The 70,308-nt window shown below is 50.0% G+C and overlaps 3 protein-coding genes across 3 annotated transcripts; all 3 read right to left on the minus strand.

Moving 5' to 3' along the window:
• Positions 1-204: 204 nt before the first annotated feature.
• LOC132581363 (caveolin-3-like) lies at positions 205-6,015 on the minus strand. The gene is made up of 2 exons (XM_060252582.1): positions 5,864-6,015; positions 205-577 (listed from the first exon to the last, which is right to left on the minus strand). Exons 1-2 carry the CDS (start codon positions 5,975-5,977, stop codon positions 227-229), a joined length of 465 nt encoding a protein of 154 aa, XP_060108565.1. The 5' UTR covers positions 5,978-6,015; the 3' UTR covers positions 205-226.
• Positions 6,016-12,188: 6,173 nt separating this feature from the next.
• Positions 12,189-17,022, minus strand: LOC132581559 (caveolin-2-like). The gene is made up of 3 exons (XM_060252868.1): positions 16,825-17,022; positions 16,148-16,335; positions 12,189-12,376 (listed from the first exon to the last, which is right to left on the minus strand). Exons 1-3 carry the CDS (start codon positions 16,975-16,977, stop codon positions 12,226-12,228), a joined length of 492 nt encoding a protein of 163 aa, XP_060108851.1. The 5' UTR covers positions 16,978-17,022; the 3' UTR covers positions 12,189-12,225.
• A 3,938-nt stretch (positions 17,023-20,960) lies between these two features.
• On the minus strand, positions 20,961-31,703 carry AVPR2 (arginine vasopressin receptor 2). Its single transcript, XM_060253203.1, is given in 4 exon segments — positions 20,961-21,171; positions 22,021-22,843; positions 22,846-22,944; positions 31,692-31,703. Coding segments are annotated over 4 exon segments (1,137 nt in total). The 3' UTR covers positions 20,961-20,968.
• Positions 31,704-70,308: the final 38,605 nt, after the last annotated feature.

Consider the following 70,308-nt stretch of genomic DNA (forward strand, 5'->3'; position numbering starts at 1 on the left):
TTTAGCCTCCGGCTCACGCATTTTTGTCTTAGCTCAGGAAAAATGGCCCCAAACTAATTGATGCAGCAGCTCATACCTTTAATGCCACTAGCTCACAAAGCAGAAGTTTTGCTCACAAGACTCCCGACAGCTTAGAGGGAACATTGGTCAGAACAGAGGCTTGCCCTGCTTGGGGAGGTGAGAGAAGGAAGAGCGTCAGACTCCTGTCCCAGCCTGAGACGCTGCTTCAGTCCTTGGCCCGTTCCTTGCGCAGGGCGACCCGCACGTCGCTGCAGACCCTGCCCACGGCTTCGAAGAGTGGGTCGCAGAAGGTGCGTATGCACAGGGCGTAGCAGCGGCCGCAGCACTGGATCTCGATGAGGTAGCTCTTGACGCAGGGCACGGCCCCCCAGATGTGGCAGAAGGAGACGCAGGCGAAGAGGAAGCCCCACAGCAAGGCCAGGGGGACGCCCAGCGCCCCTGAAAGGATCCGGTAGCACCAGTATTTGCTGACGGTGAAGGTGGTGTTGCTGGCCTTCCACACCCCGTCGAAGCTGTGGGTACCCTCCGGCTCGGCGATCACGTCTTCAAAGTCCACCTAGAGGAGGAAAAGCCAGGAATCTTTTAAATCAGGTATATGCCCAGGTGTTTTTTTTTTAAAGCAGGAATGCACAGGGATGCAGTTCTGGCTGGCTTTGTAAGGGGTGTGGCCTGATATGCAAATGAGTTCCTGCTGGGGGGGTTTCCTAAAAGAAAGCCCTGTGCGAAACAATGGTGGCGTGTGGCCTAATATGCAAATGAGTTCCTGCTGGACCTTTTCCAGTAAAAGCCTGGCGTGAAACAATGGCGCTGTCAGAGGTGTGTGGCCTAATATGCAAATGAGTTCCTGCTGAACTTTTTCTATTAAAAGCCCAGCATGAAACAGTGGCGCTGTCAGAGGTGTGTGGCCTAATACGCAAATGGGTTCCTGCTGGACCTTTTTCTAGTAAAAGCCCTGTGTGAAATGAGTTCCTGCTGGGGGTTTTTCCTACAAGAAAGCCCTGCACAAAACAATGGTGGTCAGAGGTGTGGCCTAATATGCAAATGAGTTCCTGCCGGACTTTTCCCTACTAAAAGCCCGATGTGGAACAATGGTGCTGTCGGGTGTGTGGCCTAATATGCAAATGAGTTTCCACTGGCCTTTATTCAAAAAGCCCAGTGTGGAACAATGGTGCTGGCAGGGGTGTGGCCAAATATGCAAATGAGTTCCCGCTGGGCTTTTTAAGCCCTGAGCATGGGGAACGCAGCCACAAAATGGCTGCCGCGGGAAGTGGAGCCATTCACAAAACGGCAGCCGCAGCTCACCTTCAATCACACAGTAAAGATGCTTGTGCTCTGGTAGCAGCTGCTACCGAAGCAATGTTTTTAAAAATCCACACAGCCGCTCTATCTACACAGCGTACCTGCTCACAAACGGACAAACCGCTTGACAAATATTAGCTCCCCGTTCATGACCAGAGAGCAGGCTGTGAGCTAGGGTTGCCAATCTCCTGGTGCGGGGAGGGGATCCCTTGGTTTGGAGACCCTCCCCCCACTTCGGGGTCATCAGAAAGTGGGGGGGAGGGAAATGTCTGCTGGGCACTCCATTGTTCCCAATGGAGATCAATTCCCATAGGGTATAATGGAGAATTGATCCATGGAAATCTGGGGCTCTGGGGGAGGGGCCCTGTTTTTTGAGGTAGAGGCACCAGATTTGCAGCATGGTATCCAATGCCTCTCCCCAAAGTTTCTTCCTCCAAGTTTCAAAAAGATTGAAGAAGAAGATATTGGATTTATATCCCACCCTCCACTCCGAAGAGTCCCAGAGCGGCTCACAATCTCCTTTCTCTTTCTCCCCCACAACAGGCACCCTGTGAGGTAGATGAAGATATTGGATTTATATCCTGCCCTCCACTCCGAAGAGTCTCACAGCAGCTCACAATCTCCTTTCCCTTCCTCCCCCACAACACACACCCTGTGAGGTAGATGAAGATATTGGATTTATATCCCACCTTCCACTCCAAAGGGTCTCAGAGCGGCTCACAATCTCCTTTACCTTCCTCCCCCACAACAGACACCCTGTGAGGTGGGCAGGGCTGAGAGGGCTCTCACAGCAGCTGCCCTTTCAAGGACAACCTCCGTGAGAGCTATAGCTGACCCAAGGTTATTCCAGGAGGTGCATTTGGAGGAGTGGGGAATCGAACCCGGTTCTCCCAGATAAGAGTCCGCTCACTTAACCACTACACCAAACTGGCTCCCCCTGATTGGATCAGGGGGTCCAATTCTATGAGCCCCTAAAGAAGGTGCCCCTATCCTTCATTATTTCCGATGGAGGGAAGGCATTGAAAAGGTGTGCAGTACCTTTAAATGTGATGGCCAGAATTCCCTTTGGAGTTCAATGAGGCTTCTCACACCCTTGCTCCTGGCTCCACCCCCACAGTCCCCAGCTACTTCTTAAATTGGACTTGGCAACCCTACCGGAGCCAAACCGAATGGGTATTTGAAGAGGCCTACTCCAGACCTTGCATTATCTACATTAAACTGGAGATAGTTCTACCAGGAAAGGGTGGGCTAGAAATATGACAGTGGATGAGCAAAGATCAAGTTAAAGTTAGCGAAATATGACTGGTATTAAGTGAGCTAAGCCAGAGGATTACCCTTCTGGCGTGCCGTTTGCTATTTTCTTCACTCGGCGTTCTTTTTATAGTTACGGTGGCTTCCTTGGAACATGAAGTAAGAAGCTGTTCATAGAGACTGAAGCTGGAAAAGATAACCAGCAACAGGGCTTCTTTTGAGCAGGAACACAGTTAGGTCTGGCTTCATGTCAGGAGTGTGGCCTAATATGCAAATGAGTTCCTGCTGGGCTGTGTCTACAAAAAAAAAAACCCTGACCAGCATAGGGTTGCCAATCCCCAGGTGGGGGCAGGGGATCTCACAGTGGGGGCAGGGGATCTCACAGTTTGGAGGCCCTCCCCCCGCTTCAGGGTCATCAAAAAGCGGGGGAGAGGAGGGAAATGTCAGCTGGGCACGCCATTATTCCCTATGGAGACTTATTCCCATAGGAAATAAAGGAGAATTGATCTGCGAGTATCTGAGGCTCTGGAGGGGGGTTGTTTTTTGAGGTAGAGGCACCAAATTTGCAGCCAAGCATCCAGTGCGTCTCCCCAAATTACCCCCCAAGTTTCAAAAAGATTGGACTAAGGGGTCCAATTCTATGAGCCCCAAAAGAAGGTGCCCCTATCCTTCATTATTTCCTATGGAAGGAAAGTATTTAAAAAGGTGGACGGTCCCTTTAAATGTGATGTTCAGAACTCCCTTTGGAGTTCAATGATGCTTGTCACACCTTTGCTCCTGGCTCCACCCCCAATGTCTCCTGGCTCCACCCCCAAAGTCTCCTGGCTCCACCTCCAAAGCCCCCAGATATTTCTTGAAATTGCACTAGGCAACCCTAGACCAGCAACTATCCAAACGTCCTTTCAACTTGACCAAGTGTCCTTTCAATTTGTTAATTTCACCGTTTTGCTATCGGATTAGAACTCTGTACCATTTTGCAGGCTTCACCACTGCCCACGAGCGATATGCAGTTCTGCTCACTGTACACCATTCCTTCGTCTGAAGAAGTCTGCATGCATACGGAAGCTGACATTCTGAATAAAGCTTGGTCAGTCTTAAAGGTGCTGCCGGACTCCTGCTTTGTTCTATCTCACTTCCTAATCTAAGCCGTGAAAACTAAGCCGTAACTAAGCCGTGAAAACTAAGCCGTAACAGGAGCTCCTTTGCATATTAGGCCACACCTCCCTGGTGTAGCCAATCCTCCAAGAGCTTACAGGGCTCTTCGTACAGGGCTTACAATAAGCTCCAGGAGAATTGGCTACATCAGGGGTAGAATTCTAGCAAGAGCTCCTTTGCATATTAGGCCACACACCCCTGATGTAACCAATCATCCTGGAGCTTACAAAAAAAGATCCTTGTAAGCTCTCGGAAGATTGGCTACATCAGGGGGTGTGTCCTAATATGCAAAGGAGCTCCTGCTAGAATTCTACCCCTGGGCCACACACCCCTGATGTAGCCAATCCTCCTGGAGCTTACAGTAGGCCCCGTGAGAAAAGCCCTGTAAGCTCTTGGAGGATTGGCTACATCAGGGGGTGTGGCCTAATATGCAAAGGAGCTCCTGCTAGAATTCTACCCCTGATGTAGCCAATCCTCCTGGAGCTTAAAGTAGGCCCCATGAGAAGAGCCCTGTAAGCTCTTGGAGGATTGGCTGCTACAGGGGAGTGTGGCTTAATATGCAAAGGAATTCCTGCTACAAAAAAAGTCCTGGAGGCCAGAATGGGACAGTCAATCAACCATGCAATAGGAATTGGGGTGGTAGAACCAACCTAGGGCTGCCAAGTCCCTGGTCCGGTCTGGGATTCCCCTGCCCAGGAAGTTCCCAACCCGCCAGCCCACATTGGAAGTGATGTCATTATGCTGGTAACGTCGCTCACAGCCACTCTCGGCATTTCTGGGAAAACTCTATGGCAGGGGTGGCCAACGGGAGCTCTCCAGGTCTTTTTTGCCTACAACTCCCATCAGCCCCAGCCATTGGCCATGCCGGCTGGGGCCGATGGAAGTTGTAGGCAAAAAAACATCTGGAGAGTGACCATTGGCCACCCCTGCTCTATGGTTTTCCTGGACGCTCTAGCCATTTGGGAGGGAAAACTCTATGGTACAATAGGAGAACACAGGGGGGACTTGGCAGTCCTAAACCAACCAGAACTCTAAAAACGGAACTGAAGCAAAGCCTAAGCAGAGGTCTTCATGTGACCCATTCAAGGATGACACATTCAAGGATGACACATTCAAGGTGCTTGGGTTTAGGCCACACCTCCTTGATGTAGCCAATCCTCCAAGAGCATACAATAGGCCGTGTACTAAGAGCCCTGTAAGCTCCAAGAGGATTGGCTACATCAGGGAGGTGTGGCCTGATATGCAAAGGAGCTCTTGCGACAAAAAAAAAGCCCTGCAAGGATCACAAAATTCCATAGCAGGTGCCTAGTTTCTATAAAATAAACCCAGTAGCATAGACCACAGTCCCTAAGAGCTTATCTAAGCAACTTTGCAAATCATTTAGTATCGTAGAAATCGGCCAAGAAAACCTTCAATAGCGTGGAAGCCAATAGCATCCCTGGGGGAATAACATCCTATGGAGGCCCCGTGGCTCAGTGGCAGAGCCTCTGCTTGGCATGCAGAAGGTCCCAGGTTCAGTCCCCGGCATCCAGTTAAAAGGACCAGGCAGGAGGGGATGGGAAAGACCTTGACCCAAGTCCACCATCTTAATTCAAAGGACCCCCCCCAACCCCCCCCCCCCCCAAAATCTCCAGGTAGGGATGCCAGCCTCCAGGTGGGACCTGGGGATCCCCCAGAATTCCAGCTCCTCTCCAGACTGCAGAGCTCAGTTCCCCTAGAGGAAAGGGCTGCTTTGGTGGGGGGACTCTGTGGCCTTGTGCCCCACTGAGGTTCAGGGATGCCAGCCTCCAGGTCGGACCTGGACTACAGAGATCACTTCCCCTGGAGGAAAGGGCTGCTTTGGAGGGGGGACTCTGTGGCCTTGTGCCCCACTGAGGTTCAGGGATGCCAGCCTCCAGGTGGGACCAGGGGATCCCCCGGAATTCCAGCTCCTCTCCAGACTGCAGAGCTCAGTTCCCCTGGAGGAAAGGGCTGCTTTGGAGGGGGGGCTTGTCCCACACAGAGGTCCCTGACCTCCCCAGGCTCCATCCCCAAATCTCCAGGACTTTCCCAGCCTGGAGCTGGCAACCCCATTCCCCCATCCCCTGTGAGCAGCCAACCAGATTTTTGCCCTCTTATTTCCTGGAGCGGTTCTTACCTTGACCACCTCTTGGTTGATTTGCTTGGGGTCTCTCTCCACCAAATCGATCTCTTTGGTGAGGAGGTCCCGGGACTCACCCTTCCCCACGGGCAGCTCTTCTTGCTGTGCCATCGCTGGGGCCTGGTTCCTGGGCCGGGCTCCTTCGCCTCTGAAGGGGAGATCCCAGTTGTCTCTGGCTGTCAGGCCCAAGCTGCCTCCCGCCCACCCACCCCCTCACCTGTTAACTGTTTCCTGACTGCAGATTCTAGCGAGAGCAGCGCCTTCCCAAAATAGTCCAGCTCTGAGAGAGGAACGGGGCAGGGCCGGGCCGTTTATAGGAAGGCCTTTCTGTAGCCCCCTCCCAACCTCTCCTGGTTTTTTGGAGATGCTGTCCCCGCTCATTCCTGTCCACTCCTCTCTTTTAGAACTGTCCAGTTAAAACTGTATTAGAAGAAGAAGACTGCAGATTTATACCCCACCCTTCTCTCTGAATCAGAGACTCGGAGCGGCTGACAATCTCCTATATCTTCTCCCCCCGCAACAGACACCCTGTGAGGTGGGTGGGGCTGAGAGAGCTCTCAAAGCAGCTGCCCTTTCAAGGACAGAATCTCAGAGTGGCCTACAATCTCCTATATCTTCTCCCCCCGCAACAGACACCCTGTGAGGTGGGTGGGGCTGAGAGAGCTCTCCCAGAAGCTGCCCTTTCAAGGACAGAGTCTCAGAGCGGCCTACAATATCTTATATCTTCTCCCCCCACAACAGACACCCTGTGAGGTGGGTGGGGCTGAGAGAGCTCTCACAGCAGCTGCCCTTTCAAGGACAGAGTCTCAGAGCGGCCTACAATCTCCTATATCTTCTCCCCCCCTGTGAGGTAGGTGGGGCTGAGAGAGCTCTCACAGCAACCTCCCTCTCAAGGACAACCTCTGAGAGAACTATGGCTAACCCAAGGCCATTCCAGCAGCTGCAAGTGGGGGATCAAACCCCAGTTTATTTAACTGTCTCTTGATAACTGACACCTTTTGCTCTGAATTATTGCTTCAAAATCTGGAGACAATGTCTGTGCTGTAGCAATCTTGAGCATGCTGTTCAGGTGTTGTTTAGTGGGGGGTATAAGTTGCAAACCTACTTTGATTTATTGACATTCTTTACAGAAATCTCATGGTCAATGCTTTGAGCCTAAGACCCAGGGGAGAACATGAAATGGCTGGGCATTGCAAGCTTTTGAACATAAGTTCCTTCAAGTGGTCCAGCCAATGGAGAAAATGGAGGCTTTGCTCTGTAGCTTGATTGAGCAAGCCTTGCAAAGACAGTTGTGATGCAGAAGGAAGCAAGGGAGAAAGAGAAGGAAGCAGACAACAGTGAGTTGCTCGTGGGCCTGATAGCAGCCCTCTGGGGGCCTGATTCAGCCCTTGGGCCGCATGTTTGACACCCATGTCTTAGATCATCCAAACTTCTACATCTCCTAGGACAGAGGTGTCGAACTCATTTGTTATGAGGGCCGGATCTGACATAAATGAGACCTTGTTGGGCCAGGCCATGCTGGGCCGGGCCATGTGTGTTCCTATCCAAGTTTAGAGCAGAAATATAAACTTTATAAAGGACACAGACAAACACAATTAAATGCTTTTTTAAAAAAAAAATTAAAATAAAACATGCTTAAAACATTAGCGCTCGTTGGTCTTAAATGTGCTTTCTTTGTATTTCTCCCATGGGATCCAGGGAACTGGGCAAGGGAAGCTCTGGCTCTTTCCTTCCTTCTCCAGGGAGAGAAGCTTGGCTCAGTAGCTCTGCTGTATGATTGAGAGAGCCTGGAAAAACAAGCTCTGCCTTCCCCTTTTAAAGGAAAATAGAGGTTTTGCTCTGTAGCTCCTATGCGATTGAGCAAGCCTGGCAAAGCAAGCTGTGATGCAGAAGGAAGCAAGAGAGAGGGAGAAGGAAGCAGATGACAGCCAGTTGCTCGGGGGCCTGATTCAGCCCCTGAGCAGCATGTTTGACACCCCTGTCCTAGGCTCTACTGTTCCTCCAGGGAAACTGGTCTCTGCAATCTGGGGGATCAGTTGTATTTCGAAGAGAACACAGCTCATGCATCTACAACACAGTAGACACTGAAATTTTTGTCCTTTGGCTTAGCAGCAGTGGAACGCCTCTGGCACGTGTCAAGGGCTGGCACACAGATGCCCCCTTTGGCACTGAGATGTGTCCGATTGAGGGACGAGTCCACACCAGCCGTCTCCTCCCCTGCGCTGCTGCTTCTGGGGTTGGTGGCAGCTGTCCACCGGCAGGCATCCCGTGCATCAACCCGGCTGGGAAAGGGAGGTATGTGCCAGTAATGGTATGCTCACTCCATAAGTGCACGCAGCAGGCAGGCGGCCAGCCAGAGCTGTTCTGATGGGCGACACCAGCTGAAGATTCTCTGGCAGCAACATGCAAAGGGAAAGGAAGCATCTCAGGGTGGGGTTTTTGGCTCTCTGTGTGTGCAAATGTTTGGAAGGGGTGGGAGAACGGAGGGAGGACAGATGAAACAGCCAAAGCGTGTTTACTCTACGTTCGATGCAACCTGTGTAAAGCGTGGTCAGGCTGCAAACAATTTAAGGCAATCTTGTAGGGTTCTCCAGGCAAGAGGTGCTTGGCCACCGGCTGTCTCTGCGTAGCAACCCTGGACTTCCTTGGTGGTCTCCCATCCAAGGGCTAACTGGGACTGACCCTGCTCAGCTTCCGAGATCTGATGTGATCAGATTAGCCTGGCCTGGGAGTGGCCAAACCTGATTAACATATGAGCATATGAAGCTGCCTTCTACTGAATCAGACCCTGGGTCCATCAAAGTCAGTATTGTCTTCTCAGACTGGCAGCGGCTCTCCAGGGTCTCAAGCTGAGGTTTTTCACACCTATTTGCCTGGACCCTTTTTTGGAGATGCCAGGGATTGAACCTGGGACCTTCCGCTTCCCAAGCAGATGCTCAACCACTGAGCCACCGTCCCTCCACTTAACGTAAGAGCCACGTATCATAAATGTCAGATGTTTGAGAGCCGCAAGACATGGAGGACAGAACCTGTCCATGTGGCACTGATGAGGCGGAATCTATAGAACATGTACTATTCTGTTGTTGTTACTGTCAGGAAGTTCGATCTAATGTAATTTCCCCTCTGCTTAATAATTACTTCGGTTGTTCTGTTGCAAATATTTTAAGGAAGCTTTTGATGGGTGCGAATCCACAGGCCACTATTAGCGGTGCTAAATTTTTCTCAGCAGCTTGTAGAATTCGGCGTGAAATTTTAGGTGTAGATTCTAAATTTTAGAGCTCTGTAACAGGTCCAGATTTTAAATTCTTATGTATGGATTTTAAATGTTTAATCTTAGAGATATTCCTGTTATATTTGGATCAATTTTATCCTTAAATTATTGAATGGTTTTTGCTTTTGACTTGTACTGGTCATTGGCCCAATAAATTGATTGATTGATTGAGAGCCGCAAGACATGAACGTCAGATGTTTGAGAGCTGCAAGGGAAGGAAGGAAGGCAGGCAAATAGATGGGAGAGGTGGAAAGAAAGCAACTTTAGCTTTAAATGCATTCTCCAAACTGCCAGCTGACTTGGCTTGAAGAAGTGATTTAAGGAGACAAATGCCTTCTCCAAGCCAGCCAATGGGGTGGTGGGGGCCTCAAGAGCCACACAAAAATGTGTGAAAAAGCCAAATGTGGCTTCTGAGCCGCAGTTTGGCCACTCCTGTCCTGGACCATCAAAGTCATGTCAGAGACAAGCTGAGGTGGTCGGCCATTGGCTTCCTCTGCAGAGCAACCCTAGACTTCCTTGGAGGTCTACCGTTCAAGTCCTAACCAGGGCTGACCTTGCTTAGCTCCCAGGGTCTGATGTGATTGGGCTAGCCTGGACCATCCGGGTCAGGTCAGAGACAAGCTGAAGTGGTTTGCCATTGCCATGTAACATCTTTCGTTGGAAATGACTCTCAGCATCCTGCAAACTCTCAGCATTCTGCAACCAAAATAACCCTCAACATCCTGCAAACTCTCAGCATTCTGCAACCAAAATGACCCTCAACATCCTGCAAAATCTCAACATTCTGCAACCAAAATGACCCTCAACATCCTGCAAACTCTCAGCATTCTGCAACCAAAATGACCCTCAACATCTTGCAAACTCTCAACATTCTGCAACCAAAATGACCCTCAACATCCTGCAAACTCTCAGCATTCTGCAACCAGAATGACCCTCAACATCCTGCAAAATCTCAACATTCTGCAACCAAAACGACTCTCAACAGCCTGTAAACTCTCAGCATTCTGCAACCAAAATGACCCTCAACATCCTGCAAAATCTCAACATTCTGCAACCAAAATGACTCCGCAGAGCAACCCTGGACTTCCTTGGGGTCTCCGATCCAAGTACTAACAAGGGCTGACTCTGCTTAGCCTCTAAGATTAGGCTAGACTGGGACACCCAGAGCAGAGATGTTCAGAGGTCACTTGCTATCACCTCCCTGTGGCTAGCAGCGAGAAGCCCCACACCCCAACAGGCATGATGCAGTGCAACGTCCCTGAAGTGATGACATCCCACAGAAGGGACATCATCACACAGACCAGGTTTGCTGTGGAGACAGAAGTAATTCCACAGTCAACACTCCCACTAACCAGAGCTGAGTTAGACAGAGCATCCCAGACAGGAACCAAAATCCATGAAACATCTTTCGTTCGCAGTGACTCTCAACATCCTGCAAACTCTCAGCATTCTGCAGCCAAAATAACTCTTAACATCCCGCAAACTTTCAGCATTCTGCAACCAAATGACTCTCAACCAGTATTCCCTCTAAACTGAGTTAGTTTGAGCTAGCTCACAGATTTTTAGCCTCCAGCTCACACATTTTCATCTTAGCTCAGGAAAAAATGCCCCCAGAGCAAACTAATTGATGCAGCAGCTCACAACTTTAATGGCAGTAGTTCACAAAATAGAATTTTTGCTCGCTAAACTCTACAGCTTAGAGGGAACATTGCTCTCAACATCCTGCAAACTCTCAGCATTCTGCAACCAAAATAACTCACAACACCCTGCAAACTCTCAACATTCTGCAACCAAAATGAATCTCAACATCCTGCAGCCTCTCAACATTCTGCAACTAATATGACTCTCAACATCCTGCAAACTCTCAACATTCTGCAACCAAAATGACTCTCAACATCTTGCAAACTCTCAGCATTCTGCAACCGATATGACTCTCAACATCCTGCAGATCTCAACATTCTGCAACCAATATGACTCTCAACATCCTGCAAACTCTCAGCATTCTGCAACCAATATGACTCTCAGCATCCTGCAGACTCTCAACATCCTGCAACCAAAATGACTCTCAACATCCTGCAAACTCTCAACATTTTACAACCGAAATGACTCTCAATGTCCTGCAAATTCTCAGCATTCTGCAACGAAATGACTCTCAACATTCTGCAGGCCTGATGAAGAGGTTTGATGAACACAAAAGCCTGCAGAACGTCGAGAGACATTTTGGTTGGCCCCCAATGGAAGATGTTACACAGATTTTGCTCTGGATTCTAATGGCCCAATACAGACGTTTCACAATTTTAAAATCTCAGAAAGGCCCTCTTTCCCCCATCCCTCAATTAGTGCTGGTTTGGGGGCAGAAAACCAGGTGAAATCATGGTTGAGACAAATGTTGTCATTTTATTAAAAGGCTGAGGCTGCATACAATTCAAATGCCAGCTAAGAGAAGGAAGGCTGGAGAAGGGAAAAGGTTTCTTCCCACAGAACTGCAGGATCTGTTCTTCCAAAACCCAGCATTGTGTGTGGTGTTGACCCCTCTCTGCAGTTCCCCCACCCACAAATGCCTGCTTTGGGGAGCTAATCCCAAAGGCCCACCTGATCCCTAACTAGACTTGCCAACCTCCAGGTGGGGCCTGGAGATCCCCCAGAATCACCACTAATCTCCAGGCTACGGCAATCAGTTCCCCTGGAGAAAATGGCACCTTTGAAAGGGGGATTCTGTGTCAGTTTGCCAGGTCCAATTGAAGAAATATCTGGGGACTTTGGGGGTGGAGCCAGGAGATTTTGGGGGTGGAGCCAGGAGCAAGGGTGTGACAAGCACCATTGAACTCCAAAGGGAGTCCTCGCCGTCGCAATTAAAGTTCTGCCTCCAAACTTAGAAAAGGCATCCGTCCAGAGCAGCCCGCAAAAGTCCGCTTTTTCTTGCCCTCCGATTTGCTTCCCTTTCCCAGTTTCACACCCCCACCCTAAGCCCGAAGTTCACAGTTCCCATTCAGTGTGTCCTCTCGTGTGGAATTGAGCATCAGCGTTGGATCCGTCCGAAGAGGAGGGGGAACAGAGTTCTCGCAGGCCAGGTTTGACTCCTGGGGAGCTACTTCTGGGTGACGGTGAGGTAGATGGCGCTGCAGCAGCGTCCCAGGCTGGCAAAGAGGGGGGCGACGATGACGTCCAGGACGCTGGCCCAGAGGGTGCGGACGGGGGGCATTGCCATGGTGCACAGCTGGATGCAGGGCATCACACACCTGGGGGAAGAAGACGAGGGGGGGGGGAATTACGAAAGGCTCCCTTTCCCGTCCTCCTGCAATAGTCACCTCTCTGTTGCATAGGACACAAGGTAAGGAACCCACCCTGCAGGACAGCTGCTAAGGATTACTTAGTAAAAACACTCTAAACCGAGGTGGACAGATTCGCTTAATGTAAGAGCCACATTGAATAAATGTCAGATGTTTGAGAGCTGCAAGATGTGAACGTCAGGTGTTTGAGAGCTGCAAGGAAGGAAGGAAGGAATCAGAATAATAGAGTTGGAAGGGACCTCCATCTAGTCCAACCCCCCTGCACACTGCAGGAAACTCACAAACACCTCCCCCGAAATTCACAGGATCCCTCATTGCTGTCAGATGGCCATCCAGCCTCTGTTGAAAAACCTCCAAGGGGAGCCCACCACCTCCCAAGGAGGAAGCGTGTTCCACTGAGGAACCCCTCTGATGGTCAGGAAGTTCTTCCTAATAGAATCCTAGAGTTGGACAGAACCTCCAGGACCATCTAGTCCAACCCCCTGCACAATGCAGGAAACTCACAAACACCTCCCCCTAAATTCACAGGATCTTTATTGCTGTCAGGTGGCCATCTAGCCTCTGTTGAAAAACCTCCAAGGAAGGAGAGCCCACCACCTCCTGAACAGGGGTGGCCCAACTGTGGCTTGGGAGCCACATGTGGCTCTTTCACACATATTGTGTGGCTTTTGAAGCCCCCACTGCCCTCTTGGCCAGCTTGGAGAAGGCATTTCTCTCTTTAAATCACTTCGCCAAGCCAGCTGGCGGCTTGGAGAATGTATTTAAAGTTAAAGTTCCTTTCTTTCCATCTGTCTCTCCTCCATCTATTTTCCTTCCTTCCTTCCTTCCTTCCTTCCTTCCTTCCTTCCTTCCTTCCTTCCTTCCTTCCTTCCTTCCTTCCTTCCTTCCTTCCTTCCTCCCTCCCTCCCTCCCTCTTTCCTTCCTTTCTTTCCTGTCTTGCAGCTTTCGAACACCTGACGTTCACGTCTTGCGGCTCTCAAACATCTGACATTTATTCTATGTGGCTCTTACATTAAGCAAATTCGGCCACCCCTGCTATAGAGTGACAATAGCCGGCTTGGAGAGAACCAATGACTAACATCACACACATTCCAAGACTTGCACCCCAAGGTTTTCAGCAACGGTGTTGTTATTCTCTTTGGATGGTGTGATGTGGCTGCAACAGCTCAACTAACCTGACCTCTCTGTCCCGTTCAAATTCCCGGCAGAAAGACGCCTGCAGCCAAAATAGCAGAGAGGCACCGTTGTGGCATCTTTAGCCTAACAATTTAATCGCTGCATAACATTTTACGAGCCAGCGCCCTGACAACGTGGCTTTTGGCTTGCAAATATTTATGCTAAAATAAAATGCGCTGGTCTTTCAGGGATCACGTTTTATCCTGTTTAAGCAAATAGGCTCCAATCCTCTCGGGCCATCCTTTTCTTGTCCAGCAGAGGGCGCTGCAGACAGAAGCTTGTTCCTGTAGTCTTGAGCTGCACCATGACCTATGGCGAACCAGCAGAGAAAGAGAAGAGGGCTGCAATAAAGTCTGCCCTCTGGTGGCCTGTTTTGGGGGCTGCACGAGGGCTGCAACTTAATCTTGAGACTTGCCTCAGTAGCTCTGCTGTGCGATTGAGAGAGCCTGTCAAAGCAAGCTCTGCCTCCCCCCCCCACAAGGGAGGAGCCTCAGCCAATGGAGAAAATAGAGGCTTTGTTCTGCAGCTCCTGTGCAATTGAGCAAGCCTTGCAAAGCAGAAGGAAGCAAGAAAGAGGGGGAAGGAAGCAGATGGCAGCCAGTTGCTCGGGGGCCTGATAGGAGCAACCGAGGCAGACTGCATGTTTGACACCCCTGTGTTATAGGGTTCGTACATGGCTTATGCAGGACATTGCCAAGCAGTCCCTCAACCCCCTAGAGCAGGGGTGTCGAACTCATTTGTTTTGAGGGCTAGATCTGACATAAATGAGACCTTGTTGGGCCGGGCCATGTTGGGTTGGCCTGGTCATGTTAGGCAGGGCCACGTGTGTAACTATTTAAGATTAGGTAGCAGAGGTATAAATTTTATTAAAAACACAAACAAATACAAATATATATATTTTTTAAAAAACTTAAAACATGCTTGAAATGTTAGCACTCATTGGTCTTAAAGATGCTTTCTTTGTATCTCTCCCATGGGATCCAAGGGACTGGGCAAAGGAAGCTCTGGCTCTTTCCTTCCTTCCCCAGGGGACTGGGGAGGCTTCAGCCAATAGAAATAAGAGAGACTTGGCAGTAGCTCTGCTGTGCAATTGAGAGAGCCTAGCAAACAAGCTATTCCTCCCCCCTTCCTCCCCAAGGGGGGAGCCTCAGCCAGTGGAGAAAATAGAGACTTTGTTCTGTAACTCCTGTGCGATTGAGCAAGCCTGGCAAAGATAGCTCTCCCTCCCCCCCTTCCTCCCCAAGTGGGGAGCCTCAGCCAATGGAGAAAATAGAGACTTTGCTCTGTAGCTCCTGTGTGATTGAGCAAGCCTTGCAAAGCAAGCTGTGATGCAGAAGGAAGCAAGAGAGAGGGAGAAGGAAGCAGATGACAGCTATTTGCTTGGGGGCCTGATAGGAGCCCTCCGAGGGCCTGATTCAGCCCCCAAACTGCATGTTTGACACCCCTACCCTAGAGCAAAGTTTCCCCAATGTGGTGCCTGTGAGCATGTGGTGCCCAGCAGTACTTCCTTTGGTGCCTGCTGAGCTTCTTAGGAACTGGGTGGAGCCACAGTGCTGCAGTACCATGGTGACGTAGGCATTGCACGGGGGAGTCTCGCCCTAGGCCACACACCGATTTCTCCGGAGCAGGATTTTGCCAAGGAATAATCAGGATGAGTGAGCAAACTGCCATTCAGTAAAGATTGTCCTCCATTTCCAGTTTTCCCATTGGCAGCCCCCTCAAGAGCAGCACAGTTTAGAAACCACTGTGCAAAAACTTGGCCTACTGCTGTTGTTTATTTATTATGTATTAATGCATTCGTTTGCTTTACTCAATTTTTAGCCTGCCCTTCCCATAGAACAGGCTCAGGCGGGTTACATAATAGAAACAGTCAACAGTAAAAACAATAAAAGACCAATTTAAAATATATAAAATCTAAAATTACAAAGACTAAGATGGCAAATTCTACCTCACGGACATGGCCTATTGTCCGGGCCCAGCAGGTCTTGTAGCGCTGCGATGGAATGAGGGGGGAAGACTGGTAACAAGTGACACCCACTGCCTCAGCTGAAAGCCTGGCGAAAGAGCTCTGTTTTACAGGCCCTGCGGAATTGGAGCAGATTCCGCAGGGCCCGGGATCTCCAGGGGGAGCTCATTCCACCAGGCAGGGGAATGGCCACATTGGCCCTCCTCAAGGCCACATGGACGTCTCTGGGCCAGGTATTACCAAAGGTGTTGGGGTTACTGATCATAAGGACCTACGGGGCTCATACAGGGAGAGGCAATCCCAAAGGTATGCTGGCCCCTGACCGTATAGGGCTTTAAAGGTAAATACCAACACCTTGATCCGGATCTGGTACTCAATGGGTAGCCAGTGCAGTTCATCCACGCCCGTACAGGATGGGTCTGTGCCTTAAGTTCCTCCACGAAACATTAGAGGTCACTCTGGTAATGGTCAGCGAATGGACACAGTACAGGCATCAAGAGATAGGCCCATGGCTGATTCTGATATTTTGGGAATTGGCCAATTCAAGGGACTAACGTTATTTCACACATCCATCTCACCAAATATGCAGGCAACCGAGGCAGGCGAACAGAAAGCCCGAGAAGAGGGAAACAGGCACGGCACACAACAGCGAGATGATCCGGTAGCACCAGAGCCGTGAGCTCTCAAAGACGATGTCACTCCAGGTCCAGACCCGGTCGAAGCTACGGAACGAGGATGGTTCGGCAAGGATGTCGGAAAATTCCAACTGCAGTGGGTGGGAAAGCAGAATCAGGTTAGCGAGAGTTTTCCGGAAGATAGATGGGATTTTACGGGGTTTCAGAGCCAGGATTCCTGGACTCTCTGTATGGCTCTGGAACTTGAGCAAACAGTGAGCGTGGGCGAGCATGCATTCCAGTTCTGGGAGGAGTTTAGAGGTCTAATGGGGACACATTGCTCTTGCTTTGGGATGGAGATTTGACGTAATTTCCTTAAATTTCGGGAACAACCGATCTAGGGTTGCAACCAATGGGCTGATAAGTTCTTGGGAATTTGGGGATGAAACTTGGAGAGGAGCCTCAGTGAGGTATAATGCTGTAAAGTCCACCCTCTAAAGCCGCCATTTTATCCAGGGGAACCGATCTCTGTAGTCTGGAAATCAGGTGTAATTCCAGAGGATTTCCAGGACCTTCCTGCAGATTTGAAACCCTAGGCAGCCCCCATCAGTGGTAGGTTGTTCCTTGTCACCCCTTGTTACCTTGAGGTGCTGGTTGATCCCACGTGGGTCCCGGGTATCTCCTTTGGGTGGCACGTCAACTACGGATGGCAGGAGTGGCATGGATCCTGGATCCTGCAGTCGGGGTTCTTCTGGATCCAATTTGCACTCAATCAAATATTCGTCGTGGATCATCTTGCAGGGTAGGAGTGGATTTCAGGTCAGCTCTGAGAGTTCAGGAACAATCTTGGAAGGAAGAGTCCTCCACAGACTCAGAAGTAGTTCTTTGTAATTCTGCCCCCAATATTTTGTCCTTGTTCCATACACAATCTATATTGTTGGAATCGTCCTGTCTTGTTCTTATCTATCTATCTATCGAGTGCCCCTTTGCATAGCCTGCCTCTGTGCGTGTGCAGGAACCTGACTCCAGTTCTATTCTCAGCCTTGGCCGGCATAGATTGGAGAGTGGGGGCAGTCAAAGGGGGAAGGTGAAACTTTCAGCAATTGCACACCCCCGCTTGGTATTTGCAGCTACGGGGCGAGTCGGACAACTTGGGACAGGGGGTATAAATATTCCAGTGTCCCGTAGATTCTTTGCCGAGGAGTGGAAATGGGAGAGAGACTTGGTCGTCGCTAGTTTATTTTGGGAACTGGGAGCAGAATGGGGAGTCCAGTAAGCTACAAGGGATCAAAGCCAAGGAAATGGAACTGAGTTTCTACCAATGGCAGGCAGGGGGGGGGGGTGGACTGATAACACGACGCCATCTAGTGGCTACCGACAGGTGAACTTCCTGTCAGCCTTCTCCAACGTGGACGGCTTCGTTCATCAAACATTTTGCACATAGCCGTGCAGCGAATTCCACAAGCCCTAAGTGCAGTTTACGACGTGATGAATGCACACACGACTATTTGACCAGATGTGCGTACATGTAGAAGCAAGCTGCTTAGGACGTGAAATCTACAGTGAAATAAACGCGTGCAAAAATCTTCATCTGTGATTTTAGTATAGGTGTGTTTGGTGTAAGGGCATTTCTCGGGGTTAGAAGCTAAATATCAAGAGCAAACGTAGCCCCCAGAATTACAGCTCATCACCAGGTTGCAGAGATCAGTTCTCCAGGAGAAAAATCAATGCTTTGGAGGGTGGACTCTGCGGCCTTGTAACCCACTGAGGTCCTGTCCTTTCCAGGCTCTGGCCCCAAATTCCCCAGGAGTTTTCCAACCTGGAGACAACTCTACCCACCCTCATCCTCTGCTGATAGTCAGCAGAGCCATGGCAGCCCTATTTCAAGAAGAAGAAGAAGAAGAAATTGGATTTATGTCCCTTCACTCCGAGCGGCTCACAATCTCCTTTCCCTTCCTCCCCCACAACAAACACCCCGTGAGGTGGGTGGGGCTGAGAGGGCTCTCACAGCAGCTGCCCTTTCAAGGACAACTCTGTGAGAGCTGTGGCTGACCCAAGGCCATTCCAGCAGCTGCAAATGGAGGAGTGGGGAATCAAACCCTGTGAGGTGGGTGGGGCTGAGAGAGCTCTCACAGCAGCTGCCCTTCCAAGGACAACCTCTACCAGAGCTATGGCTGACCCAAGGCCATTCCAGCAGCTATATAAATCCAATGTCGTCTTCTTCTAAATCACTTATCCAAGCATTTAGAGTTGCTTTCTTTCCACCTCTCCCTCCTCCATCTATTTGCTTTCTTTCCACCTTCCTTACCGCCCTTCCTGTATTGTGGCTCTCAAACATCTGACATTTATTCCACGTGGCTCTTACGTTAAGCAAGTTTGGCCTTAGAAACTTGCAGAGATGGCTAAACTAACTTCTTTGATTAGAGAAAAGAGACGATCTACATTTATTGTTAATTAGACACTGGATTTGATGATTAAGGGGGAAATTAGATAACAAAAAAAGAGAGTTCTTTTTTGGTAATTATAGAACAGGGGAGGCCAAATTGCCGCGTGTGGCTCTTTCACACATGTTGTGTGGCCACCCTGGTGGCTGGCTTGGAGCAGGCATTGGTCTCTTTAAACCACTTCTCCAAGCCAAGCCGGTTGGTGGCTTGGAGAATGCATTGTGCGATTGCAACAAAAAAGGCCAACGCCGTGCTGGGAATTATTAGGAAGGGAATTGAAAGCAAATCAGCCAGTATCATAATGTCCCTGTATAAATCGATGGTGCGGTCTCGTTTGGAGTACTGTGTGCAGTTCTGGTCGCCGCACCTCAAAAAGGATATTATAGCATTGGAGAAAGTGCAGAAAAGGGCAACTAGAATGATTAAAGGGCTGGAACACTTTCCCTATGAAGAAAGGTTAAAACGCTTGGGGCTCTTTAGCTTGGAGTAACGTCGACTGCGGGGTGACATGATAGAGGTTGACAAGATTATGCATGGGATGGAGAAAGAAGAGAAAGAAGTACTTTCCCCCCTTTCTCACAATACAAGAACTCGTGGGCATTCGATGAACTTGCTGAGCAGTCAGGTTAAAACGGATAGAAGGAAGTCCTTCTTCACACAAAGGGGGATTAACATGTGGAATTCACTGCCACAGGAGGTGGCGGCGGCTACAAGCATAGCCAGCTTCAAGAGAGGGTTAGATAAAAATATGGAGAAGAGGTCCCTCAGTGGCTATTAGCCACAGTCTGTGTATGTGCCACTGTGTGACACATAGTGTTGAACTGGATGGGCCATTGGCCTGATCCAACATGGCTTGTCTTATGTTCTTATGTTCTTATTTAAAGATGCTTCCTTTCCACCTCCCTCCACCTATTTGCCTGCCCACCTTCCTGTCTTGCAGCCCTCGTGCATCTGGCATTTATTCTATATGGCTCTTATGCTAAGCAAGCTTGGCCATCCCTGTTATAGATTAAGTGTTAAGTTTGTAATTTTACTTGTATTTATCATGGAGAAAATAGGAAGTAACTTCTTGATATTCTATTCAGTTTTCTCTCATGTTTTTAAAATAATGTCTGTTGCAAAAAATCTTAATAAAAGTCATTTTGAAGTATCATAAGAACAGAAGAGAAGCCATTTTGGATCAGGCCAATGGCCCATCCAGTCCAACACTCTGTGTCACGCAGTACCAAAAATACCCAGGTGCCATCAGGAGGTCCATTAGTGGGGCCAGGACACTAGAAGTCCTCACACTGTTGTCCCCACCACGCACCAAGAATACAGAGCATCACTGCCCCAGAGAGTTCCATCTTTATCTTGTGGCTAAGAGCCACTGATGGACCTCTGCTCCATATGTTTATCCAATCCGCTCTTGAAGCTGGCTATACTTGCAGCCACCGCCACCTCCTGCGGCAGTGAATGCCATGTGTTAATCACCTTTTAGGTGAAGAAGGACTTCCTTCCTTCCCTTCTATCGTGTCACACCCCTCCCCACGCAAAAAAAAAAAAAATCTCTTTTCATCTTCCAGATGGATCTGGGAATTGAGAAATGCTTTCCTTCCCTCATGCACTGAACAGTGCACCTTCCAAAACGGTAAGAAATACACTTCAAAATAGGGTTGCCAACCTCCCGATGTGGGCTGGAGATCTCCTGGAATTGCCACTGATCTCCGAACAAGAGACATTCATTCCCCCAGAGAAAATGGAGACTTTAGGGGGCATTATATCCCACGGAGGTCCCACCCTTTCCCCAAAGACACCCTCCTGAAGCTTCAGCCCGCCAAATCTCCAGGAATCTCCCTCTCCAGAGTTGGCAACCCTATTTGTTCAGCAATCTCCTTCAGGCAAGGCCTAACTCTTTCTAAGCTATCGAGTCGTCTGTGTTTGCTCTCGCGAATTCTAAAGCCAGGCTAGATATATGACCAAAAAAAAATCAATATTTATTGTATTTGGATTTGAGTCTATTCTGGGTTCAAAACGTTTGGGTGCCTTCAGGCCTACCAGCTTTGCATCCAGTCAGACACAAATGCACCGATTCTCGAGGAAAGTGTCCTGACAAAATCCCGTTTTAAAAGACTGGTATTCAGACATCGCAGGGCTCGTGCCTGTTCCGTCTGTCGTCATGTACAAAGTGCATTACTCAGATCGCTGCAGGATTTCACGTGGAAATGGATTCTGGATGAAGATTCCTTGAAGCAGCGTACGTGATCAAGCTCACTAACCCCCCCCCCCAAGCGCCCTGTCCAGCCTTGTGCCCTGTTCAGCGTAATTCTGTCCCAGGAGCAGCGGTGGGGCGTTGGGAGACTCAGGAAAGAGGATCCCGTCCCAGTGAGGAGCTGGCGGTCAAACTGGAGTCCTCATAGAGGGAGCCGAACCGCCGGCGAGCCAGCCTGGGGCAGAAGATCCGACAGAGCTCGCTCGAGATGCTGCTGCTGAAGGCGGCGTAAACCCAGGGGTTGGTGCAGCTGTTGAGGCTGGCGAGGAGCATCAGGAGGGTAAAGGCCGTGCCTGCCGGAGAGAAGAGGGGAGAAAAACCAATAGACCGGCGATGGAACTTTAAATGTGAAGGCCAGAGCTCCCTTTGGAGTTCAATCCTGCTTGTCACAACCTTGCTCCTGGCTCCACCCCCAAAGTCTCCTGGCTCCACCCCCAAAGTCTCCTGGATCCACCTCCAAAGTCTCCTGACTCCGCCCCCAAAGTCCTCAGATATTTCTTGAGTTGGACTTGGCAACCCTAGATGAGGTTGCCTTGAGAACTAGAAACTTTTCTCGGGCTGCCAATCCCCAGGTGAGGGCGGGAGATCTCCCGGTTTGGAGGCCCTCCCTCCTCTTCAGGGTCATCAGAAAGTGGGGGTGAGGGGGACGAAATGTCTGCTGGGCACTCCATTATTCCCTATGGAGACTTATTCCCATAGGGTATAATGGAGAATTGATCCATGAGTATCTGTGGTTCCTGGGAGGCTGTTTTTTGAGGTAGAGGTGCCAAATATTCAGCGTAGCATCTGGTGCCTTTCCTCAAAAAAGCCCTCCAAGTTTCAAAAAGATTGGACCAGGGGGTCCAACTCTATGAGCCCCAAAAGAAGGTGCCCCTATCCTTCATGAATTTCAATGGAGGGAGGCATTTAAAAGGTGTGCGAACCCTTTAAATGTGACAGCCAGAACTCCCTTCAGAGTTCAATTATGGTTCTCACAACCTTGCTCCTGGCTCTGCCCCAAAGTCTCCTGGCTCCACCTCCAAAGTCTCTTGGCTCCACCCCCAAAGTCTCCAGATATTTTTCGAGTCGGACTTGGCAACCCTAAACTTTTCTTTATTGAGATTCTGACCAAAGAACGACCCCTGGTTGCCAGAGGGACTCACTGTCAATGGGCGCCTGCGGATCCCAAACCGACCACAGCTGGACGAGGAAAAAGGGAGCCCAGCAGATCACGTAGGTCAGCACGATGACCAGCGTCATCCTCAGAGTCTTGGTGACGGCCCCGGAAATGGGAGAGGCCCCTTGGCGGCGGCTGCGGCTCCCTAGAGCCCCCTCCGGCCCTAGACGCAGGCTGCGGTGGACTTCTCGGAAGATCATGCCCTGGCAGGCGGCGATGAAGCACGTGGGGAGGACAAAGACGATCAGGGACACCCACGTGACATAGGCCCGGGGCCCCCATGGCTGGATGAACTGAGCCCAGCATTCGTGGGCTCCGCTCGGTAGCTGCCTTTTGGAGAAGATGAAGAGCTGGGGTAGGCCGAGGAGGAAGGAAGAGGCCCAGGCCACCAACACCGTCCGGTACCAACAGGCCGGGCCCTTCCGGAAAGCCACCATGGGCCGACATATGGCCCGGTAGCGGTCGTAAGTCATGGCCACGATGACGTAGGACGAGGCGAACATGCCCACCACTTGCAGGTAGGTGACGGCGCGACACAGGACGTCCGGGCCCTGGAAGCGGTCGGTGATGTCCCAGATGAGCTGCGGCAGCACCTGGAAAAGGGCCACGGTCAGGTCGGCCAGGCAGAGGTGGTGGATGAAGCGGTGCATGGGCAGGGCCCGGTTGTGGCGGCGGGAGAGTGCCCCCAGGACCAGCCCGTTGCTCAGGGTGGCCAGCAGGAAGATAGAGGCCAAGATGGCGATCTCGACTTGGGCCAAGGCATCGTTGCGGCCGTCGGAAATGGCGAGAGAGGCATTGGGGGCGGGCGGCACGGAGGAGGCGTTGAACATCTGGGGAGAGAGGCGGAAGGGAGTTGGAGGAGAACGGAGCCAGATATGGCTACGCGACCCAATAATTTTACATCGAGCTGCTAGTAGACAAGAGCGAGAGTTCAGGAGTGCCTTAAAGACTAGCAAAAATTTGTGGCAGGGGAGGCGCTTTTGTGAGTTGCTGGTGAAGAAGGGAGCGGTGGCTCACGAAAGCTCCTCCCCTGCCATAAATGTTGTTAGTCTTTAAGGTGCTCCTGAACTCTTGCTCTTTTCTACTTTTACAGCCAGACTAATACAGCTACCCATCTTAGGTTGCCAAGTCCATCTGCTGCTGCAGCGGGGGACTTTTTTCTGTCACACATGAAGCATGCGTGGTGCAATGTCGCCTGGAAGTGATGTCATCACGCTAGGGACGTCGTGCTGGGGATGATCTAGGACTCGCGGTAAAACTCTGTGGTACCATATGGTTTTATCGCGATTCCTAGAACATCTCACCGGGGGCACTCTAGGACTTGCAGTAAAACTCTACGGTACCATATCGTTTTACCGTTTATTCCTAGAGCATCGCACCGGGGGCACTCTAGGACTCGCGGTAAAACTCTGTGGTGTCATATAGTTTTCGCCGTGAGTCCTAGAACGTCCCGTGCGTGATGACGTCCCTTCCGGGGCTTTTCGGGGACGAGGATCCCTTTGGTGGCCTGCTCCCTGCCAGAGGGTTGGGGCCCTCCAGACCGGGGGATCCTCCTCCCCTGGCGGGAGCTTGGCAGCCTTAACCTGCAGAGAACTATTACTATTTCAGACGGTAGCCATGTTGGTGTGCAGTATTGCAGCTAGATTCAAGTCCAGGAGACGGACAAGATTTTCCAGGTGGAAGCGGTTGAGAGTCAAAGCTGCCTTCGTCAGATACAAATGAGAATGAAGATCTGTCAGCCTTGACATCCTTATATATTCTTTGTGACGCCCCTCTGGCCTACTGACCGGAGTATAAGGGCTGATGGATCTTTCTTCTCGTTCATATCAGACAAAGAGAAATGGGACTCTTGAAAGCTTCCACTGGAAATTTGGTGGGTCTCTAAGGTCCTACAGGACACAAATCTAGTTGCTATTATTAGTGTTAGTACTGGTATTATTTACCTTAGAGCAGGGGTGTCGAACTCATTTGTTATGAGGGCTGGATCGGGCATCAATGAGACTTTGTCAGGCCAGGCCAAATCGGGTCAGGCCATATTTAAGATTAGGTAGCTGAGATGTAAACTTTATAAAGGACGCACAAACACAATTAAAGCAAAACGTGCTTGAAAAATTAGCACTCGTTGGTCTTAAAGGTGCTTTCTTTGTATTTCTCCCATGGGATCCAGGGAACTGGGCAAAGGAAGTTCTGGCTCTTTCCTTCCTTCCCCAGGGGACTAGGAGGGGGAGGATCCCCAGCCAACAGAAGGAAGAGAGGCTGGATTCAGTGGCTCTGCTGTGTGATTGAGAGAGCCTGGCAAAGCAAGCTCTCTCCCCCCTCTTTCCTCCCCAAGACAGGAGCCTCAGCCAATGGAGAAAATGGAGGTTTTGCTCTGTAGCTCCTGTGCGATTGAGCAAGCCTGGCTAAGCAAGCTGTGATGCAGAAGGAAGCAAGAGAGAGGGAAAAGGAAGCAGATGACAGCCAGTTGCTCATGGGCCTGATAGGAGCCCTCCAAGGGCCTGATTCAATCCCTGGGCCGTATGTTTGACACCCCTGCCTTAGAATCTAACTATTGCACTGAGATTCAAGGTGGATTGTATACTCTGAAGCAGTGCAATCAAATAGCACGATTGTCTGAGAAGATAGAGGCCTAAATGTGGAATAGAATTAGGAATACAAGAATTGGCATGCAGTCACCTGGAGATTTGGGGGACGGAGTCTGGGGATGGTGAGGTTCAGGGAATGGAGTGGAGGAACTTCAGCAGACCATAATGCCACAGAGTCTGCCTCCAAAAGTACCATTTTCTCCAGGGGAAATTATCTCTGTAGTCTGGAGGCCAGCTGTAATTCTGGGGAGAGTTTCAGGTCTCACCTGGGGGTTGGCAACCCTTATAGGTCATAGAATCATAGAGTTGGAAGGGACCTCCAGGGTCATCTAGTCCAACCCCCTGCACAATGCAGGAAACTCACAAATACACCCCCCCCCCTAAATTCACAGGATCTTCATTGCTGTCAGATGACCCTCTGCTGAAAAACCTCCAAGGAAGGAAAGCCCACCACCTCTCGAGGAAGCCTGTTCCACTGAGGAACCATTCTAATGGTCAGGAAGTTCTTCCTAATGTTGAGCCGGAAACCCTTCTGATTTAACTTCAGCCCATTGGTTCTTGTCCTACCTTCTGGGGCCACAGAAAACAATTCCACACCATCCTCTAGATGACAGCCCTTCAAGTACTTGAAGATGGTGATCCTATCACCTCTCAGCCGCCTCCTCTCCAGGCTAAACATCCCCAGCTCGTTCAACCTTTCCTCATAGGACTTGGTCTCCAGACCCCTCACCATCTTCGTCGCCCTCCTGTGGACCTGTTCTAGCTTGTCTAGATCCTTCTTAAAATATGGTGCCCAAAACTGAACACAAGACTCCAGGCGAGGTCTTACCAGAGCAGAGCGATACCATCAGTACTGACCTGAGTATAAGGTCCTTGTGTGCGCATGTACAAGAAAGGGAGAGGGGATCCCTATAAGATAGATTTCAGGTTTGTTGGGTGTACCCTTGAGGAACTCAAAGGCTTCCTTGTAGGGAGGCTTCAGACGAGGGAGAGTCGGGTTCCGATCTCTGCTCAGCCGTGTCTTTCAAGTGGCAGATGTGGGGAAGTTGCTTGTCTCGATTTGGTCTTCCTCTCCAGTTAAAATAGGATAAAAATCAATATCCCAAGAATGTCTTGGGATTAGACTGTGGTAGGTCTATGACTAATGGGTTGAGGAAAAATGTTCTAGGGGTATAAACCAAGATAAGAATCGAGAGATAAGGATCAGAAGTTTGAAAAATGTAATCCAGTCGCTGGTTGGCTGGGCAGGCGCGCAACAACCAAAATAGCTGGTGGGAAAAAAACCAAGCCCCGAAATGAGCAAAAAATGTTTTTTTTTTAATATAGTGTGAGAGTTGCCCATTCACTCGTTTTTGTTTTTGCAGAAGAAATTTTACGATGTGCCCTGGATGCAAGACATCCCAAAAATAAAATGGAGGTATATACAGCTGCATATCTTTAAAAAAATAGAACATTTTTTCCCTCTTGGGTCAACTGTTGCTTCAGTCTTTGTTGAACTATCTCGGTCCTGAGGCCGCACAGACGATGAAGGCCAGGCAGATTATGGCTGGGGTTGCCAGCCTCCAGGTGGGGCCTGGAGATCTCCTGCTTTTACACTTGATCTCCAGCTGGCAGAGCGAAGCTCCCTGGAGAAAATGGCTGCTCTGGAGGGTGGACTTCATACCATGCTGAGGCCCCTCCCCTCCCCAAACCCCGCCCTCTTCTGGATCCACCCCCAGAGACTCCAGGTATTTTCTAACACAGACCTGGCAACCCTGCCCCTGTCCTTCATTATTTCCAAAATGTAGGGAAGGCGTTTAGAAGGAGCGTGGTCCCCTAAACGCGATGGCCAGAACTCCCTTCAGAGTTCAATTGTGCTTGTCACAACGTTGCTCCTGGCTCCACCTCCAAAGTCTCCTGGCTCCGCCCCCAAAATCCCCAGCTATTTCTTGAGTTGGACTTGGCAACCACCCCTGCTGGTAAAAAAGCAGGAACCCTAATGCTAAAACCAGCCTCTGTAGCCTTCCAATTAGCTAAAGGGTTTATGTGTTTTGGAAGTGGCTCCCATCTATTGAATCAGTCTCATATTGAGGAGAAGGCCTTTGACTGAATAGCTGCAGGCAGAAGTCCCAAGTTCAATCCCCGGCATCTCCAGGTAAAAGGACCAGGCAGGAGGTGATGGGAAAGACCTTGACCTGAGACCTTGCTTCAGTGGCAGAGCCTCTGCTTGGCATGCAGAAGGTCCCAGGTTCAATCCCCGGCATCTCCAGGTAAAAGGACCAGGCAGGAGGTGATGTGAAAGACCTTGACCTGAGACCCTGGCTCAGTGGCAGAGCCTCTGCTTGGCATGCAGAAGGTCCCAGGTTCAACCCCCAGCATCTCCAGTTCAAAGGACCAGGCAGGAAGTGATGAGAAAGACCTTGACGTGAGACCCTGGCCCAATGGCAGAGCCTCTGTGTTGTGTCCTAGGCTCAAATGGGAGAACTGTTACTTTTGGAGGGAACTGTTACTTTTGGAGGGAAGCTGAACAAGCCCAAGCTTGTACTCCACACCAGGGTTCCAGAGAAGGCCTAAGCGTGCCCAATCAGGGGAAGGATTGAAACATAAGTAGCCAATCAACATCTAGGCTCATACTGTACCCTGATAGGCCCTTAGGGCCCTGTAAATAGCCAATCCATGTACATAGTTAAGGACCAATCAGAAGGGGGCAAGAATTGTATAAAGGAGCAGGAAGTTTGAATAGAGCTCAGTCTGTGTGTGTGTTCCTGAAGTAAAGCTTGCTGAAATCACTCTCCGACTCTGGTCTCTTACTGCGCCGACCCCAGTACTTTACACTCTGCTTGGCATGCAGAAGGTCCCAAGTTCAACCCCCAGCATCTCCAGTTAAAAGACCAGGCAGGAGGTGATGAGAAAGGCCTTGACCTGAGACCCTGGCTCAGTGGCAGAGCCTCTGCTTGGCATGCAGAAGGTTCCAGGTTCAATCCCCGGCATCTCCAGTTAAAAGGACCAGACAGGAGGCAGAAAAAGCTTGACCTGAGACCCTGGCTCAGTGGAAGAGCCTCTGCTTGGCATGCAGAAGGAAAGGACCCAAAAGAGCCGCTGCAAGTCTAAGTAGACATTATTGAGCTCAATGGACCAATTGGTCTGGACTTAGTTAGAATTACAACTGATCTCCAGACTACATGGATTGGTTCACCTGGAGAAAATGGCTGCTTTGGAGAGTGGATTCTATGGCATCATAGCCTGCTGAACCCCAAAATCACAGAGATGGAAGATATCTCCCAGGGTCATCTAGTCCAACCCCCTGCACAATGCAGAAAATTCACAGTCCGCCCTCCCGCATTCCTTCAGTCGCTTCTGCTCTATGTGCAGAGGAAGGCAAAAACCCTTCCAGGATCCCTAGTCTTGGAGGAAAATTTCTTCCTGATCCCAGATAAGGATTGGATAAGCATATGGAGCAGAGGTCCATCAGTGGCTCTTAGCCACAGCACATTATTGTAACTCTCTGTCTGGGGCAGTGATGCTCTGTATTCTTGGTGCTTGGAGAGGCACAGTGGGAGGGCTTCTAGCTCCACTGGTGGACCTCCTGATGGCACGTGGGTTTTTTGGCCACTGTGTGACACAGAGTGTTGGACTGGATGGGCCATTGGCCTGATCCAACATGGCTTCTCTTATGTTCTTATGTCTGGGGCAGTGACACTCTGTATTCTTGGTGCTTGGAGAGGCATAGTGGGAGGGCTTCTAGCACCACTGGTGGACCTCCTGATGGCACCTGGGATTTTTTGGCCACTGTGTGACACAGTGTTGGACTGGATGGGCCATTGGCCTGATCCAACATGGCTTCTCTGATGTTCTTATGTTCAGAGTGGTGACTGGCACCCCACTGGGCATATAGGAAAAGGCTACGAGAGCCAAGCCCTGGTTTCCTGGCTACTTGCCCTCCCTCTCACAATCTAAGTTCCCTCCCCTCCCCCAAAGCCCAACCTTCCCCAAATCTCACAACCCCAAGTCAGCCATCCTGCCAACTGTACACCATTTGAGAGATGAAATCAACTTCTGGGGAACAATCATGTATTTCTTGTACGACTGATCTGTGGTTTGTTTGTTTGTGTTGCTAAGAATGAATTATTAACATTTCCTCCGTGGGATACAGAATGGTTGGGAAATATGATTCCTGTAGGTCACTTTACCTCCAGAGGGAGATCCGGTAACCGTGAGAAGGAAAGAGACAAAGACAGTCAAAGATCTACGACAGGTGTGTCGATCTCATTTATTATGAGGGCCGGATCTGACATAAATGAGACCTTGTCGGGCCGGGCCATGTGTAAAATGTAATACCAGGTAGCAGAGATATAAACTTTATAAAGGACACAAACATGATTAAAGATTTCTTTAAAAACCTAACCTTAAAACATGCTTTAAAAATATTATCACTCGGTCTTAAAGGCGCTTTCTTTGAACCTCTCCCATGGGATCCAGTTTGGTATAGTGGTTAAGTGCGTGGACGCTTATCTGGGAGAACCAGGTTTGATTCTCCACTCCTCCACTTGCAGCTGCTGGAATGGCCTTGGGTCAGCCATAGCTCTGGCAGAGGTTGTCCTTGAAAGGACAGCTGCTGTGAGAACCCTCTCAGCCCCACCCACCTCACAGGGTGTCTGTTGTGGGGGAGGAAGGAGATTGTGAGCTGCTCTGAGACTCTGAGATTCAGAGTGGAGGGCAGGATATAAATCCAATATCATCATCATCATCATCATCATCATCATCATCATCATCATCATCATCATCATCATCATCATCATCCATGGAACTGGGCAAAGGAAGCTCTGGCTCTTTCCTTCCTTCCCCAGGGGAGCAGGAGGGGGAGGAGCCTCAGTCAACAGAAGGAAGAGAGGCTTGGCTCAGTAGCTCTGCTGTGCGATTGAGAGAGTCTCCCCTTCCTCCCCCAAGGGAGCAGCCTCAGCCAACGGAGAAAATAGACATTTTGCTCTGTAGCTCTGCGCAGTCGAGCAAGCCTGGCAAAACAAAGTGTGATGCAGAAAGAAGCAAGAGAGGGGAAGGAAGAAGACGACAGCCAGTTGCTCGAGGGCCTGATAGGAGCCCTCTGGGGGCCTGATGCGACCCCCGAGCCGCATGTTTGACACCCCTGATCTAGGAGGTTTTTGCTGGGGCTGGTGGGAAAACGGAAGTAGTTGCAGCTATGGGGTGCGCAGGGCTTTTTTTGATCAAGAAGGTACAAGAACCAAGTTCCGGCTGGCTTGGTGTCATGGGGTGTGGCCTAATATGCGCATGAGTTCCTCTGTGAAACAATGGTGATGTTGGGGGGCATGGCCTAATAATAATAAAAAAGAACTGAGGATTTGGAGACCCTGCCTTGGGGTTGCCAACTCCTGGCTGGGAATTCCTGAGATTTGGGGGTGAAGTTTAAGGGGATGAGGCACCTCCGTGAGATATAATGCCCCTGAGGGAAAAAGGAAAAGGAAAGGTCCCCTGTGCAAGCACCAGTCGTTTCTGACTCTGAGGTGTCGTTGCTTTCATAACGTTTTCACGGCAGACTTTTTACGGGATGGTTTGCCCTTGCCTTCCCCGGTCATCTATACTTTCCCCCCAGCAAGCTGGGGACTCCTTTTACCGACCTCGGAAGGATGGAAGGCTGAGTCATCCTCGAGCCGGCTACCTGAAAACCCAGCTTCCACCAGAAATCGAGCTCAGGTTGTGAGCAGAGCTTAGGACCAGTGTTCCCTCACAGATTTTTAGCCTCCAGCTCACACGTTTGTCTTGGCTCAGGAAGAAGAAGAATTTATATCCCACCCTCCACTCCAAAGAGTCTCAGAGAGGCTCACAATCTCCTTTCCCTTCCTCCCCCACAACAGGCACCCTGTGAGGCAGATGAAGATATTGGATTTATATCCCGCCCTCCACTCCGAAGAGTCTCAGAGCGGCTCACAATCTCCTTTCCCTTCCTCCCCCACAACATACACCCTGTGAGGTGGGTGGGGCTGAGAGGGCTCTCACAGCAGCTGCCCTTTTAAGGACAACCTCTGCCAGAGCTATGGCTGACCCAAGGCCATTCCAGCAGATGCAAGTGGAGGAGTGGGGAATCAAACCTGGTTCTCCCAGATAAAAGCCCGCACACTTAACCAGTACACCAAACTGGCTCTCCAGGATAACCCCAGAGCACAAAAATTTATGCAGGAGCTCACAACTTTAATGCCAGTAGCTCACAAAGTAGAATTTTTGCTCACAAGACTCTGCAGCTTAGAGGGAACATTGCTTAGGACTGCAGTACTGCCCTTGAGACCACCCTCCAAATCAACCATTTTCTCCAGGAGAACTGATCTCTGTTGTCTGGAGATCCATTGTGATTCCAGGAAATCTCCAGGCCGCACTTGGAGAATGGCAAGCCCGCCCTGCCCCGGGCTTTGGAAAAGAAGGAGTTTGTGTTTAGGGCGCACTGCAGGGCAGGGGACGCACTCTACCCTTACAGGCTCCTGCAAGAACCTGGAGTCAGGATCAAACTCTCCTGTCTCCCTGCTAGATTACTTGTTCAGATGCTAGGGTTGCCAATCCCCAAGTGGGGGCAGGGAATCCCCCAGTTTGAAGGCCCTTTCCCCACTTCAGGGTCATCAGAAAGCGGGTTGGGGGAGGGAAATGTCTGCTGGGAACTCTATTGTTGCCTATGGAGACTTATTCCCATAGGAAATAATGGATAATTGATCTGCAGGTATCTGGGGCTCTGGGGGAGGTGTGTTTTGAGGTAGAGGCACCAAACTTTCAGAATAGCATCCAGTGCCTCTCCCCAAAATACCCCCCAAGTTTCAAAAAGATTGGACCAGGGGGTCCAATTCTATGAGCCCCAAAAGAAGGAGCCCCTATCCATGATTCCCTATGGAAGGAAGGCATTTTAAAAGGTGTGTGGTCTCTTGAAATGTGAGGGCCAGAAATCCCTTTGGAGTTCAGTTCTGCTTGTTGTCACACCCTTGCTCCTGGCTCCACCCCAAAGTCTCCTGGCTCCGCCCCCAAAGTCTCCTGGCTCCACCCCCAAAGTTCCCGGATAGTTCTTGAATTGGACTTGGCAATCCTATCAGATGCTTACCTGGTCATCCATAGTCAGAGCATCAGTTGAGCCACAGCTGTGGGGGCTTCCGCTCGCTTGATCCAACCCCCAGATTGTGTTTGCGAGAGATGCCAGGCTGCTGGGCAGAGAGACCAGGTCAAAGACGCGAAGATTCCATCTCCATCTCTCTCCGACTTGGACGCTCTCTCCTGGATCTTGACCGTGGAGACACAGCAGCGCTTTTGCCGGTGAGAACAGCACTGTGAGTTGATGCAAAGCCTTGGGAAACTGGGAGGAGGGAGGAGATCCAGTGGAAGGGGGAGGTGGTCCGTTTGGACTTCCCTTTCCCCTCCTTCTGGGCAACACACGGCTGACGTAGCTTGGCCTCCCTCCAAAAATACTGGCTCGGTAGTAAGTGGACATTCTGGAGGTTGAATGAAAAAGTGTTTCTGTGTGTGTGTGGGGAGGGGGGTGACCTCTTCCTCTCCCCCCTCCCCATGTAGAACCAGCACCGACCCAGAAAGTTACTTCACTGACTTCTGTTGCTGGAGGCTAAATGGTGCTCAGTAATCTCAAACTAAATTTTGACTAGTGATATCCAGTCTTGGATTCCTGGAGTGGTTCTGTCTCCCAGCACACACACACACCCTGCTCTAACCATAGGATATACTTCTTCATGGCGGGGTTCCCAACTCTGAGCTTGAAAATTCCTGGAGATCTGGGGACGCAACCTGTGAAGGGCAAGGTTTGGTGTGGGGAACTCAGTGGGGTACAATGCCCTAGAGTCTACCCTCCAAAGCGGCCATTTTCTCCAAGGGATATGATTTTAAACAGGCTAGATGGCCATCTGACAGCAACGAAGATCCTGTGAATTTAAGGGGAGGTGTTTGTGAATAGATGCTTGTGAGCTTTGGTGCTGGAGAAGACTCTTGAGAGTCCCTCGGACTGCAAGAAGATCTAATCAGTCAGTCCTGAGGGGACATCAACCCTGCCTGTTCCCTGGAAGGTCAGATGCTGAAGCTGAAGCTCAAATCCTTTGGCCACCAAATGAGAAGGGAGCACTCCCTGAAAAGACAGAAGGCAAAAGAAGAAGGGGACGGCAAAAGAGGAGATGGCTGGACAGCGTTACTGATGCAACAAACACGGATTCGAGCAGACTTTGGAGGATGGTGGAAGACAGAAGGGCCTGGCGTGACTTTGTCCAGGGGGTCGCAAAGAGTCAGACTCGGCTATCCGAATGAACAACAAAAATTTGTGAGTTTCCTGCATTGCACAGGGGGTTGGACTGGATGACCCTGGAGGTCCCTTCCAGCTCTATGATTCTATGATCTCTGTCGCCTGGAGATCCGTTGTAATTCTGGGACATCGCCAGGCCCCACCTGGAGATTGGCAACCCCAATATACTGGAGCAAGCCTGCCTAGTCTGTGGTCTTCTAAGGCCATCCTTTTGTTTTCGAGAAGCCAGAGGACAGGCAGAAGTTCGACACCGGAAGCCTTCCCATCACATGGAAAACTGTTTCGGGTGAATTTCTGACAGCTGTATAGTTGGTACAGGATCTGTGTCTGGGAGAAATGGTGGCAAGGCAAATTCCCACTCAGATAGAACCCAGAAGCCCTGGAGTATGAATCAAACCACTGCTCCGAAACAGCCTTGACCTGGATAGCCCCGGGTAGCCAGATCGGCACTGGTTGGTACTTGGATGAGAGACTACAGAGGAAGCCCAGAGTTGTTATCCAGAGGCAAGCAATGGCAAACCGCCTCTATCAGTCTCTGCCCTGACTTGGGTTGCCCAGGCTAGTTCAGCATGGGTTCCGTAAGGGAAGATCTTGCCTCACTAACCTGTTAGAGTTCTTTGAGGGAGTGAACAAACATGTGGACAAGGGGGACCCGATAGATGTCGTTTACCTTGACTTCCAGAAAGCTTTTGGTAAAGTTCCTCATCAAAGGCTCCTTAGTAAGCTTGAGAGTCATGGGGCGTTTTCGCACTGACCTTAATCGGCAGCGACACCCCTCTTCACCACGCAGGATCTGCGCGGATTTCGCACTAATTGCCGCGGAGCACCTGGAAGAGCCGGAAAGTCCCGCGGCTTTTGCGGCACAAACAGAAACCACCAAAAACCAGTTTCCGTTTGCGCCGCAAAAGCCGCGGGACTTTCCGGCTCTTCCGGGTGCTCCGCGGCAATTAATGCGAAATCCGCGCAGATCCTGCGCAGTGAAGAGGGGCGTCGCTGCTGATTAAGGTCAGTGCGAAAACGCCCATGGAGAAAAAGGACAGGTCCTCTTGTGGATCAAAAACCGGCTAATTAATAGGAAGCAGAGAGTATAAATGGGCAATTTTCGCACTGGAAGATGGTAAGCAGTGGGGTGCCGCAGGGCTCGGTACTGGGCCCCGTGCTCTTTAATTTGTTCATTAATGATTTGGAGTTGGGAGTAAGCGGTGAAGTGGCTAAGTTTGCAGATGGCACTAAATTGTTCAGGGTGGTGAAAACCAGAGAGGATTGTGAGGAACTCCAAAGGGGTCTGTCGAGGCTGGGCGAGTGGGCGTCAATGTGGCAGATGAGGTTCAATGTGGCCCAGTGCAAAGTAATGCACAGTGGGGCCAAAAATCCCAACTATAAATACAAGTTGATGGGTTGTGAACAACTGGCAGAGACTGACCAAGAGAGAGATCTTGGGGTCGTGGTAGAGAACTCACTGAAAATGTCAAGACACTGTGCGATTGCAATAAAAAAGGCCAACAGCATGCTGGGAATTATTAGGAAGGGAACTGAAAACATATCAGCTGGTATCATAATGCCCCTGTATAAATCGATGGTGCGGTCTCATTTGGAGTACTGTGTACAATTCTGGTCACCACACCTCAAAAAAGATATTCTAGCATTGGAAAAAGTGCAGAAAAGGGCAACTAGAATGATTCAAGGGTTGGAACACTTTCCCTATGAAGAAAGGTTAAAACGCTTGGGGCTCTTTACCTCGGAGAAACATCGACTGTGGGGTGACATGATAGAGGTTAACAAGATTATGCATGGGATGGAGAAAGTAGAGAAAGAAGTACTTTTCTCCCTTTCTCACAATACAAGAACTCGTGGGCACTCAATGAAATTGCTGAGCAGTTGGGTTAGAACGGATCAAAGGAAGTCCTTCTTCACCCAAAGGATGATTAACATGTGGAATTCACTGCCACAGGAGGTGGTGGCAGCTACAAGCATAGACCGCTTCAAGAGTGGATTGGATAAGCATACGGAGCAAAGAGCCATCAGTGGCTATTAGCCACAGCATATTGTTGGAACTCTCTTTCTGGGACAGTGATGCTCTGTATTCTTGGTACTTGGGGGGGAACAGTGGGAGGGCTTCTAGTGTCTTGGCCCCACTGGTGGATCTCCAGATAGCACCTGTTTTTTTGGCCACTGTGTGACACAGAGCGTTCGGCTGAATGGACCATTGGCATGATCCAACATGGCTTCTCTTATGTTCTTATGTCCTGGGCAGTTATTCTCTGTATTCTTGGTGCTGGGGGAGGGGAGCAACAGTGGAAGGGCTGTATCACACAATAGCCAAAAACCCAGGGGCCATCAGGAGGTCCATTAGTGGGGGCTAGAACACTAGAAGCCCTCCCACTGTTGTCGCTCCCAAGCACCAAGATTACAGAGCATCATTGCCCCAGACAGAGAGTTCCATCTATACCCTGTGGCTATTAGCCACTGATGGACCTCTGCTCCATGTTTATCCAATCCCCTCTTGAAGTTGGCTATGCTTGTAGCCGCCGCCACCTCCTGTGGCTGTGAATTCCACATGTTAATTCCTCTTTGGGTGAAGAAGTACTTCCTTTTATCCATTCTAACCCGACTGCTCAGCAATTTCATCGAATGCCCATGAGTTCTTGTATTGTGAGCAAGGGAGAAAAGTACTTCTTTCTCTACTTTCTCCATCCCATGCATTATCTTGTAAACCTCTTCAAGAGGGGATTGGATAAGCATATGGAGCAGAGGTCCATCAGTGGCTATTAGCCACAGCGTATTGTTGGAACTCTCTGTCTGGGGCAGTGATGCTCTGTATTCTTGGTTCTTGGGGGGGGGGCAACAGTGGGAGGGCTTCTAGTGTCCTGGCCCCACTGGTGGACCTCCTGATGGCACTTGGGTTTTTTTGGCCTCTGTGTGACACAGAGTGTTGGATTGGATGGGCCACTGGCCTGATCCAACAGGGCTTCTCTTATGTTCTTATGTGACACAGAGTGTTGGACAGGATGGGCCACTGGCCTGATCCAACAGGGCTTCTCTTATGTTCTTCTGTGACACAGAGTGTTGGACTGGATGGGCCACTGGCCTGATCCAGCATGGCTTCTCTTATGTTTTTATGTGACACAGAGTGTTGGACTGGATGGGCCATTGGCCTGATCCAACGTGGCTTCTCTTATGTTCTTCTTTGACACAGAGTGTTGGACTGGAAGGGCCATTGGCCTGATCCAACGTGCCTTCTCTTATGTTCTTCTGTGACACAGAGTGTTGGACTGGAGGGGCCATTGGCCTGATCCAACGTGGCTTCTCTCATGTTCTTCTGTGACACAGAGTGTTGGACTGGAGGGGCCATTGGCCTGATCCAACGTGCCTTCTCTTATGTTCTTATGTGACACAGAGTGTTGGACTGGAGGGGCCATTGGCCTGATCCAACGTGGCTTCTCTCATGTTCTTATGTGACACAGAGTGTTGGACTGGATGGGCCACTGGCCTGATCCAACATGGCTTCTCTTATGTTCTTATGTGACACAGAGTGTTGGACTGGAGGGGCGACTGGCCTGATCCAACGTGCCTTCTCTTATGTTCTTATGTGACACAGAGTGTTGGACTGGATGGGCCACTGGCCTGATCCAACATGGCTTCTCTTATGTTCTATGTGACACAGTGTTGGACTGGAGGGGCCTGTGGCCTGATCCAACATGGCTTCTCTTATGTTCTTATGTGACGCAGAGTTTTGGACTGGAGGGGCCACTGGCCTGATGCAACAGGGCTTCTCTTATATTCTTATGTTACACAGAGTGTTGGACTGGAGGGGCCAGTGGCCTGATCCAACATGGCTTCTCTTATGTTCTTATCTTGGACACTAAGCAGGGTCAGCCCTGGTCATGACTTGGATGGGAGACCAGAGAGGAAGTCCAGGGTTGCTACACAGAGGCAAGCAATGTCAAACTGCCTCTGTTTGCCTCTGCCCTCTGCCCAATAGGGGGTTGCCCAGGATAGCCTGATCTTGTCAGATCAGCAGGGTTGACCCTGGTTAGTGCTTGAATGGGAGACCACCAAGGCAGTCCAGGGTTGCTACACAGAAGCAGGCAATGCCAAGCAAAGGCGCTTTCCCCCACCATCACTCTGAAGGAATTCTTTTCCTTTCCCCCTGAGGCTTACCCTCGTTTCACGTCACTTAGCACCTTATCAAGGAAGGGGCTGTGGACCAGAGAGATGCTATCTGCCCTCCTGACCTAGAATTCTTACCGACTCAGCTGGGAGAGAAATAGAAATTCTCTCTCCTGCAAGGGTCAGAAGAGGGGGTGGGTTCTGTTAAGAGCAGCTGGATGGGGATTGCAGTTATGGTTGCCAGCTTCCAGGTGTTGCCTGGCGATTTCCTGAAAGCAGGGTTCGAATTCTAACAGGAGCTCCTTTGCATCTTAGGCCACATGCACTGATGCAGCCTGTGACGGAACGGCAGGCCCTCAAGGAGAGAGGTTGTCAGTCTGTAGGCTCCTGACTGTGGGAGAGGCCTACTCAAGAGGAAGAGGACCCCAGGCAGTCAGACCAAGAAAGTCATCCACAAAGCAGGACAAGTCTAGACCAGGGACGGGAGGATGCGTTTAAATCCACCTTTTATTTGTCATTCTGGTTGCTGTTCGGGTGCTGTGCTAAACTTTTACATGCAACTGCTTTTGTTTTTTTTCCTTTCCTTTTCTTTTTCTCTTCTAATTAAATCTTTTTACGGTTTTGAATGCTGGCAGTCAAACTTTGTACCACATAGATCCCCAACCGCTTTAGACCACACTTTATGAAGGGGGCCCCGGGGAAAGGGGGAAGGCCTGTGGTTGGATAAGGTGCCAATCCTCCAGGGGTTCCCCGAAGAAGTGCTGTGGTCTCTGTGATACCCAAGTACAGGGTGGCAGAGGACCTTGAGGCCTGGCCTCATAGCTGGAGATGGGGATTGGGAGTCCTGTTCCTCTCAATCCGAACCCCTAGACTGAGCAGGTGGTGGCAGCAAGCCCAACTGGCCGGAGGAGAAATAGCTCCCTCCAAAAAGGGGAACGGGGTCTGGTAGGCAAACCAGGGCCGTTCCGTCACACAGCCAATCCTCCGAGAGCATACAAAGCTCTTTTTTGTAAGCTCTTGGAGGATTGGCTAGATCAGGGGGTGTGTGGCCTAATATGCAAAAGAGCTCCTGCTAGAATTCCACCCCTGCCTGGAAGTACAATGGCTCTTTAGACTACAGAGATTAGTTCCTCTGGAGAAAACGGCTACTTTGGAGGGCAGACTCTGTGGCCTTGCATCTTGACAGGATCTTTCTTCCCCCGCAAAAAAACTCACCTCCAAATCTCCAGGAATTCCCCAACCCGGAGTTGGCAAGCCTACGTCAGACACCTCTGATCCAAGATTTACGCAAGCCCCGCTGAAATGAGTGTAAACACCCCAAGAGCATGGGAAAATCGGGCTGCAGGAATGTGAGGGAATTCCAGTTGTCCCCACTCCAGAACCTCATGAGGTGCCCTGAGGCAAATCTGTTATTTTCACAGATGCAGCATGCTTCCTCCATGTTGGATGCAGGGAGTCTTTGAGGCCAGGAGCATTAGAGTTGCCAACCTCCAGGTGGGGCTTGGAGATTGAGAATGTATAGAATCATAGAATCATAGAGTTGGAAGGGGCCACCAAGGTCATCTAGTCCAACCCCATGCACAATACAGGAAACTCACAAATACCACCCCCAAAAGAGCCCAATGGCGCAAAGAGCCCCATAGCACAGAGTGGTAAAGCTGCAGTACTGCAGTCCTAAGCTCTGCTCACAACCTGAGTTCGATCCCAGCGGAAGCTGGGTTTTCAGGTAGCCGGCTCGAGGTTGACTCAGGCTTCCATCCTCCCGAGGCCGGTCAAATGAGAGCCCAGCTTAGAGGGAACACTTTTACTACCTTTAAATTCACAGGATCCTCACTGCTGTCAGATGGCCATCTCGCCTCTGCTTAAAAACTTCCGAGGAAGGAGAGCCCACCACCTCCTGAGGAAGTCTGTTCCACTGAGGAACCGCTCTAACGGTCAGAAAGTTCTTCCTAACGTTGAGCCGGAAACTCTACGGATTTAATTTCAACCCCTTGGTTCTGGTCCTACCTTCTGGGGCCACAGAAAACAATTCCACACCCTCCTCTAGAGGACTTGAAGATGGTGATCCTCTCACTTCTCAGCAAAGGAAGTAATATGCAAAGGAGTTCCTGCTACAAAAAAAGCCCTGCTAAAAATACCCGCAATGGTATCGGTGGGCATTACAGTGCCCGTGGGCACCATATTGGAGGACCCAAGACATTAGCGAAATCCTGTTGGAAGATCGCATTCTTTCTTAACCAGTTTTTCTCTTTCCATGGCTAAATTTAGCAATTCTGCCTTGTTAGGCAAAATTGTAGGAAATGTCTTAGAAGCAAAACCCAGCATGGGAATTCTGTAGCATCTTTTATTAGGACCCATCAAAATGTCACACAGTTTGTGAACAAACCTTCAAGTGCCCTGGCGTGTTTAGTGGGCTCAGCGTACAGAACAAAAAAAAGGAGAGTGAGAGTTTATTTATTTGACATATGCTAGGGTTGCCACCTTCCAAGCAGTGGCTGGGGATTTTCTGGGATTACAAACAGTGTTCCCTCTAAGAAGAAGAAGAAGACGGCAGATTATACCCCGCCCTTCTCTCTGAATCAGAGACTCAGAGCGGCTTGCAATCTCCTATATCTTCTTCCCCCCCCCCCCACAACAGACACCCTGTGAGGTGGGTGGGGCTGAGAGAGCTCTCACAGAAGCTGCCCTTTCAAGGACAACTCTGCCAAAGCTATGGCTGACTCAAGGCCATTCCAGCAGCTGCGAGTGGAGGAGTAGAAGAAGACTGCAGATTTATACCCCCCTTTCTCTCTGAATCTGAGACTCAGAGTGGCTTGCAATTGTTAAAATCAAAACTGTCACATGGTGTTATATTGTTTTCCATATCACCTGGACGTTGGCAACTCTATGGGCTTTCTCTATCCTTTTGAGCATCTTCGAACATGTTTTCTACTGAGTGTCAATTAATCTAATGGAGTCTGTATTCCATTTTAGAGTAACGCAGGATGGATAGCAGACTTAATTAAATCCATGCTCCATTCTGTATTCCGTTTGAAGAGTCAACAAATGACAGATAAGAGGTTTCTTGGTTATGCCTATAAACATTATCTCCTTCCTTCCTTCCTTCCTTCCTTCCTTCCTTCCTTCCTTCCTTCCTTCCTTCCTTCCTTCCTTCCTTCCTTCCTTCCTTCCTTCCTTCCTTCCTTCTTCAGCTTGACAGGGGTGTTGGGGAACATGCAGAGATAAGTACAGCATTCTTAGGGCACTACTAACAGGGTTGCCACCTCTGGGCTGGGAAATCCCTGGAGATTTTGGGGGTGGGTCCTGGGGAGGGAAGGGTTTGGGGAGGGGAAGAGCTTCAGCAAGACATAACGCCGCAGAGTCCACTGTGCCAAGGAACCTTCTTGCCATTTTTATATTTCTGTGTACTGAATGTACACAGAATGTCTTAAAAATGTACTGTGTATTGAATGTCTTAAAAATGACAGGAGGGGAATGCATTATGTCTGCTTGGCCTAGCTATGCTCTGTCCTTTGCAACAGACACATGTATTCATTTCAACCCTGCAGAAAGGAGCTGGCCGGTACCTCAAGGTCGCATTTATCTTTTTGCAGAGACAGCTCAGCTGCCAAGTGTCTAGTGAGAGAAGGTGTTGATGGGAACTAATTTGTATTATTCTGCACAGGCTTTTTGCACTGTATTTTGGCAGGTTGCCTAATGGCCCTTGATAAGGTATAAAAATCTGGTCACCTCACAGGTTCTGACACAGATGTGTATTGCTACTGCTCTATCTATCTATCTATCTATCTATCTATCTATCTATCTATCTATCTATCTATCTATCTATCTATCTATCTATCTATCTGTCTGTCTGTCTGTCTGTCTGTCTGTCTGTCTGTCTGTCTGTCTGTCTGTCTGTCTGTCTGTCTGTCTGTCTGTCTGTCTGTCTGCCTGCCTGCCTGCCTGCCTGCCTGCCTGCCTGCCAGTCAGTCTGTCACATTCCCTTCTCTCACTGGTGCCAAAAAATAATTCCCTAACCTTCACCTATGCTGGTCTTATGGGGACTGTTATTCCCAGGTGTTTTTTTAAGTCTTCTCCTTAGCATGGTCATATTGTAAAGTGCATACATATGTATTTTATCTATTTATACATCACTCTGTCTATAGATGTTATCTTCTTGAATGAGATGCCTCCCTTTGCCATAACCTGGGAACTGCCCTCTGACCTCTCCTTGTCTCTCCCTTTGTCCTCTCTCTTTCTTACATGGCCTTCCATAGAGACACATGTCTCTGCAGGTCTCTCCGGTAGATAACAATGATCTTAGAGGCTTAGAGAGGCATACATTCGCCTTCCCTTCCTCTCCCCACAACAGACACCCTCTGAGGTAAATGAGGCAGAGAAAACTCTGAGAGAGAACTGTGACTGATCCAAGGTGGCCCAGCTGGCTGCATGTGGAGGAGGACCAAGGAATCTAACCTGAGAGGGAGCTCAGCAGGGTATAAGCCACAGAGTCCACACTCATCATCTCCAGAGGAACCAAGCTTAGTCAACCTGGAGACGATTTGTAATAGCAGGAAGATCTCCAGGTGCCACCTGGAGGCTGGCAACCTTACGTCTCCTCCTGAGTCCCAACCCACAGCTCCTTTTATGGCCTTCTTCGAAGCTGGGGAGAGAGTGAGTGTGTGTGTGTTTGGGGGTATTTAGTGGCTTGGCCAGTATGTACTCTAAACTCCCTTCTGAGGTAACGAATAATGTAAACTAAGGCCTTAGCCAACTGGCACTGAGGAAAGAGTTGGGGAGTTTGGCCAAAAAGAAGGCTTTCTCTCTCGTTCATCTGATTAACTCTTGTGATGCAGGGTCTTCCTGATCTGACTGATCCAGTGTCAGCTCCCCTCCCGTCTTTGCTGTTGCCAACAGCTGGAACAAGGGAGGGGGGGCGCGGGAAAGCTATCTTTAGTCCCATGTTGATCTAGGGTTGCCAATCCCCAGGTGGGGGAAGGGGATCCCGCGGTTTGGAGGCCCTCCCCCCGCTTCAGGGTCATCAGAAAAGGGGGGAGGGAGGGAAAGGGCACTCCATTATTCCCTATGGAGATCGATTCCAATAGTGTATAATGGAGAATTGATCTGTGGGTATCTGGGGCTGTAGGGGGCCTCTGTTTTGAAATAGAGGCACCACATTTGCAACATAGCATCCAGTGCCTTTTCCCAAAAGACCTTCCAAGTTTCAAAAAGATTGCACCAGGGGGTCCAATTCCGTGAGCCCCAAAAGAAGGTGCCCCTGTCCTCCATTATTTCCAATGGAGGGAAGGCCTTTGAAAGGTGTGCAGTCCTTTTAAACGTGATGGCCAGAACTCCCTTTGGAGTTCAATTATGCTTGTCACACCCTTGCTCCTGGCTCCACCCCCAATGTCTCCTGGCTCCACCCCCAAAGTCTCCTGACTCCACCCTCAAAGTCCCCAGATATTTCTTGAATTGGACCTGGCAGCCCTATGTTGATCTGGCTCACAAGCTCAACGAACAGGTAAGGCCTTCTTTTCATTGGACTAGTGGGGGGTCACTGCCAGTGTTCCCTCTTAGCTGAGTTAGTGTGAGCTAGCTCACAATTTTTTAGCCTCCGGCTCAAACATTTTTGCCTCAGCTTAGGAAAAACGGCCCCAGAACACAATAATTTATGCAGGCGCTCACAACTTTAATGCCAGGGGCTCACAAAGTAGAATTTTTGCTCACAAGACTCTCAGCTTAGAGGGAACGTTGGTCACCGCCCAGGGTGGAAGTCCAGGGCCCCGATTCACAGACTCAGCGGGAGGCTGGAAAGGAACTCCGGGAACCCCTAAATTGTATTGTGCTCTTTCTTTCCGACCCCCCACCCCAAAATACTTGCTTCTGAGCTCCGTTGTTCAACCCCCCCCCCCCCCGGTGAGAATTTGGCTGAACTCTTAAGATTTGACAAACTTTGTATATTTCCCCCCACGCAAAATGGCAAAAGAGCCAAAACAGATCAAGCAGACAGATGGAAATCTTCCTCAAGCCACTGTGGCCACAGAGGAGAAAGTAATTTTAAAAATATGATGGGAGTAAAGTTTGATGATGACCGTTATAAGAAGCATTTTTAAGGTAGATGCTGAGCTGATATAATTTAATACAGGATGTGTGTGGCGTATGCAAAGGAGTCGTGCTAATGAGCTCCGGCATTTCTCCCTGGTTGTGACTTGTGGGTTGTGGCTTTTGAGTTGTGACTTTTGGATTAGGAGCTTCCTGGAGATTTGTGGGGCAGAAGGCAGGTTTGGGGAGAAGACAGACTTCAGCAGGGACTCAGGGCATAGAGACCAGTCTCCATAGCAGCCATGTTCTCAGGAGAGTTGATCTCTGCCATCCAGAGACCAGTCAATTCCAGGATATCTCCAGGCCCCTCCTGGAGAGGTTGGCAACCCGGGAGAGATAGTGGTTATGGGAGAAAATAGGTAGGTGGGATGAGCATTAAACATTTCCCTCCTAATTACCTCTCTCTCTCTCTCTCTCTCACATACACACACACACAAATGACCTTGCACTAGCATTACATAGCAAACACTGGACAAAGTCCTTTAATTATAGTATGGCAACCTCAACATTAACTTTCCTGACTTGAAGAAGTGAGTTATGGTGTGCAAAGACATCGAGAAATTTTTTACAAGACTTGGAACAGGAGACCTGGTAGATGTAGGTAGGCAGATAGATAGATAAGCCAATACGCAGACCAACAGACAGAGAGATAAGGTAGGTAGATACTGACAGACAATTAGAAGAAGAAGACATTGGCTTTATATTCCGCCCTCCACTCAAGAGTCTCAGAGCGGCTCACAATCTCCTTTATCTTCCTCCCCCCACAACAAACACCCAGTGAGGTGGGTGGGGCTGAGAGAGCTCTCTCAGAAGCTGCCCTTTCAAGGACAACCTCTGTGATAACTATGGCCGACCCAAAGCCATTCCAGCAGGTGCAAGTGGAGGAGTGGGGAATCAAACCCAGTTCTCCCATAAAGGAGTCCACACACTTCACCACTACGCCAAACTGGCAGAAAGGTAGACAAGCTAGATAGGTGGATGAGAGATAGAGAAGTAGGTAGACAGAGAAGGTAGACAGGTAGGTAGATGAACAGACAAGTAAGAAATGGTAGGTAGACAGATAAGAGAGATAAGAGGTGGATAGACAGATAAGACAGAGAGATAGACATAGATGATAGATAGATGATTGACAGATTAGAGGAGGAAAGAAAGAAAGAAAGAAAGAAAGAAAGAAAGAAAGAAAGAAAGAAAAAGAAAGAAAGAAAGAAAGAAAGAAAGAAAGATACTTTTTACACAGATCAGTTGAAATGACACAAAATGCTATGCAATTCTCCTAAGTTCGGCATCAGACTGGATGCTAGCATCGTTCTAGGGAGCTGAAAACCCTGCCTTCTGTTTTGGGTTTGTTTGGGTGGCCTTAAAAACAGGACACGGTTTTGACTTTTGCCTGGGCCCAGCATGGCTTTCCACCCGCTCTGTCAATGCCGAAATGCCCCCTCTCTGCCCTTTCCTTGGGTCATTGGTCCATCAACTAGTTCCTAGCTTCCTTGAGCACCCGGAATGCCCATTAAAAAGATTTCCTCATTTTTCATCCATTTAATCTCCAATTCATCTCACTCAGCGGGTGCAGAATCCCCCAAGGGGTTACCCGGCTTCCCACACCCTCCTCTCTAGGCAAACTAGAAGCTTCAAAGCACCAAGGGCACAGTTCTCCATTGACGCTCTGGGAGAGCTTTCTCAGCCCCACCCACCTCACAGGGTATCTGTTGTGGGGGAGGAAGGGAAAGGAGATTGTAGACCGCTCTGAGACTCTGTCCTTGAAAGGGCAGCTTCTGGGAGAGCTCTCTCAGTCCCACCGACAAATATATACCCTGCCCATCTCTCTGAAACAGAGACTCAGAGTGGCCTAAAATCTCCTTTACCTTCTTCCCCCACAACAGACACCCTGTGAGGTGGGTGGGGCTGAGAGGGCTCTGACAGCAGTTGCCCTTTCAAGGACAGAGTCTCAGTGGCCTACAATCTCCTTTACCTTCCTCCCCCACAACAGACACCCTGTGAGGTGGGTGGGGCTGAGTGGGCTCTGACAGCAGCTGCCCTTTCAAGGACATCTCTGCCAGAGCTAAGGCTGACCCAAGGCCATTCCAGCAGGTGCAAGTGGAGGAGTGGGGAATCAAACCTGGTTCTCCCAGATAAGAGTCGGCACACTTAACCACTACACCAAACTTAACCACTACTACATCAAGCTATACAACCCTCCACAAAATCCAGCCTCGAAAAAATAGGTTGAAAAATCTATGAAAAGTACATTTCTTATAAGAATTACAAAATTTCTTATAGGATCAACCATAGACTAAAAATGTAGCAAGAACGTCTGCTTCACCTGTCCCCAAAGCCTTTCAAATTGCAATAAATGCAAACTTTTTTACAAGTAAGAGGGTCCGGGCTGTTTTTCCAAGACGTAAATGTTCTCACAAGACTCTAACCCTCCAGTATGAAGAATATTCAACGCAGCTTGGCAAATCATATATCCGACGAGGTTGTACCTGAACCCTCGTTTCACTCACTCCAGCTTCGACGAGCTTCTAATTAATTTTTCAACTAATTTCCAGATAAGACATTTATGCTTCAATTTACATCCATATGCTGTCACCGTATTGTATTGTCACAATACAATTTTTGCACGTTGTGTTTTTTTGAGGCTGGTTTTCGCGGAGGCTTGTATAGCTTTCATTCCCAGCTTTACTTTCTGCATCTCTCTCTATTTGGCTGCTCAACCTCCAGGTAGGGTGAAATTCCAACTCATCTCCAGACTGCAGAGATCAGTTCCCCTGGAGGAAAGGGCTGCTTTGGAGGGGGGACTCTGTGGCCTTGCGCCCCACTGAGGTTCAGGGATGCCAGCCTCCAGGTGGGACCTGGGAATCCCCTGGAATTCCAGCTCATCTCTAGACTACAGAGATCAGTTCCCCTGGAGGAAAGGGCTGCTTTGGAGGGGGGACTCTGTGGCCTTGTGCCCCACTGAGGTTCAGGGATGCCAGCCTCCAGGTGGGACCTAGAGATCCCCTGGAATTCCAGCTTCTCTCCAGACTCCAGAGCTCAGTTCCCCTGGAGGAAAGGGCTGCTTTGGAGGGGGGACTCTGTGGCCTTGTGCCCCACTGAGGTTCAGGGATGCCAGCCTCCAGGTGAGACCTGGAGATCCCCCGGAATCCCAGCTCATCTCCAGATGACAGAGATCAGTTCCCCTGGAGAAAAATGCCTACTTTTTCTGGGTGGGGGACTCTTTGGCATTGTGCTCCATTGAGGCCTCCCCGTTCCCAAACTCTTTCCTCCTCAGGTTTCACCCACAAATCTCCAGATATTTCCTTACTTTGAGTTGGCAACCCTGCAAGTCCAGCCCATGACTGAATCTCCTGATATTGAGTTTAATTTCCAAAATCTTCCGAGGGGCAGTTTGGTCTAGGACCTAAGCGCCGGGGAAATGAGGTAGATTAAACTTCCCGCGTTTCATAATCAAAACCAGCCTTTCTATTAGGGTTGCCAGTCCCCAGGTGGGGGCAGGGGATCCCTCGGTTTGGAGGTCCTCCCCCTGCTTCAACGTCATCAGAAAGTGGGGGGAGGGGAGGGAAATGTCTGCTGGGAACTCCATTATTCCCTATGGAGACTGATTCCCATAGGAAATAATGGAAAATTGATCTGCAGGTATCTGGGGCTCTGGGGGAGCTGTTTTTTGAAATAGAGGCACCATATCTGCAGCATAGCACCCAATACCTCTCCTCAAAACACCCTCCAGGTTTCAAAAGGATTGGACTAGGGGGTCCAATTCTAAGAGCCCCAAAAGAAGGTGCCCCCATCCTTCATTATTTCCAAATGAGAGAAGGCATTGAAAAGGTGTGCGGTCCCATTGAATGTGATGGCCAGAACTCCCTTTGGAGTTCAGTTATGGTTGTCACAACCTTGCTTCTGGCTCTACCCCCAATATATTCTGGCTCCACCCCAAAGTCTCCTGGCTCCACCCCCAAAGTCCCCAGATATTTCTTGAATTGGACTTGGCAACCCTACTTTCTGTAGTCTGTTTTGGGCCCAGGTATCAGAAGAAAGAAAGGCAGGACTCTGAAGAGGCGGCCAGCAGATCTAAAAAAAATAACACCGCATATGTCGTCTTTCCTCTGTGTGGGTATTCTCTCAAGCGTCAAACCAGAGTTTGGAAATATGGCTTTAACTCTGTGGCAATGAAGATGGGGAGGGGTCTGGAGCAGTGTTCCCTCTAAACTGAGTGAGTGTGAGCTAGCTCACAGTTTTTAAGCCTCTGGCTCACCTGTTTTGTCTTAGCTCAAGAAAAATGGCCCCAGAGCAAACTAATTGATGCAGTAGCCAAATGGTTCACTCACAGCTTTAATGCGAGTAGCTCACAAAGTAGAATTTTACCTCACAAGACTCCGCAGCTTCAAGGGAACATAGGCCAAGTCCTGTGAGGAAAGGTTGAAGGAGCTGGGCATGCTTAGCCTGGAGAGGAGATGACTGAGAGGTGATATGATCACCATCTTCAAGTCCCCGAAGGGCTGCCATCTTGAGGAAGGTGCGGAATTGTTTTCCGTTGCCTCAGAAAGTGGGTTGAGATTAAATCAAAAGAGTTTCCAGTTAAACATTAGGAAGAACTTCCTAACAGAGCGGTTCCTCAGTGGAACAGGCTTCCTCGGGAGGTGGTGGGCTCTCCTTCTTTGGAGGTTTTTCATCAGAGGCTGGGTGACCATCTGACAGCAATGCTGATTCTGTGAATTTAGGCAGATCATGAAAGTAAAGGGCAGGAAGTGTTGCATCAGTGCTTAGTTCTCGTGGCCACTTTGCGGTCAGGAAGCAATTTTTCCCAAAGCCAGTTGGTAAGGGATCCTGGAGGGTTTTTTTTTTTTTGGCCATCTTCTGGGCATGGAGCAGAGGTCACTGTGTGTGGAGGGGAAAGGTATTTGTGAGTTCCTTGCAAAATGCCAAGTCCCCCACGGCCTCTGGCAGGGGACTGTTTTCTGATGACGCAAGTGATGTCAATGCACCAGTGACATCACGCGCTGGCTGCTTTATGAGCTTCGGGGAAAGATTTATGGCTTTCCCAGACGCTCTAGCAATTTGGGAGGGAAACTCTATGGTACCATAGAGGTTTCCCTCCCAAAATGCTAGAGCGTCTGGGAAAACCATAGTTTTCACAGCAGCTCCTAGAATGGCTGGCACACGATGTCACCGGCACAATGATGTCGCTTGCAAGTGATGTCATCACGCCGGCAACGTTGGGGGACGATCCCCCCACCAGCCCAATGCATGCCAGCGGGCTGGGGATCTCCCGAGTGGAAGAACCGCCACTTGGCCTGCGAGCTTGGCAGCTCTAGTCGAACTAGATGACCCAGGAGGTGCCTCCCAGCTCTATGATCCTAAATCCTCTAGGGCCCTGATCTCAACAGGAAGCATGTTCTACTAGGCAGGGGCCACGGTTGAAAAGGCCCTGGCCGTGACTGAGACAAGGCAGACATCCTTCTGGCCTTCCCAAATAATATTCAGTTTAAGTAGTGTGGAGATCAGTTGTAGTCAGAGCTTTTTTTTGTAGCAGGAACTCCTTTGCATATTAGGCCACACTAGAGCTGCCAAGTTCCTGGGTCGGGCAGGGGTTCTCCCGCTCTGGAGCTTCCCAATCTGCCGGCCCACATTGGGATAGTGGGGGGGGGAATCCTTCCCCAACATCACTGGTGCGATGATTTCACTCGGAAGTGATGTCATCGTGCCGGCAACGTTGTGCGCCGGCCACTCTAGGAGCGTCCAGCAAAACTCTATGGTTTTCCCGGACGCTCTAGCAATTTGGGAGGGAAAACTCTATGATACCAGAGGCTGCGGGGGACTTGGCAACCCTAGGTCACACTCCTCTTATGTAGCCAATCCTCCTGGCGCTTACAGGGCTCTTCTTACAGGGTCTACTGTAAGCTGTTGGAGGATCGGCTACATCAGAGGTGTGTATGGCCTAATAGGAGTTCCTGCTACAAAAAAAAAGTCTTGATTGTAATTCTGGGAGATCTCCAGTCTCTTCTTGGATGTTGGCAACTCTATCTCCTGCCTCTATGGTCTCCCAACCCACCACTTCCTTTTTCTACTCCCGCAGAGATGCCCTTAGGGGGGCTAATGCTTGGCTCGAACCTGGCTGTTGTCCCAGCAGGGAGCACGTGGGGTTGGGAATGGATCCGTTCCCTGGTGAGCCTGTAAACAAGGGACGATAATCGTTCCCTGATGTCCCAGATTAGGAGGCATGAAATTGCTTGGCACTGAGTTATAGTAGTAATAGTGCCCTAAGCTCTGGAGAGGATAGAGGCATCACAAACAACTCCGTCGATTGCGAAATCTGTGTTTGCTGGCGAGTGACTGTAGGGCCTCTCTTTGGAGTTGCTACGGCAACGGAGGCAGGACGCTTAAGCATTAAAAGTGGAGATTGTGAATGCTGATGTTGTCAGTTGCGCTTGGGGGCACGGAGCAACCCCCTCCAATGATTCAGGAAGTCAAGGGTTTTAGTTAGGCTCCCATGATCCGTTTCGCAGGACGGTCCTTGTTTTCTGCTCTTTGTGTCTATGGTTTGGCAATGTCTTGAGAAAAGTTTGCCAAGATGAGTTGTCCTTTTTGCATGCTGCAGGTTCGGAGGCATACTTTGCACTGTTGATGACGTAGCTTAATCTTTCTACAAGCCTGAAAAAAACCCAGGTTTGAAGAAAAACCCAAAATCTAAAAGCGAACAAAAAACATTGGATTTTTTTTTAAAACCCAAATAACAGAATCAGTCTCTCTATCTTTAAGAAACAAATGTCCTCTGTAATGGCCATTGTGGCAACTACTGCAATATTGCCAGCCTTCAAGCCTTGGTTTCTGTCAGTAAAAGACAAGAGGAGGAGGCAGAGCCCTGTAATGCTATTTTGACCCTTGAGGGTGGACTCATTGGGGCCAGGCCTGAGAACAACTGCCATGTGACTTGCTGTATGACTCATTGAGGACTAGTTGCTTGTTACTGCTCAACAAAAGCCACCGCATTTTTTAAAAGTGTGATGTATTTGTTAGCGCTTCAGACTGGGATGTGGGAGACAGGGTTCAAATCCCCACTATATACTTTGGGTCCCCCTTGTGGAGAAAAGTGGGGTATAATTGAAGCAAGTAAATAATAAATAATAAGTTGAATGTTGCAGGGAGGGGGGCAGTTAAAAGGTGGGTGTGTGGAAGAGAGAGAAGGAAGCAGGAAAAGGAGAGGATATAGGGCTTGCCAGGAAGTGGGAAAGAGGAAATTGTGTGAGGAGGGGAAAGCAGGGGAAAAGAAGGAGGAGGAGGAGAGATTGGATTTATCCCCTACCCTTCACTTGGAGTTTCAGAGCAGTTTACAATCTCCTTTCCTTACTCTCCCTACAACAGACACTCTGTGAGGTAGGTGGGGCTGAGAGAGCTCTGAGAGAACTTGTGACTGGTCCAAGGTCACCCACTGACTGTGGAAAAGGAGTGGGGAATCAAACCCGGTCCTCCAGATTAGAGTTCTCTGCTCTTAACTGAAACACCAAACTGTCTCTTATAGGTTCCCCACCATGGAATTGGGTCTAATCTAGCAGCTGGCATTGTAGAACTGTGGCATGATTTTCCCAATTAGAGGACTGGTAGGGGAGGGAAGAAGGAAAGCTAAAGATGGAGGGGGCAGGTAGGCTGGCTGATATTAATAATAATAATAATAATAATAATAATAATAATAATAATAATAATAATAATAATAATAATAATAATAATAATAATAATAATAATAATAATAATAAAAGTTTTTATTTATACCCCGCCCTCCTCGCCAAGGCAGGCTCAGGGCGGCTCACAAAGCATGATATAATATCATGGTATAACAATAAACAGTGGGAAGGAGTGGGAAGGAGAGAAGGAAGCAAGGGAAGAGGAGAGGCTATGGGGGCTTCCAGGGAAGGGGAAGAGGAATAGTGGGAAAGGGGAAAATGAGGTCCCCCCCACAAGTCCTTGCAGGTCCCTTGCTTGTAAAGACAATAATCCTCAAGGGGATAATTGTGGCCTGGTATCTATGAAGCCCAGTTTGTTCCTTTTTTCCCAGAGGAGTGTATTGGAAGACAGTCGAATGGAGAATCAGCTCACTACAATGTCGTTACAAGTGTACAATCTGTTGCAAGTTTCTGTTCACTGCTACACCTCTGCGTTCAGCTATATAAATCATGTCGTATTGTTCTGTCCCTTGGAAGGTCTCACAAAACTCACTTTAACTGAACTTGTGTTGCAGGTTCTGTTCTCCAGTTAGCCAATCGAACCCACCCGGGCAGAGGTTATTCAGGTTGCTTTCATTCAGCCCTCGACATCCTTTAAAAAGGTCACAGCCATTAATAATCAGTATAATTGGTAATCAACCGCAGGTTGGGTTAATTGGCTGGGGCCATTCTGAATTGGCAAGAAGTGTCAGAATAAAAGATATACCCAGGCTGTTTTTAGAGACCAGGGCTGCTTCTTTTTGAGCGGGGACGCATAGGAACGAAGTTCCAGCTGGTTTGGCATCAGGGGTGTGACCTAATATGTCAATGAGTTCCTGCCGGGCTTTCCCTCCAAAAAAGCCCTGCGTGAAACAAATGGTGCCATCAGGAGGTGTGGCCTAATATGCAAATGAGTTCCTGCTGGGCTTTTCCCACAAAAAAGCCCTGTGTGAAACAATGCTGACATCAGGAGGTGTGGCCTAATATGCAAATGAACTGTTGGGCTTTTTCTACCCAAAAGCCCTGCGTGAAACAATGGTGGCATCAGTGGGTGTGGCCTAATATACAAATGAGTTCCTGCTGGGATTTTTAAAAACACAAAAAAGCCCTGTTAAAGATCATTTTGGTTTCCAAAATGCAAATTGATGGGGTGGGGGGCTGGGGGTGGTGATGGCATTATTAAACTGTAAGTTTATCTTCCGTATCTCAGCAAGCTGATATGCAAATGTCCCAAAATGGTAATCAGTTTGTTAAAAGGCAGGTGACAAATCAGCTGAGAAATCTTGAATTGCTCGACAGCCTTAATTAAAACAGTAACGGCGCTAGATAATACCCTTGAATTCGATTGCATCCCGGTAGATATTTCCCGAATTAACCTCAGGGGGATTATTCGTGTTAGTCTATTGCCACAAAAGCAATGAGGTCTCCGGGCACTAACTGATCGAGTGTGACAAAAGATTTCATCGCCTGTGTGACCTTTTCACTCCTTGGATTCATGAACGGTAGCAGGTTGATGGATTTTGCATTTCATTTAAGGTTGCCAACTCTAGGCTGGGAAATTCCTGGAGATTTCTTTAGGGGGGGAGCCTGGGAAGGGAAAGGTTTAGAGGAAAGAAGAAGAAGACTGCAGATTTATACCCCGCCCTTGCCCTTCTCTCTGAATCAAAGACTCAGAGTGGCTTACAATCTCCCATATCTTCTCTCCCCACATCAGACACCCTGTGAGGTGGGTGGGACTGAGAGAGCTCTCCCAAAAGCTGCCCTTTCAAAGACAACTCCTGTGAGAGCTATGGCTGACCCAAGCCCATTCCAGCAGCTGCAACTGGAGGAGAGGGGAATCAAACACGGTTCTCCCAAATAAGAGTCTGCACACTTAACCACTACACCAAACTGGCGGGACCTCAACAGGGTCTAATACCATAGACTCCATCCTCTAAAGCTGCCACTTTATCCAGGTAGGCTTGCCAAGTCCCTCCACCGCTCTGGTGGGGGACTCCTCTCTCTCACACACTTTGCGTGTGCAGCACAGCGCGATGACATCACCCAGAAGTGTGGGTGACATCATCCAAAGGCCACTCCACAGACACTCTAGTGTTTGGGATAAAACTCCACGCTACCATAGAGTTTTACCATGGATCCTAGAGCATCCTCGGAGCGACGCTCTAGGAGTCGCAGTAAAAATTCTATGATACCATGACGTTTTAGCATGACTCCTAGAACATCTGTGGCGCAACATGCCTGGCGCAATGACATCACTTCCAGGTGACATCATTGTGAAGAGCACCCAGAGGCCCCTATTTCCAACTCTGGGGTGACGTTGCTTTCACGTTTTCATGACAGACTTTTTACGGGGTGGTTTGCCATTGCCTTCCCCAGTCATCTACGCTTTCCCCCCAGCAAGCTGGGTCCTCATTTTACCGACCTCGGAGGGATGGAAGGCTGAGTCAACCTGGAGCCGGCTACCTGAACCAGCTTCCGCTGGGATCGAACTCAGGTTGTGAGAGCAGAGGGCTCCGACTGCAGTACTGCAGCTTTACCACTCTGCGCCACAGGGCCCCCATGAGCCCCCCAAAAGTTGGCTACCATAAGGAGTCACATATTATATAGGGTTGTCCGTTCTGGGTTGGGAAACGCCTGGAGACTGAGGGCGTGGTTTAGGGAGGGGAGGGGCGTCAGCAGGTATAATGCCACCGAGTCCACCCTCCTTAGCATCCATTTTCTCCTGAGGAAACAGTGCCGGCTTAAACCCTGTGGAGGCCCCAAGGCAGTCAGAATCTCGGGGGCCCTCTTGCAAATTATTTCAGAGTCGGAGGGTCCGCCCCGCCGCCCAAGACCCCCAGGGGAGAGGCTGAGAGAGGAAACTTGGCAACGCTGCCAGCAGCAGCCGCACCAGGCAAGTCGGGCAAAGAGCGGCTCAGTTGTTGGCTGTGCGTGCAGGTTGGGAAGGCTGCAAGCAGGGGGGAAACCAGGGGTGGGGGAGCCAGCCTGGGGCCCCTAAAGGCACGGGAGCCCCTAGGCCAGCGCCTACTTGATCTAATTGTAATCCAGCCCTGTGGGGAAAAGATCTCTGTAGTCTGGAGACAAGTCGTCATTCAGGGCGATCTCCAGGCCCCACTGGGGGGATGGCAACACTGTGCTCATTCAATTATATCCAGACTCTTTTTTAAAAAAATAATTAAAGAAGAAATGAGAACAAAAGAAGTAGGAAAGGAAAGGGAAGGTCCCCTGCGCAAGCACCAGTTGTTTCCGACTCTGGGGTGACGTTGCTTTCACAACGTTTTCACGGCAGACTTTTTTTACGGGGTGGTTTGCCATTGCCTTCTCCAGTCATCTACACTTTCCCCCCAGCAAGCTGGGGACTCATTTGACCGACCTCGGATGGATGGAAGGCTGAGTCAACCTGGAGCCAGCTACCTGAACCAGCTTCCGCTGGGATCGAACTCAGGTCGTGAGCAGAGGGCTCCGGTTGCAATACTGCAGCTTTACCACTCTGCGCCACGGGGCTCTTAAAAACAAGCAGAGAACAGGTAGAGAGACCAAACAAATTGGGAAAACTCTAATTATAAAAGGAGGCTTTTGATTTCCTCTGTGACAAACAGGAGTATGATTACAAAATTTTTCTCTTGCTCTAAATTTAAAAAACCTCTCTCTTGTACAGGAACCCATTCCAATGGGGGTAGCTTTAGCCCATGAAATCCTGGGCCACCATAAATCTGTTAGCCTTGAAAATGTCACAAAAATCTCCCTTTGTGTCTTTCAAGATAACAGCTCTCCGTTTCCTTATACCAATGACTGCTGCATTGGCTTACGGCCCTGCCGGTATTGGAGAGCTCTTCCAGATCTCCATAGAAAGATAACACGCTTTTTCTTCTGGCTGCCGGATTCCCAAGGGAATCTGAGATATATATTCTTTTCACTTACTGCTTCATCCCTGGAGGGAAATTTTGTTCAACGAGCAGTTACCAAGACGGCCTGGTTTGTGGTCTAATTAACGAGCGCCTGCATGAAGCAAACTTCCCCCTTCCCGCTCTTCAAAAGCAGGAGATTCAATGAGGAAAACATTGTCCAAATAATGCAACCCTGGTTTGTTTTCCTTTTATCTCGCCCTCATCTCCCCCCCCCCTTTCTTTGAGCTTCAAGACATGAAAGAAAGCCCTGAAAAGGTTGAAAAACTGCATCCCAGCATTTTCTACGCTTGCGAGGGTACAAGGGTACAAGTATAAGGAAGGGAACTGAAAACCAAATCAGCCGGTATCATAATAGAAATCGATGGTGCGGCCTCATTTGGAGTACTGTGTACAATTTTGATCATCGCACCTCAAAAATGGTATTATAGCATTGGGAAAAGTGCAGAAAAGGGCAACTAGAATGATTAAAGGTTTGGAACACTTTCCCTATGAAGAAAGGTTAAAACGCTTGGGGCTCTTTAGCTTGGAGAAACGTCGACTGCGGGGTGACATGAGAGAGGTTGACAAGATTATGCATGGGACGGAGAAGGCAGAGAAAGAAATCCTTTTCTTCCTTGCTCACAATACAAGAACTCGTGGGCACGCTATGAAATGGCTGAGCAGTCGGGTTAGAACGGATAAAAGGAAGTACTTCTTCCCCAAAGGGTGATTCACACGTGGAATTCACTGCCACAGGAGGTGGCAGCAGCTGCAAGCATAGCCAACTTCAAGAGGGGATTGGATAAACATGGAGCAGAGGTCCATCAGTGGCTATTAGCCACAGGGTATAGATGGAACTCTCTGTCTGGGGCAAGTGATGCTCTGTATTCTTGGTGCTTGGGAGGGACAACAGTGGGAGGTCTTGTAGTATCCTGGTCACACTAATGGACCTCCTGATGGCCCCTGGGTTTTTGGCCATTGTGTGACACAGCCCTTCCACTGTTGCTCCCCCCCCCAGCACCAAGAATAAAGAGAATCACTGCCCAGGACATAAGAACATAAAAGATGCTGGATCAGGCCAATGGCCCATTCAGCCTAACGCTCTGTGTCACACAGTGGCCAAAAAACCACGTGCCATCAGGAGGTTCACCAGTGGGGCCAGGACACTAGAAACCCTCCCACTGTGTCCCCCCCAAGCACCAAGAATACAGAGCATAACTACCCCGGACATAAGAGAAGCCATGTTGGGTCAGGCCAATGGCCCATCCAGTCCAACACTGTGTCACAGAGTGGCCAAAACCCAAAGGCCATCAGGAGGTCCACCAGCAGGGCCAGAAGCCTCCCCAAGTTCCAAGAAGACAGAGCATCACTGCCCCAAACATAACAACATAAGAGAAATCATGTTGGTCAGGCCATCCAGTCCAACGTTCTGTGTCACACAGTGGCCAAAAATCCCACGTGCCATCAGGAGGTTCACTAGTGGGGCCAGGACACTAGAAACCCTCCCACTGTGCCCCCCCCCCCCACAAGCACCAAGAATACAGAGCATCACAACCCTGGACATAAGAACGTAAGAGAAGCCATGTTGGAGCAGGCCAATGGCCCATCCAGTCCAATGCTCTGTCACATATTGGCCAAAAAAACACCAGTGGGGCCAGGACATAACATAATAACATAAGAGAAGCCATGCTGGATCAGGCCAATGGCCCATCCAGTCCAATACTCTGTGTCACACAGTGGCCAAAAACAAAACAAAACCAAGTGCCATCAGGAAGTCCATCAGTGGGGCCAGGACACTAGAAGCCCTCCCACTGTTGCCCCCCCCGAGCACCAAGAATACAGAGCATCACTGCCCCAGACATAATAACATAAGAGAAGCCATATTGGATCAGATGTATGGCCCATCCAGTCCAACACTCTGTGTCACACAGGGGCCAGAAAACCCAGATGCCATCAGGAAGTCCATAAGAACATAAGAGAAGCCATGTTGGATCAGGCCACTGGCCCATTCAGTCCAACACTCTGTGTCACACAGGGGCCAAAAAACCAAGGTGCCATCAGGAGGTCCATAAGAACATAAGAGAAGCCATGTTGGATCAGGCCAATGGCCCATCCAGTCCAACACTCTGAGCCACACAGGGGCCAAAAAAACCAGGTGCCATCAGGAGGTCCATAAGAACATAAGAGAAGCCATGTTGGATCAGGCCAGTGGCCCATCCAGTCCAACACACTGTGTCACACAGGGGCCGAAAAACCCAGGTGCCATCAGGAGGTCCATAAGAACATAAGAGAAGCCATGTTGGATCAGGCCAATGGCCCATTCAGTCCAACACTCTGAGCCACACAGGGGCCAAAAAACCCAGGTGCCATCAGGAGGTCCATCTCATCTGGAAGTTGGCAACCCCGTAACCCCGAGCACAGAACTTAAAAGAATAAACCGTATCATCGCGAGGAAAGGCGTGAGGCCATTGAAAAGCGCACGCTGGGAGGGAAGCGCTCCCCCCCCCGCCCCCATGCGCCATTCTCCGGATTTCCACGAGGCGGCAGCATCCTCCGGCGCAAAAACGCAAAGCTGGAAAGGGTGTGGCGCTGTGTGGGGTTCACGGCACGGTCCTCCTCTTCTCCCCCCTCCCCTCCCTCCCTGCTTGTCTCCAGATCTCCGCGCCGCCTCCCTTCCCCAAGCCGCCCCCCACCCCCTTCCCTCCCTGCAGCCTTGTAAATCACAGCAGCGGCTGCGTCTCCCGAGTAGGAAATAATTCAGTTTTGCCAGGAGTCAGGAGCGAGAGAGGGGAAGGCAGGCGCCGCGGGTGGCCTGGAGAGAGATCCGCGGCCCCCGGGGACGGGAGAGCGGGGAGAAAGGGAGTGCGTTGGGGAGGGGGAGACCACAGGGAGCCTCTGCATGGGGTGGGGGCATCTATGCGACGTGGGGAGGGGGGGGGAGAGGCAGCTGTGGCTGCGGCGCATCGCCCGCCTGTGATGGTTGCCAATCCCCAGGTGGGGGCAGGGGATCCCCCGTTTGGAGACCCTCCCCCCGCCTCAGGGCCGTCAGAAAGCGGGGGAGGGGAGGGAAATGTCTGCTGGGAACTCTATTATTCCCTATGGATATTTATTCCCATAGAAAATCATGGAGAATTGAGCTACGGGTATCTGGGGCTCTGGGGGGGCTGTTGTTTGGGGTAGAGGCACAAAATTTTCAGTATAGCATCTAGTGCCTCTCCCCAAAATATCCCTCGAGTTTCAATAAGATTGGGCCAGGGGGTCCAATTCTATGAGCCCCAAAAGAAGGTGCCCCTATCCTTCATTATTTCCTATGGAAGGAAGGCATTGAAATGGTGTGCCGACCCTTTAAATGTGATGGCCAGAACTCCCTTTGGAGTTCAATCATGCTTGTCACAGCCTTGATCTTGGCTCCACCCCTAATGTCTCCTGGCTCCACCCCCAAAGTCCCCAGGTATTTCTTGAATTGGACTTGGCAACCCTACCGCCTGTGCGCGCCACGACCAGCGCATGGGTCTGTGTTAGGGTTGCCAATCCCCAGCTGGGGGCAGGGGATCCCCCGTTTTGGAGGTGCCCCCCCACTTTAGGGTCATCAGAGAGCAGAGGGGAGGGAGATGTCTGCTGGGCGCTCCATGGTGCCCTATGGAGACCGATTCCCATAGGCTGTAATGGAAAATTGATCCGAGGGTATCTGGGGCTCGGGGGGGGGGCTGTTTTTTGAGGTAGAGGCACCAGTTTTCAGCATAGCACCCTGTGTCCCTCTTCAAAACGCCCTCCAATTTTCAAAAAGTTTGGACCAGGGGTTTCAATTCTGTGAGCCCCCAAAGAAGGTGCCCCTCTCCTTCCATTATTCCCAACGGAGGGAAGGCCTTTAAAAGGAAATAGATGCAAGCAGGGGCGGCCGAGTTGGTCTGAAGCACTTGAACAAAGCAGGCGTCAAGTGGCACCTTTAAGACCAACCAAGTTTTATTGAGAACGTCAGCTTTCACGTACCATTTTGCATTCTAAACCGTTGCCCAATGGATAATTTCACTTCACTGTCATTGGTTCTTAAATCTGTACCGTGCTGCATTCTGGGCCACTGCCTACCAGCTATGTATGGCTCTGCTCAGCTATGTATGGCTTTGCTCACCGCGCTGGATTCCTCTTCTGACGAAGTGCGCTTAAGAGCACACGAAAGCTGACGTTCCGAAAGGCGTGTGGTCCCTTTAAATGTGATGGTTAGAACTCCCTTTGGAGTTCAATGATGCTTGCCACACCCTTGCTCCTGGCTCCATCCCCAAAGTCTCCTGGCTGCACCCCAAAAGCCTCCAGATATTTATTGGATCGGACATGGCAACCTGAATCAGTGTTGTGCGCTGGGAGCACACCAGCAGTAGATGGGGAGGTTGACTCAGAGATGACTAAAGGGGCACAGATTGCTGCGTGGTTCTCCTTCTCTCTTCCCCGCCCCCCCCTTGGCCTCCGCCTCCAGTCACTTCTGGAGTGCCTTTGTTTGGATTATTTTCTCTCTCTCTCTCTCTCTCTCTCTCTCTGTCTCTCTGTCTCTGGCCTGCCTCGCCCCAGTCCTGGTCGCCATTTATTTCAGGAGCAATAACGACATCTCAAGAGCCCCGTGGCGCAGAGTGGTCAAGCTGCAGTACTGCAGTCCGAGCCCTCTGCTCATGACTTGAGTTCGATCCCGGCAGAAGCTGGGTTCAGGTAGCCGGCTCCAGGTCTACTCAGCCTTCCATCCTTCCGAGGTGGGTGAAAGGAGTCCCCAGCTTGCTGTGGGGGGTGGGGGTGGGGTGGAAAGCGTAGATGACTTGGGAAGGCAATGGCAAACCACCCCGTAAAAAAAGTCTGCCGTGAAAACGTTGTGAAAGCAACGTCGCCCCAGAGTCGGAAACGACTGGTGCTTGCACAGGGGACTACCTTTAACTTTTTTTTAATGACATCTCAGAGGTGGCCCAAGGTGTTAGGATGTATCCATGGCTGCCTTGGTGGCCACAGTCCAAACCCACAGCCAGTATGGTGCTGTGGCGGCTGTGTTGCCAGCTAGCCTCCAGGGGGGGGCGGGCGAGAGATATCCTTTCCCCTCGAGATCCCCTGGAATTGCCATACATCTCCAGGGGAACTGATCTCTGCAGTCTGGAGATGTATGGCAATTCCAGTGGATCTCCAGGTCCCACCTGGAGGCTGGCATCCCTAAGTCCAGCTCATCTCCAGGCTACAGAGATCAGTCCCCCTGGAGGAAATGGATGCTTTGGAGGGGGGACTCTGTATCCTCGGACCCCACTGAGTTCCCTGCCTTCCTAAGGCTTGAACCCTCCAAACTTCCAGGAATTTTGCAACCTGGAAGCTGGGAACCCGATCCCTCTACCCCAGCCCCTGCCGGTGGCAAAGCGGGAAGGAACCTGGAAACCTTATTCCCTGTGATGACAACCAGGGCTTTTTGTGTAGCAGGAACTCCTTTACATATTAGGCCACACCCCACTGATGTAACCAATCCTCCGAGAGCTTACAGGGCCTACTGTCAGCTTCAGGAGGATTGGCTGCATCAGGGAGGTGTGGCCTAATATGCAAAGGCGCTCCTGCTACAAAAAAAGCCCTGATGAGAAAACCGCGTGCTTCACTACTACACCAGTTTGGCGTAGTGGTGAAGTGTGCGGACTCTTACCTAGGAGAGCCGGGTTTGACTCCCCACTCCTCCACTTGCAGCTGCTGGAATGGCCTTGGGTCAGCCATAGCTCTGGCAGAGGTTGTCCTTGAAAGGGCAGCTGCTGTGAGAGCTCTCTCAGCCCCACCCACCTCACAGGGTGTCTGTTGTCGGGGAGGAAGATGAAGGAGATTGTGAGCCCCTCTGATATTCGGAGTGGAGGGCGGTATATAAATCCAATATCATCATCATCATCATCATCATCAAAGGTTTGTTATTTGGTCACTACACCAAACTGGCTCTCTGTAGTAAACAAATCTCTCTTCTGGGGCAGACTTCCAACTGAGAGCTGAAATTGTTAAACGTGGACAAATGATCTCACTTCTGCTTTGGCCACTTCTAGATTTTATTTTCTCCCTCTTCAATAACTGAAGAGCCCCGTGGCACACAGTGGTCAAGCTGCAGTACTGCAGTCGGAGCCCTCTGCTCATCATGACCTGAGTTCGATCCCGGCAGAAGCTGGTTCAGGTAGCCGGCTCCAGGTTGACTCAGCCTTCCATCCTTCTGAGGTCAGTAAAATGAGTCCCCAGCTTGCTGGGGGGAAAGTGTAGATGACTGGGGAAGGCAATGGCAAACCACTCTGTAAAAAGGCCTGCCGTGAAAACATTGTGAAAGCAGCGTCACCCCAGAATCGGAAACGACTGGTGCTTGCACAGGGGACCTTTCCTTCAATAACTCCTTTGCGGAAAAGCCCACTCTCTAATTGATTGGGTAAATTCCCCCCTTCCTGTTTCACTCTTACAGAAAAATATTTGCAAAGACACCCTCCCTCATTAAAACGGTTTAAAAAACCCCTCTCAAGTGTACAAGGTGATTTAGAGTCCAAAATCTCCACACACAAAACCCCCCAGTAATAATGGAATTTAAAATCCCTTCCTTTTATTAATGCACTGCCCTGTCCTCTCATTTATTGTATTTACTATTTAATTTATTTATACCCCTTTTTCACCCTAAAAAGGTAACAAGGTAGTCCCGTGTGCAAGCACCAGTCATTTGCGACCCTGGGGTAATGTCACATGTCATGACGTTTTCGCAGCAGACTGTTTTACGGGGTGGTTTGCCCTTGCCTTCCCCAGTCATCGACACTTTCCCCCAGCTGGGGACTCATTTGACTGACCTCGGAAGAATGGAAGGCTGAGTCAACCTTGAGCCGGCTACCTGAACCCAGCTTCTGCCGGGATCAGATTCAGGTTGTGAGCAGAGAGCTCGGACTGCAGTACAGCAGCTTTACCACTCTGTGCCACGGGGCTCCATTTCACCCTAGTGGGGACCCAAAGCAGCTGGCTTTACCTAGGGTTGCCAGCCTCCAGGTGAGGCCTGGAGATCTCCCACTGACAACTCATCCCCAGCCAGCAGAGATCAGCTTCCCCGGAGAAAATGGCTGCTGTGAAGGGTGGACACTATGGCCATGCTGGGGCCTAAGGTTGCCAATTCCCCATTGGTATCATAGAGTCTTCCCCCCAGATCGCTAGAGCATCACCACACGAAACCGTAGAGTTTCCCACGAATTCCTAGAGCGCCCCCACACAACTTGCCCAGTGCGATACGTCACTTCCGGGCACCACCCAAGCTGAATGGCGACAGGACCCTGAGTGGGAGGGATTCCCCTGACAGCCTCGTCCCTGCCAGCGGGTTGGGGGCTGCCAAACTGGGGGATCCCCCACCCCTGGTGGGAACTTGGCAGCCCCACTAAGGCCCCTCCCCTCACCAAACCGCACCCTCTCCTGGATCCACCCCCCCCAAAGTATTTTCCAAGAAGAAGAAGACGATATTAGATTTATATTCCACCCTCCGCTCTGAATCTCAGAGTCTCAGGGCGGCTCACAATCTTTTTTCCCTTCCTCCCCCACAACAGACACCCTGTGAGGCGGATGGGGCTGAGAGAACTCTCCCAGAAGCTGCCATTTCAAGGACAGAGTCTCAGAGCGACCTACAATCTCCTTTCCCTTCCTCCCCCACAACTGACACCCTGTGAGGCGGATGGGGCTTAGAGAGCTCTCCCAGAAGCTGCCGTTGCAAGGACAGAGTTGCAGAGCGGCCTACAGTCTCCTTTTCCCTTCCGCCGCCACACCAGACAACCTGTGATTTGGGTGGAGCCGAGAGGGCTCTCCCAGAAGCTGCCCTTTCAAGGACAACTCCGTGAGAGCTATGGCAGACCCAAGGCCCTTCCAGCAGCTGCAAGGGGAGGAGTGGGGAATCAAACCCGCTTCTCCCAGATAAGAGTCCGCGCACTTCACCACTACGCCAGCCTGACTTGGCAACCCTGCTCTATGCCAGTGGCTTAGATGGGGTGAAGAAGTGAAATCTAGAAGAAGACTAGATAAGGGTACCGGCTTACTGTTTGTCTTTGCCCTCTTTGTGCGTCGCAGGGGTCTGTGCCCAATGCTCAGGGTGGGCGGCTGGCACTCTTGGTCTTCTTTCAGCTCGTCCCTCTCCTCTCAAGACGGTGCAGCCGGAGCCGGGAGGCACTGGAAATCTGTGGGACTTTTCTGAGCAATTGGATCCGTCAGATCAGATTAGCGCCTCGCTCCGGCTGGGCCAGGATACCCACCGGGAAGGCAGGGAGAGACCCAGCTGGGAAGAGTCAGTCTCCATCAGCCCAAAACAGCTTGTCCCAGGATTAGAGTTGGCACTTCTTGCAATTCTGCGCCCTGCTGTGGATTGGGGGAAAAACAGGACTGCTTTTCTAGGGTCTGTTGAGGGTTTTTTTTTTTGGTGGGGGGGAGCTGGATTCAACAGCACCCATCTGCACATTCCACACAGTGCCCAGGCAGACTGTGAGTGGTTAGCGTTCCTGACGGAATAGGTTGGCGGGGACCATGGAGCGAAGCCACAGAAACAGAACAGGTTGGCGGAAAGATGTGTACGACTCGGTGGTACCTCCCTGCTGTCTCCGTCGCTCTGGAATGGCTCGTTTGGTTTCTGAGTTCCCAAACCACTTTCTAGTGCCAATTTGAGAGGGGTTTTTCCCATGCTAGGTTTTCAGAAGGGAAGCTTTCAAGCTTGAGAAGAATATAATAATAAGAAGATATTGGATTTATACCCCGCCCTCCACTCCGAATCTCAGAGTCTCAGAGCGGCTCACAATCTCCTTTCCCTTCCTCCCCCACAACAGACACCCTGTGAGGTAGATAAAGATATTGGATTTATATCCCGCCCTCCACTCCGAAGCGTCTCAGAGCGGCTCACAATCTCCTTTCCCTTCCTCCCCCACAACAGGCACCCTGTGAGGTAGATGAAGATATTGGATTTATATCCCGCCCTTCACTCCGAAGAGTCTCAGAGCGGCTCACAATCTCCTTTCCCTTCCTCCCCCACAACAGGCACCCTGTGAGGTAGATAAAGATATTGGATTTATATCCCGCCCTCCACTCCGAAGAGTCTCAGAATGGCTCACAATCTCCTTTCCCTTCCTCCCCCACAACAGGCACCCTGTGAGGTAGATGAAGATATTGGATTTATATCCCGCCCTTCACTCCGAAGAGTCTCAGAGCGGCTCACAATCTCCTTTCCCTTCCTCCCCCACAACAGGCACCCTGTGAGGTAGATAAAGATATTGGATTTATATCCCGCCCTCCACTCTGAAGAGTCTCAGAGCGGCTCACAATCTCCTTTCCCTTCCTCCCCCACAACAGGCACCCTGTGAGGTAGATGAAGATATTGGATTTATATCCCGCCCTTCACTCCGAAGAGTCTCAGAGCGGCTCACAATCTCCTTTCCCTTCCTCCCCCACAACAGACACCCTGTGAGGTGGGTGGGGCTGGAGAGGACTCTCACAGCAGCTGCCCTTTCAAGGACAACCTCTGCCAGAGCTACGGCTGACCCAAGGCCATGCTAGCAGGTGCAAGTGGAGGAGTGGGGAATCAAACCCGGTTCTCCCAGATAAGAGTCCGCACATTTAACCACTACACCAAACTGGCTCTCCAGTTTGAAATAATGGTGCCATCAGGGGGTATGGCTTAATATGCCAATAACGGTGCCATCAGGGGGTATGGCTTAATATGCAAATGAGTTCCTGCTGGGCCTTTTTCTACTGAAAAAGCCCTGCCTGCTGTAGTTGAAAAGGAAAAATTAGAATCATGCAATGGTACCTGACTGTCATTTACACACATACAATCCACGTATGCATTTATATTGGCTCACAAAACGCTGCTTTTTGCAGGCTACAATTTTTGAACTCTACAAATGTCATTTCCCCCCCTGCTGGAAATGCGCAGGTTTTTTTGCGTGCCCGACAAAGACCATCTATGGCGTTTCTGACAGGAAAGATTGGAATAAAACTTCCTAATTGATATTACACTCTCTTATTTACTCGAGGCCATTAAATCTGACAGTTTCGGTGATGGGAAAAATAATATCAGTAGGGAAGGTGTGCATTTGAATGTTTCGCGTGCAAGCGTGGATGAACAAGAGATTTCCTGCCTCCCCAAATTGTTTCAGCTGTTGAAAGAAAAAATAAGGAAAAGAGGAACAAAATGGAACCGAGGGTTGGATCTGTTCTCCTCAAGCTGGAAAGCTGAGTGCAATTCACATTCTTCTGAAGATACCTTGGCAGGGCTTTTTTTGTAGAAAAAAAAGTCCAGCGGGAACTCATTTGCATATTAGGCCACACCCCGTGAAACCAATCCCGCTGGAACTGTGTTCCTGTGCATTCCTGCTCATAAAAAGCCCCGGGGAAAGATGCTGCAGTTTGTGGAGCAGATCTGATCCTTATAGTGCCATCGTAAGCAGAGTTACACCCTTTTAATCCATGGAAGGCAATGGATCTAGAACTGTCTGATCTTGGGTGCGTTCACATGGTGACTGGTTGCAAGTGGGTTCCGCCATTCTTACAAAGTAAAAAAACAGTTGCAAAGTGCATTATTTAGTGCCGGGGGTGTCAAACATGTGGCCTGGGGGGGCGAATCAGGCCCTCAAAGGGCTCCTATCGGGGGAGCAACTGGCTGTCATCTGCTTCCTTCTCCCTCTCTCTTGCTTCCTTCTGCATAACAGCTTGCTTTGCAAGGCTTGCTCGACCACACAGGAGCTAAAGAGCAAATTTTCTGTTTTCCTCATTGGCTGAGGCTCTTCCCTTGGGCAGGAATATCTTGCTTTGCCAGGCTTTCTCAATTGCACAGCAGAGCTACTGAGCCAAACCTTTCTTCCTTCTATTGGCTGAGGCTCTTCCCTCTCCTGGTCCCCTGGAGAAGGAAGGAAAGAGCCAGACCTCCCTTTGCCCCGTTCCCTGGATTGCACGGGAGAGATAAAAAGACAGCAGCATTAAGACCAACAAGTGCTAATGTCTTAATCATGTTTTATTTTAATTTTTTTAAAAACTTTAGTTGTCTTTGTCTGGGTCCTTTATAAAGTTTATATCTTTGCTACCTAATATTAAATAGGAATACACATGGCCCGGCCTGACATGACCCCGGGCCAAGGTCTTATTTATGTCAGATCCGGCCCTCATAAATGAGTTTGACACCCCTGATTTAGTGTGTGTGTACGTAAAAACATAAGAAGAGCCCTACTGAATCAGACCAACGATCCATCCAGTCCAGCATCCTGCCTCATGAACTGGTCAACCAGTTCCTCTGGAGGACCAACAACAGGGCAGAGAGAGGCTGAGGCCTTCTCCTGAGAAGAACATCAGAAGAACCCTGCTGGATCAGACCAATGATCCATCCAGTCCAGCATCCTGCCTCATGAACTGGTCAACCAGTTCCTCTGGAGGGCCAACAACAGGGCAGAGGGAGGCTGAGGCCTTCTCCTAAGAAGAACATCAGAAGAACCCTGCTGGATCAGACCAACGATCCATCCAGTCCAGCATCCTGCCTCATGAAGTGGTCAACCAGTTCCTCTGGAGGGCCAACAACAGGGCAGAGGGAGGCTGAGGCCTTCTCCTGAGAAGAACATCAGAAGAGCTCTACTGAATCAGACCAACGATCCATCCAGTCCAGCATCCTGCTTATGAAGTGGTCAACCAGTTCCTCTGGAGGGCCAACGAACAGGGCATAGAGGCTGAGGTGGCTCAAACTGCTCGTGGCTGGGCACCTCAAATGGCTATGGCTTTTTTTCAAGCTGAGAGTCTGCCACCGTGAGCTGCCAGTCCGACTGCAGCCTTGCACAGTAAAAATCCAGTAGCAAAATGCATTATTTAGTGTGTGTGATTGTTTCCTTTGATTAAAGTTGAGAGCAGGGGTCATTCTGTAGAAAAAGAGGTGTCGGAGCTCATTTGTTGTTCAGTCGCACAGTCGAGTCCGACTCTTTGCGACCTCCTGGACAAAGTCATGCCAGGCCCTCCTGTCTTCCACCTTCCTCCGAAGTCTGCTCAAATTCGTGTTTGTTACATCAGTAACGCTGTCCAGCCATCTCTTTTGCCGTCCCCTTCTTCTTTTGCCTTCTGTCTTCCCCAGCATCAGGGTCTTCTCCAGGGAGTGCTCCCTTCTCATTGGGTGGCCAAAGGATTTGAGCTTCAGCATCTGACCTTCCAGAGAACAGTCTGGGTTGATCTCCCTTAGGACTGACTGAATGGATCTTCTTGCATTCCAAGGGTCTCTCAAGAGTCTTCTCCAGCACCACATCTCAAAAGCATCTATTCTTCTGCGCTCATCTTTTGCCGTCCCCTTCTTCTTTTGCCTTCTGTCTTTCCCAGCATCAGGGTCTTCTCCACGGAGTGCTCCCTTCTCATTTGGTGGCCAAAGGATTTGAGCTTCAGTTTCAGCATCTGACCTTCCAGGGAACAGTCTGGGTTGATGCCCCTTAGGACTGACTGATTGGATCGTCTTGCAGTCCAAGGGACTCTCAAGAGTCTTCTCCAGCACCACATCTCAAAAGCATCTATTCTTCTGCGCTCATCTTTTGCCGTCTCCTTCTTCTTTTGGCTTCTGTCTTCCACAGCATCAGGATCTTCTCCAGGGAGTGCTCCCTTCTCATTTGGTGACCAAAGTATTTGAGCTTCCGCTTCAGCATCTGACCTTCCAGGGAACAGTCAGGGTTGATTTCCGTTAGGACTGACTGTTTGGATCTTCTTGCGGTCTAAGGGACTTTCAAGAGTCTTCTCCAGCACCACATCTCAAAAGCATCTATTCTTCTGTGCTCATCTTTTGCTGTCTCCTTCTTCTTTTGGCTTCTGTCTTTCCCAGCATCAGGGTCTTCTCCAGAGAGTGCTCCCTTCTCATTGGGTGGCCAAAAGATTTGAGCTTCAGCTTCAGGATCTGACCTTCCAGGGAACAGTCAGGGTTGATTTCCCTTAGGACTGACTGTTTGGATCTTCTTGCAGTCCAAGGGACTCTCAAGAGTCTTCTCCAGCACCACATCTCGAAAGCATCTCTTCTTCTGCGCTCGGCCTTCAGCCGGAGCTCATTAGCATAACACATTTGCATTTGCCACACAACCGGAAGGGCGACTAAATTATATCAGCTCAGCAACTGCCTTAAAAGGCTTCTTGAATTAGAATTGTCATAATTAAACTTTCCTTCCGTCATACTTTTTAAATTGCTTTCTCCTATGTGGCCACAGTGGCACGAGGAAGATTTCCATCTGTCTGCTTCATATGTTTTGGTTATATTCCCATTTTTTTTTTAATGGGGAAAAAATATCTAAAAGTTTGCCAAATCTCACAAGAGGTTTGAACAATGGAGCCCAGTAGCAAGTATTTGGCGGGAAGGGTGAAGGGAGAAAGAGCACAATAAAATTTAGGGGTTCCGGAGCTACACTCCTGTGAGGGCCAAACTCTGACTTGGGAGCTCCGTGCGGCTCTTCCAAACACATTTTGTGGCTCTTGAAACCCCCATTGCCCTGTTGGCAGACTTAGAGAATGCACTTCTCTTTTTAAAATAATTTCTCCAAGCCAGCTGGCAGCTCGGAGAATACACTTAGTTGCTTTCTTTCCACCTTCCTCTCCCCATCTATTTGCCTTCCTCCCTTCCTGCTTTCAAACATCTGACATTGATGTCTGGAGGCTCTCAACTATCTGACGTTTATTCTTTGTGGCTCTTACGTTAAGCGAGTTTGGCCACCCCTGGTATAGATGGAGCACTCTGTCTGAGGCAGTGATGTTCCGTATTCTTAGTGTTGGGCGAGGGAGGCAAAAGTGGGAGGGCTTTTTGGAGTTGTTTCCCCACTGGTGGACCTCCTGATGTCCCCTGGGTTTTGGCCACTGTGTGACACAGAGTGTTGTACTGGATGGGCCAATGGCCTGCTCCAACTCGGCTTCTCTGATGTTCTTTTGTCTGAGGCAGTGATGCTCTGTATTCTTGGTGCTTGGCGGGCAACAGTAGGAGGGCTCCTGGAGTTCTGACTCTGCTGGTGGACCTCCTGATGGCCCCTGGGTTTTGACTACTGTGTGACACAGTGCTGGACTGGATGGGCCATTAGCCTGACCCAACATGGCTTCTCTTATGTTCTTATGTCTGGGGCAGTGATGCTCTGTATTCTTGGTGCTTGGGGGGCCACAGTGGGAGGGCTTCTTGTGTCCTGGCCTCACTGGTGGACCTCCTGATGGCACCTGGTTTTTTGGGAACTGTGTGACACAGAGCCTTGGACTGGATGGGCCATTGGCCTGATCCAACATGGCTTCTCTTATGTTCTTCTGTGACACAGAGTGTTGGACTGGATGGGCCATTGGCCTGATCCAACATGGCTTCTCTTATGTTCTTTTGTGACATAGAGTTTTGGATGGGATGGGCCATTGGCCTGATCCAACATGGCTTCTCTTATGTTCTTCTGTGACACAGAGTGTTGGCCTGGATGGGCCATTGGCCTGATCCAACATGGCTTCTCTTATATTCTTATGTGACACAGAGTTTTGGACGGGATGGGCCATTGGCCTGATCCAACATGGCTTCTCTTTTGTGACACAGAGTGTTGGACTGGATGGGCCATTGGCCTGATCCAGCATGGCTTCTCTTATGTGACACAGAGTGTTGGACTGGATGGGCCAGTGGCCTGATCCAACATGGCTTCTCTTATATTCTTATGTGACGCAAGTGTTGGACAGGATGGGCCATTGGCCTGATCCAACGTGGCTTCTCTTATGCTCTTCTGTGACACAGAGTGTTAGATGGGATGGGCCACTGACCTGATCTAACATGGCTTCTCTCATGTTTAAATGTTCTTCGCCTAGGCTATCCAGTACAGCTCTCCGTTCCCCAGTTCTGGTCCTGGTTCCTCTGTTGTCTGGACTTGGCTTCACCATTAACTCCCTCCCCTCCCCCATGAATTGTCTGGTTAACTTCTAGTTACAGGCGGCTGCATTGGGGCAAAGCCAAAGCCAGAAACATCTTCATTCACCCTCCAGTTTGGGAGAAGCTGAAATCTTGCACACTATGTTGGGCTGTTTTGGTTGGTCCCAATAAGAAGTATCGCATGACTTTGGGGTTTTTTTTTTGAACTGGGGTTGAATTGTGCTCTCCGAAATAGCTGCCACTAGAGGTGGAGCTAGGGTTGCCAGGCCTGACTCAAGAAATATCTGGGGACTTTGGGGGTGGAGCCAGGAGCATGTGTATGACAAGCATAATTGAACTCCAAAGGGAGTTCTGGCCATCACATTTAAAGGAACCACACACCTCTTAAATGCCTTCCCTCCATTTGGAAATAATGGATAGGGGCATCTTCTTTGGCGGCTCATAGAATTCGACCCCCTGGTCCAATCTTTTTGAAACTTGGAGGGTGTTTTGAAGAGAGGCACCAAATGCTATGCTGAAGATTTGGTGCCTCTACCTCAAAAAACAGCCCCCTTCCAGAGCCCCAGATACCTGTAGATCAATTCACCATTATACCTTATGGGAATTGGTCTCCATAGGGAATAATGGAGTGCCTAGCAGACATTTCCATTCATGCAAATTGAAGAGACATAACATATCATGTGAGCTTTTGCCTTAAGCACGGGTTCCAGAATATAAGAAAAGCGGGCAGCACCTGTTGGATTTCGAATGCTACTCAAGCAAGAAGTAGCACACGCTGTACCTGTTGG

Source organism: Heteronotia binoei, chromosome 13 (genome assembly GCF_032191835.1).
Source record: "Heteronotia binoei isolate CCM8104 ecotype False Entrance Well chromosome 13, APGP_CSIRO_Hbin_v1, whole genome shotgun sequence".
In the NCBI taxonomy this organism is placed as follows: Eukaryota; Metazoa; Chordata; class Lepidosauria; order Squamata; family Gekkonidae; genus Heteronotia; species Heteronotia binoei.

Coding starts and splice junctions, on each gene's coding strand:
- LOC132581363 (XM_060252582.1), bottom strand. CDS start 5,977: ATGGCACAGCAAGAAGAGCTGCCCGTGGGGAAGGGTGAGTCCCGGGAC. Junction 578..5,863: donor TCAACCAAGAGGTGGTCAAG/GTAAGAACCGCT, acceptor TTCCTCCTCTAG/GTGGACTTTGAAGACGTGAT.
- LOC132581559 (XM_060252868.1), bottom strand. CDS start 16,977: ATGATCCACGACGAATATTTGATTGAGTGCAAATTGGATCCAGAAGAA. Junction 16,336..16,824: donor GGATCAACCAGCACCTCAAG/GTAACAAGGGGT, acceptor CACCCACTGCAG/TTGGAATTTTCCGACATCCT. Junction 12,377..16,147: donor CTCGGTTGCCTGCATATTTG/GTGAGATGGATG, acceptor TTCTTCCCCCAG/GTGTGTGATGCCCTGCATCC.